Raw genomic sequence first — 53,188 nt, 5'->3', positions numbered from 1 at the left:
TTATTATTGTTATTTGCAACAACATGGATGGAGCTGGGGGTTATTATGGTAAGTACGATAAGTCAGACAGAGACAGACAAATACTGTATGTCATCACTTATATGTGGAATCTAAAACAAAGTAAAATAATGAATACCTTTTTCTTTACTTGCTTTTTTTAAACTTTTAAAAAAGTCTTTTCAATAGAACCCCTTTTATTATTATTTTTAACATCTTTATTGAGTATAATTGCTTTACAATGGTGTGTTAGTTTCTGCTTTATAACTCAGTGAATCAGCTATACATATGCATATATCCCCATTACTACTCCCACTTGTATCTCCCTCGAACCTCCCTATCCCACCCCTCCAGGTGGTCACAAAGCACTGAGCTGATCTCCCTGTGCTATCCAGCTGCTTCTCACTAGCTATCTACTTTACATTTGGTAGTATATATAAGTCCATGCCACTCTCTCACTCGTCCCAACTTACCCCTTCCCCTCCCTGTGTCCTCAAGTCCACTCTCTACGTCTGTGTCTTTATTTCTGTGCTGCCCCTAGGTACTTCATAACCTTTTTTTTTTTTTTTTTTTTTTAGTTTCCATATATATGTGTTAGCATATGGTATTTGTTTTTCTCTTTCTGACTTACTTCATTCTGTGTGACAGACTCTAGGTCCATCCACCTCACCACAAATAACTCAATTTCGTTTCTTTTTATGGCTGAGTAATATTCCATTGTATATATGTGCCACATCTTCTTTATCCATTCATCCGATGATGGACACTTAGGTTGCTTCCATGTCCTGGCTATTGTAAATAGAGCTGCAATGAACATTGTCGTACATGATTCTTTTTGAATTATGGTTTTCTCAGGGTATATGCCCAGTAGTGGGATTGCTAGGTTGTATGGTAGGTCTATTTTTAGTTTTTTAAGGAACCTCCATACTATTCTCCATAGTGGCTGTATGAATTTACATTCCCACCAACAGTGCAAGAGGGTTCCCTTTTCTCCACACCCTCTCCAGAATTTATTGTTTGTAGATTTTTTGATGATGGCAATTCTGACTGGTGTGAGGGGATACCTCATTGTAGTTTTGATTTTCATTTCTCTAATGATTAGTGATGTTGAGCATCCTTTCATGTGTTTGTTGGTAATCTGTATATCTTCTTTGGAAAAGAGTTGATTTAGGTCTTCAGCCCATTTTTAGATTGGATTTTTTTTTTTGATATAGAGCTGCATGAGCTGCTTGTAAATTTTGGAGATTAATCCTTTGCCAGTTCCTTCATTTGCAAATATTTTCTCCTATTCTGAGGGTTGTCGTTTCATCTTGTTTATGTTTTCCTTTGCTGTGCAAAAGCTTTGAAGTTTCATTAGGTCCCATTTGTTTATTTTTGTTTTTATTTCCATTTCTCCAGGAGGTAGGTCAAAAAGGATCTTTCTGTGATTTATGTCATAGAGTGTTCTGCCTACGTTTTCCTCTAAAAGTATTATAGTGCCTGGCCTTACATTTAGGTCTTTAATCCATTTTGAGTTTATTTTTGTGTAAGGTGTTAGGGAGTGTTCTAATTTCATCCTTTTACATGTAGCTGTCCAGTTTTCCCAGCACTACTTAATGAAGAGACTGGCTTTTCTCCGTTATATATCCTTGCCTCCTTTATCAAAAATAAGGAGACCGTATATACATGGGTTTATCTCTGGGATTTCTATCCTGTTCCATTCATCTATATTTCTGTTTTTGTGCCAGTACCATACTGTCTTGATTATTGTAGCTTTGTCATATACTCTGAATTCCAGGAGCCTGATTCCTCCAGCTCCATTTTTCTTTCTCAAGATTGCTTTGGCTATTCGAGGTCTTTTGTGTTTCCATACAAATTGTGAAATTTTTTGTTCTAGCTCTGTGAAAAATGCCATTGGTAGTTTGATAGGGATTGCATTGAATCTGTAGTTTGCTTTGGGGAGTATAGTAATTTTCACAATGTTGATTCTTCTAATCCAAGAACATGGACTATCTCTCCATCTCTTTGTATCATCTTTAATTTCTTTCATCAGTGTCATAGTTTTCTGCATGCAAGTCTTTTGTCTCCTTAGGTAGGTTTATTCCTAGGTATTTTATCCTGTTTGTTGCAATGGTAAATGGGAGTGTTTCCTTAATTTCTCTTTCAGATGTTTCATCATTAGTGTATAGGAATGCAAGAGACTTCTGTGCATTAATTTTGTATCCTGCTACTTTGCCAAATTCATTGATTACCACTAGCAGTTTTCTGGTACCATATTTAGGATTTTCTATGTGTAGTATCATGTCATCTGCAAACAGTGACAACTTTAATTCTTCATATCCAATTTGGATTCCTTTTATTTCTTTTTCTTCTCTGATTGCTGTGGCTAAAACTTCCAAAACCATGTTCAATAATAGTGGTGAGAATGGACAACATTTTCTTGTTCCTGATCTTATAGGAAATGGTTTCAGTTTTTCACCATTGAGAACTATGTTGTCTGTGGGTTTTTCATATATGGCCTTTATTATGTTGAGGTAAGGTCCCTCTATGCCTACTTTCTGGAGTGTTTTTATCATAAATGGTGTTGAATTTTGTTGAAAGCTTTTTCTGCATCTATTGACATGATCATATGGCTTTTATCCTTCAATTTGTTACTATGGTGTATCACATTGATTGATTTGTGTATATTAAAGAATCCTCACATCCCTGGGATAAATCCCACTTGGTCGGGGTGTATGATCCTTTTAATGTGTTGTTGGATTCTGTTTGTTAGTATTTTGTTGAGGATTTTTGCATGTATATTCATTGGTGATATTGGTCTGTAATTTTCTTTTTTTGTAGTATCTTTGGTGTGGCTATCAGGGTGATGGTGGCCTCATAGAATGTGTTTGGGAGTGTTCCTTCCTTTGCAATTTTTTGAAAGAGTTTGAGAAGGAGGGGTGTTAGCTCTTCTCTAAATGTTTGATAGAATTCACCTGTGAAGCCATCTGGTCCTGGACTGTTGGTTGGAGCATTTAATCCATTCACATTTAAGGTAATTATTGATATGTATGTTCCTATGGCCATTTTCTTAATTGTTTTGTGTTTGTTTTTGTAGGTCCTTTTCTTCTCTTATGTTTCCCACTTAGAGAAGTTCCTTTAGCATTTGTTGTAGAGCTGGTTTGGTGGTGCTGAATTCTCTTAGCTTTTGCTTGTCTGTAAAGCTATTGATTTCTCCATCAAATCTGAATGAGATCCTTGCTGGGTAGAGTACTCTTGGCTGTAGGTTCTTCCCTTTCTTCACTTTAAATATGAAGTGCCACTCCCTTCTGGCCTGTACAGTTTGTGCTGAGAAATCAGCTGTTAACCTTATGGCAGTTCCCTTGTTCCCTTGTATGTTATTTGTCGTTTATATTTATATGTCGTTTGTCGTTTTTCCCTTGCTGCTTTCAATAATTTTTCGTTGTCTTTAATTTTTGACTGTTTGATTACTATGTGTCTCAGTGTGTTTTTCTTTGGGTTTATCCTGTATGGGACTCGCTGTACTTCCTGGACTTGTGTGGCTATTTCCTTTCCCATGTTAGGGAAGTTTTCGACTATAATCTCTTCAAATATTTTCTCTGGTCCTTTCTCTCTCTCTTCTCCTTCTGGGACCCCTATAATGTGAATGTTGTTGCATTTAATGTTGCCCCAGAGGTCTCTTAGGCTGTCTTCATTTCTTTTCATTCTGTTTTCTTTAGCCTGTTCCGCAGCAGTGAATTTCACCATTCTGTCTTCCAGGTCACTTATCCATTTTTCTGCCTCAGTTATTCTGCTATTGATTCCTTCTAGTGTAGTTTTCATTTCAGTTATTGTATTGTTCATCTCTGCTTGTTTGTTCTTTAATTCTTCTAGGTCTTTGTTAAACATTTCTTGCAACTTCTCGATCTTTGCCTCCATTCTTTTTCCGAGGTCCTGGATCATCTTCACTATCATCATTCTGAATTCTTTTTCTGGAAGGTTGCCTATCTCCACTTCATTTAGTTGTTTTTCTGCAGTCTTTCTTGTTCCTTCATCTGGTATATAGCCCTCTGCCTTTTCATCTTGTCTATCTTTCTGTGAATGTGGTTTTTGTTCCACAGGCTTCAGGATTGTAGTTCTTCTTGCTTCTGCTCTGTCCTGTATTCTTTTCATTCTTTTTTCTTTATTCTGCTCTGCAGTAGTTATTTCCACTATTTTATCTTCTAGGTGACTTATCTGTTCTTATACATCAGTTATTCTGCTATTGATTCCTTCTAGAGAATTTTTTATTTCATTTATTGTGTTGTTCATCATTGTTCATCATTGCTCTTTAGTTCTTCTAGGTCCTTGTTAAACGTTTCTTTTATTTTCTCCCTTCTTTTTCCAAGATTGTGGATCATCTTTACTATCATTACTCTGAATTATTTTTCAGGTTGACTGCCTATTTCCTCTTCATTTGTTTGGTCTGATGGGATTTTACCTTGCTTCTTCATCTTCTGTGTGTTTCTCTGTCTCCTATTTTGCTTAACTTACTGTGTTTGGGGTCTCCTTTTCACAGGCTGCACATTTGTAGTTCCCGTTGTTTTTGGTGTCTGTTCCCACTGGCTAAGGTTGGTTCAGTAGGTTGGGTAAGCTTCTGATGGAGTGGACTGGTGCCGGTGTTCTGGTGGATGAGGTTGGATCTTGTCTTTCTGGTGGGCAGGACCATGTCCAGTGATGTGTTTTGGGGTGTCTGTGACCTCATTATGATTTTAGGCAGCCTCTCTGCTAATGGGTGGTGTTGTGTTCCTGCCTTGCAAGTTGTTTGGCACTGTAGCTTGCTGGTTGTTGAGTGGAGCTGGGTCTTAGCATTGAGATGGAGATCTCTGGGAGATCTTTCGCCATTTGATGTTACGTGGAGCAGAAGGTCTCTGGTGGACCAATGTCCTGTACTCGGCTCTCCCATCACAGAAGCAGAGGCCTGACACCTAGCCAGAGCACCAAGAACCTGTGAGCCACATGGCTCAGAAGAAAAGGGAAAGAAAAAGAAAGAGAGAAAGAAAGAAAGAAAGAAAGAAAGAAAGAAAGAAAGAAAGAAAGAAAGAAAGAAAGAAAAAAGAAAGAAAAGAAAGAAGAAAGAAAAGAAAGAAAGAAAAAGAAAGAAAGAAGGAAAGAAAGAAAGAAAAGAATGTTATAACATAAAGAAAAAAACTATTAAAAATAAAAATATTAAAAAGTAATTTAAAAAAAGAAAGAAAGAAGAGAGCAACAAAACCAAAAAAAAACCACACAGATAGAACCCTAGGCCAAATGGTAAAACAAAAGCTATATGGACAACATCACAGAAAGAAGCATGCACATACACACTCACAAAAGGAGAAAGAGGAAATATATACATATATATATTTATATATATAAAAAATAAAGGAAGAGAGCAACCAAATCAATAAACAATTCTACCGGTGATAATAACCTCTAAATAATAAACTAAGATAAATATCAAACCAGAAACAAATTAGATGCAGAAAGCAAACCCCAAGTCTGCAGTTGCTGCCAAAGTCCACCACCTCGATATTGGGATGATTCATTTTCTATTCAGGTTTTCCACAGATGCAGGGTACATCACGTTGACTCTGGAGATTTAATTTGCTGCTCCTGAGGCTGCTGGGAGAAATTTCCCTTTCTGTTCTTTTTTCACACAGCTCCTGGGGTTCAGCTTTGGATTTGGCCCTGCCTATGTGTGTAGGTTGCCTGAGGGTGTCTCTTCCCTGCCCAGACAGGACGGGGTTAAAGTAGTGGCTGATTAAGGGGCTCTGGCTCACTCAGGCAGGGGGGAGGGAGGGGTACGGAATGCGGGACAAGCCTGCGGTGGCAGAGGCTGGCATGACATTGCAACAGTCTGAGGCATGCCATGTGTTCTCCCAGGGAAGTTGTTCCTGGACCACGGGACCCTGGCAGTGGCAGGCTGCACAGGCTCCCAGGAGGGGAGGTGTGGATAGTGACCTGTGCTTGCACATAGGCTTCTTGGTGGCTGCAGTGGCAGCCTTAGTGTTTCATGACCTTCTCTGGTGTCTGCGCTGATAGCCGTGGCTCGTGCCCATCTCTGGAGCTCATTTAGGCGGTGCTCTGAATCCCCTCTCCTCGTGTACCCGGAAACAATGGTCTCTTGCCTCTTAGGCAGGTCCTTACTTTTTCCCGGACTCCCTCCCGGCTAGCAGTGGTGCACTAGTCCCCTTCAGTCTGTGTTGATGCAGCCAACCCCAGTGTCTCACTGAGATCTGACCTCCGAAGACTGAGCCTCAGCTCCCAGCCCCCACCCACCCCCGGCGGGTGAGCAGACAAGCCTCTCAGGCTGGTGAGTGCTGTTCAGCACTGATCCTCTGTGCGGGAATCTCTCCACTTTGCCCTCTGCACCCCTGTTGCTGCGCTCTCCTCCATGGCACCCACCCTCTGGCTCTGCCAGTGAAGGGGCTTCCTAGTGTGTGGAAACCTTTCCTCCTTCACAGCTCCCTCCCAGAGGTGCAGGTCCTGTCCCTATTCTTTTGTCTCTGGTTTTTTTTCTTTTCCCTACCCAGGTATGTGGGGAGTTTCTTGCCTTTTGGGAAGTCTGAGGTCTTCTGCTAGTGTTCAGTAGGTGTTCTGTAGGAGTTGCTCCACATGTCGATGTATTTCTGATGTATTTTGGGGGGGGAAGGTGATCTCCATGTCCTACTCCTCCGCCATCTTGAAGGTCCCGTTTTAATGCTAATGGACGTTCACTTGTTCCAGTTTGGGGACTATTATGGGTAACATTCCTTTCAATGTTCTTGTATCAATACATGTTTTTGGAACACAACTGTATGCATTTCTGCCAAGTAGATATCAAGGAGTAGAAATTATTAGGTCACGGAGAGGTCTATGTCCAGCTTCAGTAAATACTATCAGTTCTCCAAAGTGAATGTATCAATTTACCCTTATACTAAAAGTGTATTGAAGCTTTCCAGTTATTTCATATCATTAGCACTATTCTCCATCTTTATAGTTTTAGCCATCAGGTGGGTATGTCATTGTGATTTTAATTTGCATTTCCTTTTGACTACTGACTTTGAGCACTTTTTATGTTTACTGGTCATTTGGATGTTCCTTTTTCTGTGGTGTGCATTCAAGTCTTTTACCAAATTTTAAAATTAGGTTGTTTTTCCTTATTGATCTGTAAGAGAGCTTTATATCTTCTAGATCAGCACTATCCAATGGAAATACAATTTGAACAAATGTCTTAATTTTAAACTTTCCAATAGCTACATTAAAAAGAGTAAAAAGTAGCATATGAAGTTAATTTTACTATATGTTTTATTTAACCAATTATATCTAAATATCATCAGTTCAACATGTAACCAATACAACACTATTAAAGACATAATTTGTACACTTCGTTTTCATTCTAAGTTTTTAAATCTAGTGTGCATTTTTCACTTATATACATCCCAATTTGGACTAACCACATTTCAAGTGCTCAATAGCTACATATGGGTAGTGGATACTTTATTGTATATTGCAGGTTCAGATGCTTTTTTGCTTATATATTCTCCCATATCTTGGCTTTGTTGTTCACTCTCATAATGATACCTGATACATATATATTTTTAATTATTATTTTGAAAGTTTCAAATTTAAAGAAAAGCTGCAAAAACAGTACAAAGAATTTCCTTATCCCCCTCACCCAAATTCCTCAATTGTTAAATGTTACTTCTCTGTCTCTCTCTTTCCATATATACATACTTTTTCTGAAATGATTCCCCCTTCTCCCTGAAAACTCTACTGTTACTCTCCCAGAGATTCTCTCATAAATCATGATCATACAACCGTACCAATCTGAAAACGAACACTGGTAAACACTATCATTAAATCCACAGACCCTATTCAGATTTGCCAGCTGTCCCAACTACATATTTTTCCTATCTCATTCAGGATCCTATCCAGGAATAAATGTTGCATTACATTATGTTCATCAGTATCCCTCAGCCTGAAGTAATTCCTCAGCCTTTCTATGTCCCTCATACTCTTGGTAGGCATACATTAACTTTGTTTCTGTTAGTTTTCATATGGGATATATATTCCATCCTTTTACTGTTATTTCTTTAGCACTTAAAAATACCATTCCATTGTCTCCTGGCTTCTCTTTTTTTCTATTGAAGAGTTACCCTCCAGGCTTCTTGTTGCTTCTTTAAAAGTAACCTGCTTTTTTATCTGGCCAATTTCAAATCTTTCTTTTTAGGTTTTCATCAGTTTTACTATGATATGACCAAATGAAGTTTTCCTTGTATTTGTTTTGCTTAAGATTGTAACATTTGTTATTCTCTGGTTCAATGTTCTTCATCAGTTCGGAAATATTCTTAACAATTATCTCTTCAACTCTTGCATCTGCCACATTCTCTCTCTCCATTCCTTGTGGAACTCCAAATACAACTGTGTTAGAACTTTTCATTGTTTCTCATCTGCCTCTGTATATTCTGTCTTTGCCTCTCCAGGCTTCAGTCTGAGTACCTTCTTTTGATTAATTTTCCATTTCATTAATTTTTTTCACCTTTTATAATCTTCTGTTCTTCATACATTCAGTTATTACTTTTGGTGACAGCACTTTTAATTTCTACAATTTTTATTTGCTTCTGTTTTTACTTCTAAAATTCTCCATCTTTTCATTTAGTTTCTTAAATACAATTATCAGCTTTTACCAATTGCTGTATTGATATATTACTGTTAAATCCAACACATTATTATTTATTTTTACATCTTTATTGGAGTATAATTACTTTACAATGGTGTGTTAGTTTCTGCTTTATAACAAAGTGAATCAGTTATACATATTCATATGTTCCCATATCTCTTCCCTCTTGCGTCTCCCTCCCTCCCACCCTCCCTATCCCACACCTCTAGGTGGTCACAAAGCACCGAGTTGATCACCCTGTGCTATGCGGCTGCTTCCCACTAGCTATCTATTTTATGTTTGGTAGTGTATATATGTCCATGCCACTCTCTCACTTTGTCACAACTTACCCTTCCCCCTCCCCATATCCTCAAGTCCATTCTCTAGTAGGTCTGTATCTTTATTCCTGTCTTACCCCTAGGTTCTTCACGACATTTTTTTTCTTGAATTCCATATATATGTGTTAGCATATGGTATTTGTCTTTCTCTTTCTGACTTAGTTCACTCTGTATGACAGACTCTAGGTCCATCCACCTCACTACAAATAACTCAATTTCATTTCTTTTTATGGCTGAGTAACATTCCATTGTATATATGTGAAATGAGACAAAAATCTATTTAAAACATTATACAAAATGTTGAATCTACTTATCCCCATTCAATTAGACCACTGCAAAAGAACAAGTGGTTCCCTAGAATCATAATTCTTACAATGGCCTCATACATAGTCAAATGAGGAAAGCAAATAACTATCTCATAAATCTGTAACAGATAGTCTCCATAAATATCAGGCACCTTCTTTATGCTATCACTATGGTTAGAAATATACATGACAGGAATTGCTGAATTCTTTAAGGTCTTCATCAAAAGTGGCTACATATAAAACTTTGTCTAACTATTCTTCTGTTCTAAGTGGTCACCTGCAAAGTTTCCTTTGCACATGATTATCATTCAAAATAATCCATCATTTAAAGATTCAATGATTCTTGACAATCCTTGGAGCTACCTGAAATTCTGCTTAGCTTCTGAATTTTACCATTCCACAAATAGTAATACAGGAGATATACATAACATACAGACAGTCTATCTTTGACTGTACTATGTCTGGATTGACTTTAATGAAAAGTTGATACATTTGCATCAGTCTGGATGAAGGTGGGCCCTGTTGTGTGTTATATGAGTAACATAAACATAAAGACTGATGGGGAAATTTTATCTTTCCCTGAGTACACTGGGATCTCTATTGGTTTTGTTTTTAGGGTCTAATCTATCTTTTTCTTTTAGCTTCTTACCTCAGAAACCAAGAATTTGCTTCATGATCACAAATTTCCTTGCTTTCTTTTGCTTCCTATGTTCATGCTGCAATCTTCAGCCTTCTTCTAAAATCTAAAGCCAAGTACAGGTATTTTAAATTCTGCACTTGATCTTAAAGTCCACACTAATCTCTGGATTTCCTTTGGGTTTATTTCTACTTTTTTTCTTTTTTCTTTTTTGTAGGAGTGGTTGTTTTATATTGAATGCCAAACATTTTGCATAAAAAAGTTATAAAAATTATTTGAGGCTCAGATGATGTTATGCTAATAGATGAATTACTTTTGTTTCTGGTACGCAGTAAGGGTAGAAATAGATCATCTTAATGCAACTGGGGACTGAGATGATACAAAGCTGAATTTCAGGATTTTTTGAGAGCTGCTCTAGTTCTTACTTACTTTTATTCCTGAGGTGTATTTCTTTAGAGTTCTAACTAAAAGTCCAGGGTGTTTTCCAGTCTCCTCTCCCCCATGGTCAGCCTAATTTTTGCTCCCCATCTTTCAGAGACCATCTGCTCAAGTTTCTGCTCAAATCCTCTGCTTCTCCACCAGGTTTTTAAAAAATTATTATTTTTTTAATTTATTTTATTTATTTTTTTAATTTATATTTTTATACAACAGGTTCTTATTAATTATCTATTTCATACATATTAGTGTATATATGTCAATCCCAATCTCCCAATTCATCATACCACCCCCACCCCCCACCCCACCGCATTTCCCCCTTGGTGTCCATATATTTGTTCTCTGCATCTGTGTCTCTATTTCTGCCCTGAAAACTGATTCATCTGTATCATTTTTCTAGGTTCCACATATATGCGTTAATATACGATATTTGCTTTTCTCTTTCTGACTTACCTCACTCTGTATGACAGTCTCTAAATCCATCCACGTCTCTACAAATGACCCAATTTCGTTCCTTTTTATGTCAACCAGCTTTTTAATTAGCGAATGTTCAAAGGGAACAGCAGCATCAACTGTTGGGCTCACCACTTTGGGCTACCCCTCCCTCCGGAATCTTGGTCCTGCAGGTTCTTTCTTCTTTGGTATATCTCTGATGTCTTGAAATATATATGCTTTATTGAGTCTGTTTTTTCTATCTCTTCTCACCTGGAGGATTATCTTGAAGCAAACCAATCTACCAATGAGGGAATATGTTGCCATAATTTCAAAGTACTTTGTGAGACATGTTTCATGTCACTAATAATGTAAACACTAATTTTCAAAAACCACTGTGAGTATTAAAAATGTTAATATTCCTTAAAATATTAAAGAAAATGAAAATTATCAAATTAATACTACATCTCTTTACATTTTGTTTACCATAATTTTTACTGTAATTATATTTTGAGTGGAAAGGAGGCTTGAAGCAAATTGTGCAATAATGTTGAGACCATATTTTTATTCCAATTAAGCTTTGTTTCTCATAAGACCTTCTCCTATATTCCTGGGCTTTCTGCATTATTTGGTTAAAAAAAAAAAACCTTCTTCAATGTTGCTATATATGTCAGATAAAATCAGTTATTTTTGTAGAGGCCAGGAAGACATTTGAATGTTATATATGACTTGACACAATTCACTGTGTAACTGGGCAATGAGCTACAGGTATCCAGCTTCCCTGGCCCATTGACCAGGAGCATCACCTCAGTAATTTTTAACAAGCAAAACACTTCTACAAGTTTCCAAAATATCCTCTAGGACTCAGTATTACCTCTTTTGGAGCCCCTATATTACAGCTATAAAATCATCCCTGTAGACTGTGCTAGCCTTGGGTATGTGTGGATCCCAAGATCATCCTTAGAAGCCAAAGGTAGAATGTACCAATCACACTGCATCCTGTTGCCTCTCACACCTGACAACTCCTAAAGTTATCCTAAAATCAAGTGATAACAAGTTAGTGCTAATATCTAGGACAAAGGTAAAGAAGTCATCATACACTCTGATATTTCTTCTTGGGTTAGGATGGGAGTGCTCCTAAGCTAGCTAGATACTATTTCAGTAAAAATAATCTCTTGCATTGTCATCTACCAAGCACCAGGCAATGAACTGCTTTAATTCTGTTATCTTAATCTTCTCAACAACCCTATAAAGAGGAATTATTGTTCCCAATTTAGAGATGAGGAAACTGTGACGTAAGTAACTACCCCCAAATTTAAACTATTAAGCACTTCTGTGATTCCACTGCACTCTTACTGTTCCCCTAAGGATTCCAGACCTTTTAAAGCCTCGAGCACCACTCAGGGGTAGAAGGAGGTAACCTGATGGGAATTGCTTGAAGAAAAGGGAAAATGTGTCTAAGAGAGGCCTAATACAGAACTTTCTGGGCTCCATTAGGTCCCCAACTCCCCTCTTCTGAGCATTTCCCAGGAATCCCACCCCCATAGGCCACCACTGCAGAGACTGTGTTTTCCTACATCCCTGAACCTAGTAGCCTGGATTTCAGGGCATCCTGAACATGGGGGTACCTCCTTCTTCAGCAGTGCATTTCTGGTGGCCCAGCTTCCAAAGCTTTTCAGCCTACAACCTCAGATCCAGCAAACCCCCTACCTCTTGCCCAGCTGCAGAATTTTCACTCCCCTGGGCTCCTGGCCTTGGAGGTGCAGTTCCTGCTCCAAGGGTGGCTCTGCAGGATTCCCCACTTGCTGAGTAGGCTAGCTCAGAGGCGCTCCTCTCTGGGAGCTTGGCAGCTGGGGCTGACCAGCCCCACCTCTGTTTCCTAGGCAATGCAGTACACAAACTCTGGCCCTGGTGGCACTGCTGAGATGTGCTTCAATAAAGCAGGTAAGGAGGTCTGTAATGGAGGAGTCAAGAGTAGAGGCAAGAGGAAGAGTAGGGAGGCTGTGAAAGAAGGGCGAAGGGAAGGAAAATGCGCTTCACCCCCTTACATGGAGTTGATCTGGTTTTTGTGAAGAGCTGGGCCTGCTCTTAAGAGCTCTGCCCCACCTCCCTACACCCCACCCGCCCCTGAGCGCTCACTTAGACCAGGGGTCTTCCCTCATGTGGAGTTTCTCCTCTTTCTTGATCTTCAGAGCCGCTGGTTAACTACTCCTTTGGAACATGTCAACAGAGGAAGGTCTTTCCTCACTCCTGTCCCCCAAGCTTGTTGGGGAACAAGTTTCTCCCTTTTAGGGGAGAGCCCAACAGAGGGCCTGGATGTTACACAGCAGAAGATGTGAGTATTCACCTTCCCTTAGGTGGGTCTCAAGGTATCTAAGGATACCCAAGTTTCCTGGAAGAAAAACTCTATGGGATTTGTGACCTTCAGGGTCCCAACATGAGAAATTGCCCTCTGAAACCAGCTCTCAGGGCCAATATCAGAAATCAAAGGACAGTTGCTCCCTTTTTGCCTCCCACCAAACGCAAGCCTTGGCCTCATGCGGTCCCCAGTACAGTCCTCACCAAAAGAGACTCTATTCCTACCTCCAAAGGCAAGTGACTCAATAGCTCCCCTTAGTCCAAATCTGGACTGTGGCTGTGCTGGTAGGTCAGTTTATGAAATCATATAATCAGACTGACAGTTGCATTACAGCAGATTCATCTCTGTGGGGCTCAGAGGAGTGGATTCACTGGAAGTAGAGAAATGTCATTCACTCTACCTATCCAGCCACATTCCTTTGTAGAGTTGCCTGGGTTACTTATGTAATTGCTTGCATGGTCTTGATGCAGAGGAATCAAGAAAGAGCAACTGTGGCAGAGAAGATTCAGGAATACTCTAAGTTCGCTCTGTTTTAATAACTATAATGTTCTCTACATATGTTTTTTCTTTGTTTTCTATATACTACCGGAAGAGGTATGGCTTGGCATACAACCTCTCTAAGATCCCGACCAGTATAAAAGGATATGCTTTTGGAGCCAGAACAGCCGTGAGGTTTAAGCCAATTAACAAGGTGAGAAATGGCTGAATGTGCTTAGATTTTAGTGTGATCCGTATTGCTGTGTGTATTTGCACTGGGGAGCAAAGCTGGAGGTTATGTAAAGAATATGCCCTGAAATTCAAGAAAAAAAGTCATTTGGGCAAAAGCTACTAAGAAGCCTATCAGAAAAGCTTGGATGTTAGCATTTCAAATGTGTGTGTGAGTATCCTGGGAGAGTGGATAACAATTCTCAGAATGAATGGTACCAAGGCAAGGCTTCAGTCTTGAGACACCTGATGTTAAAATACTGGAAGCTTTGTTTATATGCATCATATTATCTTGTCAGTTAAAAATAAAATTGAACTTCTTCACCCTTTTGTGTGATTGGACTTCAAGTCTTCAGTATAGGCTCTTAATCTCTTGTTGGACATTTTCTTGACAATTAAGCTCAAGGAGAGGGATACTGGCTCTAAAAGAATCTCTGAGTGGGATGGTGGGATGGTGGGATGGTGGGATGGTGGGATGGTGGGATGGTGGGGGTAGTAGCTGCAATAAGTTACCTTGGCTCTCTACCCACCATAGGTTTATTTCTACATCCTAAGCCTTAGGTACATTTAGGTAGCTGAACCATACCCTTATCTTAGTTTTCTACCTACTATAGGCTTGTTTCTAAACCATAGCTGATACATGAACAGGAAAAGGATGATTTTGTTTTCTCTGCTTAGAAGGCTTTTCATGTGTGTGTGTGTGTGTATGTACGTATATATATATATATATATATATATATATATATATATATATATCACCCTCTAACATATTGGTCTTTTTCTTGGAAACAGGATATGACACCTTATCCAGGCATGTACCAGGCAGTCAATCCTCGAGAGCAAAAACACAAACACAATTTTGCTCCATTTAATTCTTTGCTGCCTCGATTTAGGACATACTCAAAGGACTCTTGCTATCCTGGGTATGTGTCACTTTTTCTGGTGCACTTCAACAAATAGCAATAGGAAAGGAAGTACAAAAGGGGGTTTCATCCCAACCATGCCCTCTAAATAAGAAAGCATCTATCTTTAAAGATTCAACCTCTTGCCTTCCAGGTCTCTAGAATTATAAAATTGTAGAGTATAGTGATTCATTCAATAAATATTTATAAAAGGCCAGGCAGATTTGTAGGGTTCAGAGATTTTGCATTAAACCCAACACACAAGATTCCTGATGTCTTATATTCTAGATTCTTATATTCTTATTCTTATATTCTTATATTCTAGAGCTTATATTCTAGAGTCCAAACAACGAGAAGCAAATAAACAAGAAAATATCAATGGTAACAAGGAGAGTGACCATATTATTTGTTAGTCAGACAGTGACACTTCTCAGAATGAAAGGGTGTCAATTATACCAAGATGGTAGCCATAAACTAGGGCTGTCATGGGTGCATCAGGAAGTCTGGTGACCTGGTGATGTGCTGAATAAAATCAAACAGGATGATGATATCATACAGAGTGGTGCACTGGAATCTACTTTGGCAAGGATTGTCAAGATAGGTCTTTTTGGGGAAATGACACTATCTGAAATCACAGTGACAAGATTGAGCTGGCCCTGTGAAGATCTGAGCCCAGAGCTTCTCAGAGAGGAGGAATAGTGAGCGTGAATGCTATAAGCTGGGAAGGAATTTGGTGTGAGGAAAAAAGAAAGATTAGTTTGGCTAGAGTGCAGTGAGCCAGGAGGAAATGAGAACATAGGAGGAAGGGTGGGACTAGAATACGTAGGCCTAGTAGACCAAGGGAGGAATTCTAAGTGCTTTAGGAAGGCTTTCAGAATGTGTGGAATTGTAGGGCAAAGGGTCAAGGTCTTTCTTTCTTTTTTTTTTTTTAAATTTAATTTTATTTATTTATTTATTTATTTAAAATCTTTATTGGAGTATAATTGCTTTACAATGGTGTGTTAGTTTCTGCTCTATAACAAAGTGAATCAGCTATACACATACACACGTTCCCATATCTCTTCCCTCTTGCATCTCCTTCCCTCCCACCCTCCCTATCCCACACCTCTAGGTGGTCACAAACCACCGAGCTGATCTCCCTGTGCTATGCGGCTGCTTCCCACTAGCTATCTATTTTACGTTTGGTAGTGTATATATGTCCATGCCACTCTCTCACTTTGTTACAGCTTACCCTTCCCCCTCCCCATATCCTCAAGTCCATTCTCTAGTAGGTCTGTGTCTTTTTTCCTGTCTTACACCTAGGTTCTTCATGACCTTTTTTTCTTAGATTCCATATATATGTGTTAGCATACGGTATTTGTTTTTTTCTTTCTGACTTACTTCACTCTGTATGACAGACTCTAGGTCCATCCACCTCACTACAAATATCTCAATTTTGTTTCTTTTTATGGCTGAGTAATATTCCATTGTATATATGTGCCACATCTTCTTTATCCTTTCATCTGATGATGGACACTTAGGTTGCTTCCATGCCCTGGCTATTGTAAATAGAGCTGCAACGAACATTTTGGTACATGATTCTTTTTGAATTATGGTTTTTTCAGGGTATATGGTCAGTAGTAAGATTGCTGGGTTGTATGGTAGTTCTATTTGTAGTTTTTTAAGGAACCTCCATACTGTACTCCATAGTGGCTGTATCAATTTACATTCCACCAACCCTCAGAATGGGAGAAAATATTTGCAAATGAAGCAACTGACAAAGGATTAATCTCTAAGATTTACAGGCAGCTTATGCAGCTCAATAACAAAAAAAAACCCAATCCAAAAATGGGCAGAAGACCTAAATAGACATTTCTCCAAAGAAGATATACAGGCTGCCAACAAACACATGAAAGGATGCTCAACATCACTAATCATTAGAGAAATGCAAATCAAAACTACAATGAGGTATCATCTCACGCCGGTCAGAATGGCCATCATCAAAAATTCTAGAAACAATAAATGCTGGAGAGGGTGTGGAGAAAAGGGAACCCTCTTGCACTGTTGGTGGGAATGTGAATTGATACAGACACGAGGTCTTTTTTTTACTGGTGAGAAATCCAAGGATCAGAGAGTGAGTGTAACTTTCTCAAGGTTGTAGTAAGGAAGTGGAGATGTTGACTCTTGATTCCCCCATCCATTCTATGTGTTATTTCCACAGCAAAGAGTCCACACCAAAAGACAAAGTGTTATGAACAAAGGCAATTATTAAATAATCCCATTATCAAGAAATTTCACCTGGTTCTGCTTTGCTGTCCCTAGATTACTGATAACTTTAAATTAGCACTGCACCTTTATCCTCAATTTTATATCATGAGCAGTACTTATGCATCACTGTGTTAGCTGTCTTTTATTACCCACCATTTCTGGGAACTTATGGTCTCTCAGCTAAGGATACTGAAGTTCTGGAAATATTTTAAAATAGAGTTGATTTTTACTTTGTCAAGACTAGATATCTTGAATGCTAAAACTTAGTTAGAAATACATAGAAAGGTAGAGGAATCCTATGTTAATCAGTTGGCTGCCTTTCCCCAAAAAGCTAGGACTCTAGATCAGAGGTAGAAATTCATATATGGCCACTAACTCATTACATATGATGTTTTGTGTTTTTGTTTCTAGCCCCACCACATACAACCCAGAGATAAAGCCACCCAAAAAAGTCACCTGGCCAATGAAATTTGGATCTCCAGACTGGGCTCAGGTTCCATGTCTACAGAAAAGAACACTGAGAGCAGAGGTAATAGGATTGGACTTCTATGAAGCCCTTTACCTAACACTTCCATGTATATCAGTGATTCTTAACCAGGAGTCTGTGAATAAGCTTCAAGAAATCATTGTCCCCCTGAAATTACTTGCACAGTTTTGTGTGTATATGCATATGGGGATCTTTTTGGAGAGTTACACAATTTCACTTGATTTTTAAATATGCGTGTGAGCAAACAAGTCACATTTTCTTATTTAGTTCTCAAATAATCTATAGTAGTCCGAGATACTTATCCCTCTATGACTGAGGAGAAAACTGAGGCTCAGATGAATTAAGTGGCTTGTAGAAGTTACTCAACTTGAATCTAGGTCTTGTGAGTCCTAAGCCAGTGTTCTTTCCATCACACCACTTGCTTATTAGATCATCAAGGGGCTGTGGATCATTCTGGCAAGAACATGAATTTCAGGGACAGACTGCCTGGATTCAAATACTGGTTCCATATTTGCTTGCTTTGTGATCCTGTGCAGGTCCTCTAACTATTCTAAGCCTCAGTTTGCTTGTCTTTAAAATGGATGTAATAATAGACTCAATCTGATAAAGTAGTAAAGATTGAGATATTGTAGAAAAGCATTTAGCACAGTACCTGTAACGTAATAAATGCTCTCAATCCATGTCAGCTATCATAATTCAGGAGGTGCCTTTTTTCCCCTAGTGGAACTTTGGATTAATTCTACAAATATTATTAAACGCCAAACGTATTAACATCATTGTGCCTACGGGTAACATTCAAGTATTAAACACATAATCTTCATTTTCAAGAAGTTTACCAGCTATACTTGACAATTTACCAAGTAGAAGATAATTCCTAGAATGATATATTCCAGAGTAAGATGACAAAGAGTAGATGTACAAAGCAATGTTGAGAGACTCACTAAGGCTAGGTTACCATGCAGTTGGGGTTCAGCTAGGCCACAACAGCTATAACGTACAGTTCTGTTTTGCACAGCCAGGAAGACCAGAGGCAGAGGGTTCTCATTCGAATATTGACCTAGAAAATATTCTTTCACTGCAGATGCCCACAGACAAAGACTTTAGAAAGCATCGGAACCGTGTGGCCTACCTAAGCCTGTATTACAACTGAAAAGCTGTGACTACCTTCACGTGCTCCTCCTGACCACAGACTCTCCAGGATTGAGGACAGAGCTGCTCTTGTCCTTCTGCATTGCTCTGGCCCGCCTGTCTGCCAGCATGGGGCACAGGGAGGGGCAAGGGGCTCATAACTACTATATGACAGCATAAAGACTAGTTCAGAGGGCTCTCTCTCCATGTGCTGGTTTGTTGTGTATACATGTGGATGGGTCAAGGGGGTTTCTACAGAGTGTTCAGTGGGGTGGCTTCACTTTACTGAAATACTTGTGGGTCCCTGCCCTCTAGCTCTAATTCCCAGGCATCAGTTTTATGTTTTCTACCACTAGCCCTTGTGATAGGTGACCGTTAGTCTATACATATCAAGGATTTGGATGGCTTGCTTGGCCTTGTATTGGGGCTTGCTAGATGCAGAGGATACTTAAAGGAAGAGTTAATATTTAGGTTTTAGGAGCTCTTCCAAGTGTCTGAGTTCCCCAGCATGGATTGGGGAGGTCCTGATTTGATTGCCTTTCCCAGATTTGTGTAAAACTCACAGAATCAAAATATACCCCCTTTCCCATTACATCATCTATTTAGTCTTTCAGTCATCATCGTATTGAGTTCCTACCATTCATCAGACAGAGTGACAAACACTGGGGATACAGCAAGAATCAAAATAAACTCACTTACTGGCTTCTTGAGCCTGGACTGAAGTATGAGAAGGACTCCCAAGGGAGGCTAATGGATTGGATCTGTTCCCCACTCCCAGTTTGAATGATGCCCTGAAGCCTTACCAGTTACTCTAGGTGTGTTAAGGTCAGAACTCATAGCAGCCACATTCAATGTACTTATCTAGACACTGGCCTGGGAGACAGGCCTTTTCCTTCCAGCACAAACTGAAATAACTCAAGTATGGTTCCTTCAGAAAGGGCATTAAGTATAGTCTACCTTATCTTTTAATGGGAAGGTTCTTTTGTGCCTACTTAGCCTTCTTAGTATTTATCAGACCAATGGCAAGTCTTCATGTGTCGGGATACCAAAGAGTGAGATACTGCTAGTGCCTCAAAAAGCTGTAGCCTGATGTACTCTTCAGGGTCAGCATAGGATAAGTGTTAGCTGGTGAAAGAAGCACTAGGAGTTGAAACCTATTGGGAGTATGATGCTGAGAGGCCTAATTCCTTAGTGGCCAAGATCTTCTGAAGAAAAACGGTGAAAGACAAGTCCACTGGAAATCAAATTAGAATATTGAGATAATGCTAAATATACCTCAGTCTAAAAACTTTTACTTCATTTAATCTGATCATTTAAAGATTTCTATTATCTTGTCAAGAAGTCGGAGTTTTTTTTGGTACGCGGGCCTCTCACTGCTGTGGCCTCTCCAATTGTGGAGCACAGGCTCTGGACACGCAGGCTCAGCGGCCATGGCTCACGGGCCCAGCCACTCTGCGGCATGTGGGATCTTCCCGGACCGGGGCACGAGCCCATGTCCCCTGCATTGGCAGGCGGACTCTCAACCACTGCGCCACCACGGAAGCTTAAGAAGTATTTTTATGACTTGAGATAAATCAAGATTAACATTTCTCACGGCTTTTACACACCTCCCTCCCTTTTCTCCTTTGGATCCACACACATGCTGCTTTTTTCAGAGGTGGTAATTTAGCATTCATTATTTTTTCTGACTTAGGGTCTTGGGCCCCTTCTTTGGGGGATATTGACAGGGATGAGAGAACATCTTTCACACTGTTTTTTGGTTCATACTCTCAAGGCTTTTGCCAGGGAAGGCAACTCCCCTTTCTAAAATAGTAATCTGATTTGACAAAAAGTAAAAATTTTACTATAGCTTCAGTTAACCTCCAGGGTCCCTTGAAATGCTTAATTGTATATACAAGTACTTAAGAAAAAATACAAATGAGTACAAAAAATAAAGCATACAGTGTCATTTATTTTACATATGGATTTTGTTCAAGGGGTTTACAGTTTTTTTAGCTCTTAATGGAGTAAAACCTAATTATAATTCTGCTTTAGTAAGGTAGGGCTTCCAAATTGACAGATAGATTGATATAATATGTAGACTACATGGAGTATTGGAAGATTAAGTTTGACATGCAGCACAAGAGAATTTGCAACAAAGTAGAATTTTTCCAACATTTTAAATTGAAGGCCAATTACAACACTTGCAGTTCTGGTGGAACACCAGACCCTGAGCACACTGGAAGTGGAAGGTCTTGCCTCCAACACACTGGTGGAACTTGGTGGTGTCTTTAGGATTGCTATAAATACCATCTGCTTTGCCAGTGCAGAAACCTTCATCTCCTCCACTGCCCCCATCACCGTCACCTCCACAACTTCCTCCATCACCACCACTGTCTCCACCACTGCCACTGTCTCCACTGATATTGGCACAAAAACCTTCACTTCCGGTGTCCCTGGTGAGTTGTCTCCACCGATATTGGCACAGAAGCCTTCACTTCTGGGTGTCACTGGTGGGTTGTCTCCACTGATATTGGCACAGAAACCTTCACTTCCGGTGTCCCTGGTGGGTTGTCTCCACCGATACTGGCACAGGAAACTTCATTTCCGGGTGTCACTGGTGGGTTGTAGCAGGTCTTGGTGGCTGGTGGAGTGCATTCTAAAAGAACAAAAAGACCATTTCAGAGCATCATCATAAGCTGTTTTTGAACCTAGAAGCAAAAACTATAGATCTCCTCTTATATCAGTTTTGTTCTCCAAGAACTTGAGCCCTGTGAGAGTTCCCAAGCTATGGTTGGGAAGAATGTTACGAGGGGACAGATGTCCAAAGCAAGGAGTAAGGGAGAACAAGGGCCACTGGAGTCCTAGCAGGATGTCAGCCCTGGGCTTATGCTACGTTTCTACTCAGGGAGAAGTGAACCCAACCCTACCGTGATTGGACCAAGGATTTTATGTGGGGGACTAATTAATACTTGTGTTTTCGTAGAGGAGGCTTATCCATATTTCTGTCATAAGTAATACATCTGCATATTGTCATCTTGTTAGCTGTATTATACTTAGATTTTTCATCTTGTTATGTTTTGTTTCTTATACTTTATTTTTGCTGGTTTCCTTTCAACATTGCTTTTTATCCCCTTTTTCTCCCTCTGGCAATTCAGAGATTTTATATTTCATTTTACTGTATTACTAGAACCCTCTCCACCACTAGAATTTGCTGCCTCTTACTCCCTCACTCTATAATTTGAGCCCATCTTTTTATAATCATCTCTTAACAGGTTTTACAATTTAAAAAAATCAATTATTCTGTCAATTTCCTGAGAGTAGAGACATACAGAGCCCTTATATCTTCTACTTCTCTACCTCCATCTTTAGACTTACCCCAGGGATGCTTAATCAAGGAACATACAAAGCATGTGAAGAGCAGGGGTTTCTCTCCTCACACTGCTGAGTCATGGACCAATCAGCAATGTGAGCCTTTGTGCCTCCTCTTCTTCAAGACCTACCTCCAACCCTCCCTACTAGCACCCAAAGACAAAATCTGTAACTAAGGCAGGTGGGAAGTGGCTAAGCTGGCCTGCTTATGTCTAAGTTAGGATATGGTGCACTGCCCTGACAGGGGAGCTGTCTAGTTTAGAGAAAATGTCAGCACATGCATCAGACTTACTTTCAAGATATCAGATTCTTCCTCCCAGACAAAATTTTCCTGAGAAGAAAGGCCCACCTCTAGGGTATAAGGTATATTCAAATCTTTGCCCACATAGCTACTGAACTTAGACTGGCCTCTTGGTTGAAAACAGTATTTCTAAAAAGCCTCTTCCTGTAAATCTGTCCCTTTTTCACATGATGCTCTGTGGCTACCTCCATGCACTCTTGCCCCTCTGCAGTTGCCATCCTTGCAGCTTGACCTACATCATCTTTAGAACAATGTGGTGAACTTAGCAGTGATGCACCTGAGGACAAGCTCAGGAGTGACTTCAGCTTGATTGTGAGTGAATATTTGCCCTTATTGCAGAAGGAGCCTAAGAAGTCATCCAGATCAATGGCCCAAATCACGGCCTCACCAAAATTGTTCTCCTTAAGAAAGTCAACCTGCAGACACAAAGAGCACTTGGTAGCCAGAATCGAATGGCATCTACACAACAAAGGATGGAGTACAGGGTGACAAGGGGATATTAGGGAGAAAAATGCAAGTGGGTTGAAACCCTATGAATTTTTCTTTTATGAAAGGATATGTGCTTTGTGAATTCAAGGTATGATTGTCTAACTCAGTTCTTTTTTTGTTTTCTTGCTCCAGTTAATAAACTCTTGGGTATTAATATAAACAAAGCTAATATTTATTTAATACTAGTATTCCAAGCTAAGCTACATTTTAACATTCATTACTTGCTTAATCTTCACAGGAACTACTAGGTAGATCCTATTATTATTACTCTTTCACAGGTTTCTGGGAAGTCACCCAGTCTTAGATCAGGACTTGAGAACCAGGTATATCTGACACCAAAGTCTAGACTGTTAACCACTGCACGATACAGACCCTTTCTCTTCCATGTTGACCACCTTTCTCCTGGCCAGGATTCTGTAAAGATGAACTGACAGAGCAGTGTGATGGAAAGAGCCGGACGTGAGCCAATGTGGTAAGTCATTGAACAGAAGGCTGGCAGCAGGCCCAGGAGCAGAGTTCAGACAGTCCACCTGAGGGAGTCCAGGAGCTGCACAGAGAAGGCATCACTCAGGCTGGAGGGCTGGGCCAAGGCCCGGATGTGACAGAGAGAAAGAGCCGCCATAGGGCCCTTGCTAGGCAGCTCTTCGTCCAACACCTGCAGGTGATGGCAGTAAACAAACTTCTGTTACCGCTGTCTTGCCCTTGTCCCCGGCCTTAGGCTTCCCCTGTGCCCTGAGCCCAGATATGATCAAAGTAGAATCATTTCTGGATTCGGGAGCTGCCAGGCTGGCCTTACTTCAAGTAAGAAGACAAAGGTCCAGCGGTCATGCCTGGGGCTGCCTCTGAGTCCAGGGTACAAGAAGAAGAGGTCCAGACCATCAAAGCCATGTGTCCTCAGGAGGGCTATCACTGAATTGACAAAATTCTGCCGGTTGGCGAATGTGGACAGCATCGTGGTGAACCTGCAGGGAGACCAGAGGTGAGGCCAGGAGTGTTTTCTGCACAACCTCAGCCTCCCTTACAAGACCCCTTGGTTCGCATCCCGTGGAGGGCACAGTGGATGTGACTGAGGAAAGGAAGGCAGGTCGTTGAAACTCTCAGAGTCTCTTAAAGCCCCTCCCAGCACAGGGCTCCAATACCCAGGAATGGGGACTTCAGGCTCCAGGGAGGATTTGCAAACCACAACTTCCCCTGCCAGATGGAAACAAGCACACAGCCTGGGGTGGAGAGAGCAGGCTCAGGCCAGCTTGGCCTCTGAAAACATGGTCCGCCCCTAGCCACGCACTGTCCCTCTGCTGTTTCCTCGTGGGTAACAACTCAGGCCTGACACCCTGTCCTGGCACTGACTTTCTCTGCCTGAACAGATTAGCGGAGGGAACATGAGCCAAGGGCCAGCATTTCCAGAAAGATCTCTGAGCTAACGTGGCACAGGAGGGCCATGCTCAGACTAGGAGTTCTGTACTCTTTGCCCTTTTGTTCTTTGGCTGTTTGATTGTTTTCTTTCTTTTTCTTTTTCTTTTTTCTAGTGCTTTCTCTTCCACAGTGAAGACACTATTGGAAAACTTGTAACTTATCGGAGTTGAACTTTAAGCAATTTGGGACTAGTCCTGAGTGCAATGATTAGAAAATTAACCAGATTCAGACTTAGGCAGGCCTAGTTCCATTATCTGGTGTCCACCCATAGCTGGGCCATCTCTCATGGTCACCTGTGTGAAATATGGTAAGTTTCTTAAGCTCGCGTTCCTGCTTTTCTCTGAAAATTTAGAATGTAAACAGCCACTTTGCCAGCCTCTCCCAAGTAACCATGAGATAATGCATGCAAAGCCTCTGGCCAGCGTTTGTACACAGCGAATGTTCAAGAAGTCGTGGCCCAGGGAGAGGCGAGGCCTGGAGTCAGGCAGAGCTGGTTCTCACCCAGCTCCCTGCATCTTCCCTGCATTGCTCCTGGGTTCTGTGCCAGGTGCTTCCTCACATCCCCCCACTCTCAGGCCTTCAGGTGTCCCTCTGCTACAGCTACTTCCTCTAAGGCAGGAAGGGAGGCAACTCTCTACCCTTGGCCTCAGCCATGAAAGAGGGGAATAGTTTCTTCAGAGAACATGAAGGCAGTTTGTCACCTCCACACTGCCTAGTGGAGGGTAACGAAGAGTAGCCACCATGCACTGGACACAGACCATGTGCCCAGGTGCTCAGCTGAGCATCTGGTTTATATCACTTTCTTTCCTCCCATCCTTTCAGGTTGATACCACTGGATCCATTTATAAAGCGAGGAAACCCAGGCCCTGGGAGGCTTGGGGTTTATCCATGTCCTAAACAAGACTCCTCCCCTCTCTGAGGCAAAGAGTCCTCTCTTCTGAAGCATTGAGGGGACAACTGTGAGCACCCCATTTTCCCCCTCATTTCCCCCCAACCCCTTTCCCACCACCTCCTGGACCTGCCTTGTCTCCCCTCACTCACCATGGAGGAGAGGTCGGGGGACCCTGGACTCCAGGGCCAGATCAGGACTCGGGGTGGTACTAGCGTGTCTCCCCACAGCCCAGCTGGCTCCCCAATCTGTCCTCACCTCTGGCCTGCCTGCGCCTCCCCCATACACCACCCCCACCCCAGAGAGAAGAACTGACAGCACAGTCTCACCTCGATGTGCCGAAGTTCCACCCCCCGATGGACAGCAGTGTTTTCAGCTCCCTGTTCCTGTGATGCAGGACAGAGTCTGTGAGCTGGGTTCTCATTCATTCATTTGGTGACCGGGAAGTTGGGGGGATGGGAGGACAGGAACGGAAAGGGGGAGACGGGTGGGGGAACCTAAGGAAGAAAAGAGCAGAGCCCAGCAGAACCCAAGAAGGGAAGAAGGAAAAGAGGGAGAACAACTAGCCCACACAAAAGTCATCACACCCAGGAACACCAAGGCTGCCCAAAGGCCCCCAAACTCCCCGCTCCCATGACAGTCCCATAAAAAGGAAAAGAAGAAGCAGTCTAAAATTTCTCTTCACTCACTTTCTTAGTCAACAAACATTTACTGAACAATTACTATTTGCCAATGACTGCTTTAGGTGCTTGAGATACAGCAGTGAACAGAGGATAAGCTCCCTGCTCTCCTCTCCAGAGCTTGTAATCTGGTGACATGGATTTTCCCCACCCTTCTATAACCATGCATGCAGTGACAGACCACCCCCTGGCCAGGAGAGCCCAGGAGTCCTGGGGAGGGATTACTGAGCACCAGCTCTCTGCCAGGCACTGACCCAGCCACTGGTGAACAAAGATATCACAGACATTTGGCCCTTCCCTTGGGGGGCTCATTTGCAGGTGAGAGATGGTAATAGAAACACTAGCATTTGTGAAGCATTTGTGATGCACAGCCCTCTCTGAAGCGCTTGAACAGCATTAACACATAGAATCCTCAACACGGGGCTTGAAGGGCGAGTTGGGGGATGCCAGGCAGAGAAGAGAGAGGAGGGCATTCCAAGCAGGGGCCACAGCAGCCACGAAGGCAAGGAGGCAACGACGAGCTCAGAGTGCTGGTCAGTGGGGAGCTCCCAAGGCAGGGAAGCTCCGGAGCGCCCTGGACAGGAGGCTAGGACACAAGAATCAGAGGAAAGTTGATGACTCACAGGAGAAAGGGATTAACTCTCTTCCATTTGTAAAATACAACCCCACATCCAAAGTGAACACACCTCTCCTTGAGCTTGTTGAGCTCTGGGTAGAGGATTTTCTCATCCTGGGGATACTAAGGAACAATCTGATTGTTGTTCATTGAGGCAAAGGCAAATGCCAGGTGGGTGTAGAGAAAGGGGTCCAGGTCCTGGGGCAGGATCGAAGCAGGCCTGGGCCGACTAAAGGCCCAGTTGGTGAAATAACACACCAGTTTGTGGGCAGCACCTGGCAGGGGAGAGCAGGCATTTGTTGGCAGAAACCAAGGTGGGGATGGAGCTCAGCTTCCACAGAGCAGCGTGGACACAGCTCAAGAGGCAAGGCCACTGTAACACCCCCCACTCACACCCCAAAGCTACACTGAAGGCAGGCCCCTCCCTCACTGCTGGGGTCCCCGGGGGTGGCGGGGGGGGAGGGGAAGAATGCCTTGTGAAACCCTGGTCAGAATGGATCCTGGAGTCTGGATCCTGGCACAAGGAGTGAGCCAAACAGCAGGTGACTGAAAATCCTCTGCTGAACTGCATTGGGTCAGTGATCCCTGACAGGGAGCCAGGGCAGGGCGGGGCTGCAGGGGCACTTGACCTGGAGCACTTCTCAGGTGGACACTCTCCCTGGCTCTGGAGAGGACCACACAGGGTCCTTACCATTGTGGTGTTTCAGCACAAGAACCAGCCCTGCAGGACACAAAGGAGGAATCACACACAGATTCACAGGCACAACCGGAGTGACACATCCCAGCACACCCTCCAGTTCTGAGTACATCCACAAACTAACACAAATGGAGACAGACACACCCTTCCCTCTTTCCTCTTCTCTACACTGAGCAGACTAAGCCAGATCTACCTAAAAAAATAAACACCACTTCAGTAAACACCACATGTATACACACATGCTTTGCACAGGGACAGCCATGACATTTAGAACTCCAGCAAAAGCTTAAGGTCAGTGGTTCTCAACCCTGGATGCTAATTTAAGAGTAGTGTTATCCTATTATTCAATATAGTTTTGGAAGTTTTAAACACAGCAATCAGAGAAGAAAAAGAAATAAAAGGAATCCAAATTAGAAAAGAAGAAGGAAAGCTGTCACTGTTTGCAGATGACATGATACTATACATACAGAGTCCTAAAGATGCTACCAAAAAACTACTAGAGATAATCAATGAATTTGGTAAACTAGCAGGATACAAAATCAATGCACAGAAATATCTGGCATTCCTATACACTAATGATGAAAAATCTGAAAGTGAAATTAAGAAATCACTCCCATTTACCATTGCAACAAAAAGAATAAAATATCTAGGAGTAAATCTACCTAAGGAGACAAAAGACCTCTATGCAGAAAATTGTAAGACACTGATGAAAGAAATTGAAGATGAAACAGATAGTTGGAGAGATATACCATGTTCTTGGATTGGAAGAATCAATATTGTGAAAATGACTATACTACCCAAAGCAATCTACAGATTCAATGCAATCCCTATCAAACTGCCAATAGTATTTTTCACAGAACTAGAACAAAAAATTCCACAATTTGTATGGAAACACAAAAGACCCCGAATATCCAAAGCAATTTTGAGAAAGAAAAACGGAGCTGGAGGAATCAGGCTCCCAGACATCAGACTATACTACAAAGCTACAATAATCAGACAATATGGTACTGGCACCAAAACAGAAATATAGATTAATGGAGCAGGATAGAAAGCCCAGAGATAAACCCACGCACATATGGTCACCTTATCTTTGATAAAAGAGACAAGAATGTACAGTGGAGAAAAGACAGCGTCTTCAATAAGTGGTGCTGGGAAAACTCTACAGCTACATGTAAAAGAATGAAACCACAACACTCCCTAACACCATACACAAAAATAAACTAAAAATGGATTAAACACCTAAATGTAAGGCCAGACACTATAAAACTCTTAGAGGAAAACATAGCAGAACACTCTATGACATAAATCACAGCAAGATCCTTTTTGACCCACCTCCTAGAGAAATGGAAATAAAAACAAAAATAAACAAATGGGACCTAATGAAATTTAAAAGATTTTGCACAGCAAAGGAAACCATAAACAAGACGAAAAGACAACCCCCAGAATGGGAGAAAATATTTGCAAATGAAGCAACGGACAAAAGATTAATCTCCAAAATTTACAAGGAGCTCATGCAGCTCAATAATACAAAAAACAACAACAACAACAACCCAATCCAAAGATGGGCAGAAGACCTAAATAGACATTTCTCAAAAAATGATATATAGATTGCCAACAAACACATGAAAGAATGCTCAACATCATTAATCATTAGAGAAATGCCAATCAAAACTACAATGTGATATCATCTCACACCGATCAGAACGGCCATAATCAAAAAATATACAAACAATAAATGCTTGAGAGGGTGTGGAGAAAAGGGAACCCTCTTGCACTGTTGGTGGGAATGTAAATTGATACAGCCACTATGGAGAACAGTATGGAGGTTCCTTAAAAAACTAAAAATAGGGCTTCCCAGGTGGCACAGTGGTTGAGAGTCCGCCTGCCGATGCAGGAACCACGGGTTCATGCCCAGGTCTGGGAAGATCCCACATGCCATGGAGCAGCTGGGCCCGTGAGCCATGGCCGCTGAGCCTGCGCATCCAGAGCCTGTGCTCCGCAATGGGAGAGGCCACAACAGTGAGAGGCCCGCGTACTGCAAAAAAAAAAACAAACTAAAAATAGAACTACCATACAACCCAGCAATCCCACTACTGGCCATATACCCTGAGAAAACCATCATTCAAAAAGAGTCATGTACCATAATGTTCATTGCAGCACTATTTACAATAGCCAGGACATGGAAGCAACCTAAGTGTCCATCAACAGATGAATGGATAACGAAGATGTGGCACATATATACAACGGAATATTACTCAGCCATAAAAAGAAACGAAATTGAGTTATTTGTCGTGAGGTGGATGGACCTAGAGCCTGTCATATAGAGTGAAGTAAGTCAGAAAGAGAAAAACAAATAGCATATACTAACACATATATATGGAATCAAAAAAAATGGTCATGAAGAACCTAGGGGCAAGATGGAAATAAAGGCACAGACCTACTAGAGAATGGACTTGAGGATACAGGGAGGGGGAAAGGTAAGCTGGGACAAAGTGAGAGAGTAGCATGGACATATATACACTACCAAACGTAAAATAGATAGCTAAAGGGAAGCAGCCAAATAGCACAGGGAGAGCAGCTCGGTGCTTTGTGACCACCTAGTGGGGTGGGATAGGGAGGGTGGGAGGGAGGGAGACGCAAGAGGGAAGAGATATGGGGACATATGTATATGTATAGCTGATTCACTTTGTTATAAAGCAGAAACTAACACACCATTGTAAAGCAATTATACTCCAATAAAGATGTTTCAATAAATAAATACAATAAAAGTCGTGTTATCTTGGGTCCTCCCCCAGAGATTCTGATTGAATAGGTCTGAGGTGGATGCCAGGCATAAAAATGTTTAATGTGTAGCCAGAGCACCACCACTGCTCTGATCTCTCCTCCCTGGGCCCCTCTGGTCCTTCACTGTGTCCTGTCCCACCTCTACCTAATCCAGGCCCCTGAGTCCCAGGATGCTTCTCAGGCACCAGAGAGACAACAAGCTTATGAAGCCTGGCACCCCTGGAGTGAGAGACATTGCAGGGCTGGAACCCACCACAGTCACCAACCCATAGCAACAGATTCCCCATCTCTATGTTCTGAGAGCTGTAGGCTTAGACATGGAACCCCTTTATATGCGCTTCCCCAGGTATGACCCTGGGACAACACTGGGATAGCCCAGCTAAATACACACAGAACCAGGGACAATGATTAATGGGCAGCTGCCCCAGAGTCACAGTGACCCCAGCATCTCCCGTCCTCCCGCCCAGCAGAGCTATAGCTCTCAGATCCAACAAAGAAACAACTCCCTCTGACACTGGCACAGAGTGGGTGTCCACCATGGGCCCTGGCGAGGGCAGAGTGGTACTCAGCCCTCTTCCTGGAAATCAGCCCCATGTGGACTGAGTATGAGGAAGAAACACTGAAGGGCAGCATTAATTCTATTGTTTTAAGATGAGTGGTTTAGGAAAGCTGTGTAATGTAAAGTTAAAAAGCACCAGACATGGACTCAGGCAGGCCAAAGTCTGAATCCTAGTGTCAAAAATTAGAAGTTTTAGGGCTTCCCTAGTGGCACAGTGGTTGAGAATCTGCCTGCCAATGCAGGGGACTCGGGTTGGGAAGATCCCACATGCTGCGGAGCAACTAAGCCCGTGCGCCACAACTACTAAGCCTGCGCTCTAGAGTCCATGAGCCACAACTACTAAGCCTGCGTGCCACAGCTACTGAAGCCCACGCACCTAGAGCCCGTGCTCCGCAACAAGAGAAGCCACTGCAATGAGAAGCCTGCGCCCTGCAACAAAGAGCAAGCCCTGCTCGCCGCAGCTAGAGAAAGCCTGCACGTAGCAACGAAGACCCAACGCAGCCAAAAATAAAAATTAAATAAATTTATAAAAAAAGTAAAAGTAGTTTTATCATCTTGGACAGTTACTTAGCTCTTTGAGCTTCAGCTTCCACACTTGTAAAACGGAGATAACACTTGAACTTACCTCATAGGGTTTTATACATATTAAAGAGATAATGTGTCACTTCGTCCCAACATTGACATATACACACTACCAACTGTAAAATAGATAGCTAGTGGGAAGCAGCAGCATCACAAGGGTAAATCAGCTCGGTGCTTTGTGACCACCTAGAGGGGTGGGATGGGGAGGGTGGGAGGGAGGGAGACGCAAGAGGGAGGGGATATGGGGATATACGTATACATATAGCTGATTCACTTTGTTATACAGCAGAAACTAACACAACATTGTAAAGCAATCATACTCCAATAAAGATGTTAAAAAAAAAGAGAGACAATGTGTGAAAAACTGTTAGTTCAGTGCTTTGCATATAGTAAGGGCTCAGTCAATGGTAGCAGGTATTAGTGATACCATAAGAGTTTCCCCGAGAGCAGGGTCCTCAAACTCAAATGCTGACAGGCAGGTAATGTAAATCAGTGTAGTGGACACAATAGAATAGTTCAGTTTCCACTTAATTGGAAGAATAACAGTTCAAGCTCAATGATACACTTCAACTAACATGAGGAGGCAGCAGAGATTGGTATGAACAGGAACAGCACTGAGTAGCCACTAATTTCTGCCTTGCAGAGAAACAGAACCAATCTTTTGGAGGATTCTTCAATTTCCCAAGAGAAGACAAAAATCTGAATTTTTGTATGAGTCAACAATGTTTGAGCCAGTATAAGAGCCAATGGTGACACTGTCATGAGAGGTGTCATGAACCTAAGGAATAAAATGAATCCAATTCTGGACACCTGGATTTTTAAAATATACAACAATAATACAGCAATAATATGAAGGGTACAACAATTTATGAAGGATAAATAACGTAAGTCTATACTCCAATGATCCATCAGCTTTTTTTTCTGCTACAGAGGCTCTCAGACCATGAGAATTCCCATATTTTAGGGTCTGAACCTCAATCATGGGAGACCAGAAACTGGATGTTCTCAGTGTATCCACTATGCCCATCCTCTTGGAGACTCACACAGCTCACCTAATCCACACGCCATTGAGGTGCTAACCAGATATCAATATAATAAATGACACTGACAAATAACAATGGCTAGTGGTTGAATTCACTTCATTTCCAATATGAAGAAATTAGGAAAGTTTAATTTGTATCAGCAGGTTGCTTGGATATCATGGAATAAAAACAATAAGTGTAGACAATGGTATAGAATGTTTAGGGCAAGGATATTTCACTGAAACTTGGGAAAGCTTGTGGGAATACCCCATCCAACAGAGGCTGTGTCTCCATTTGTTCAGCCCTCTTTGCCTTCCTTTATGTATTCAATGAATATTCATTGAGCACGGGCCAGGCCCTGATAGCCACCCTATGTTTGTGGTGATGAAGACATAGTTTCTGCTCAAAGAGCTTCTAGTCTAGTGAGCACATGGATCACATCCTCCAGAGCTAGTGTGTATCTCTCTCTTGTACCTCCTGGATGAGTGCAGTGGAAATCACATGAGTTTTGTTTCTAAAGAGGATTGAGATCCAGTTCCTGCTCTGCACTATCATTATGTCCCACCTGCATGTTCAATGCCACCCTCCATACCTTGAGCTAATATTAACCTGAATCAGGAGATAAATAAGTCCTTGAATGCAATGCTAGATCAGATTTGGCAACATCTCGCACCATTGGTAGATTACCCCTGGTGCAGCTTTTAACTCTAGTGACCAAGCTCTTACTTGTTTCCCAGTTCCCAGCCCATGTGCCTTAAGTCTTTGGGTCTCTGGGTCTCTGCTTTGATTTCTCTTCCTGGTTTATAACTGTAGGCACCACAGTTTGTTCCTAGGGCCTGGGTCCTGACTTATTCTTGCCAGGCTCCTGGGGCCTTACTGCCTGTCTTTTAAGACCACCCTGATGTGAATGTCTGCTTCTCTCTGCTTCTAAGCCTCCCTTCACCCCACCTCCTGCTCCCCAGATACCACATCACTGAGATTTCCCACGAGGTTTGTGCCCTTCCACCCAGACTCCTGCCAGGGGCACTAGCTGTTCATGCTGTACCCATCACAGGGCCAGATCTGCCTGCCAACTGAACCTCCTTCACCTGCACCTGGCTCACTGTTCTGGGCTCCTAGTCTGCTGCAGTGGGCAAGGCTGGATCCCAGACCTCCCTCTTCCATACATTCAAAAGTGACTAATGATGCTGAGAAGAACGGCAAGATATAACAATGGATGCCAGGAGTGACCTCTGCTTCATTCCGGGATGACTGTGCCAAAGAATTGGCAACTAAGCCTCTGTGTGTAGGAGATGATGAACAGTGAAATGCTGAGTGAGGGTCAAGTTGAAAATCACTGTGCCATGTCGCACTGCTCGCTCCCAATCCTCCTCCTTGGGTTCCTGCTGTCAAAAGTATGACCGTTGCTTTGTACTTTCACACACCCACCCAGATGCTTAGAAAACACTCCTTCCCAATGCTCAGCCTGTTCTCACAAAATGAGAAAAGGCACGTACAATACCTTTTAGTTGGCTTGCTGAAGAAATCCCCACTGCAGCACAACCTCTTCCACATTCTACACACTCAACTAGATGAAAGCAAGATCACAGACGTGAAGGACTGTGGGTTTAATAAAGCATTTGACCAAACTTTTCATGATTCTCATGTGGAAGAACTGGAGAAGTATGACTCGAACAAAAGCAACTGGTTGAATAACATAAGAACACAAAGAGTGTTGACTCCAGATCAGTGTAAACTTGAAATAGCTTTACCACATCTCTAAAATGAAGGAGATAGACTAGAGCATTGTTTCCCAATATTTAATATAAAAGATGATTTTTGGTTGTGCATTAGGATTTTAAAATTTTAATATTTATGTGCTTATTTTTAATGTGTTAGAAAATGTAATTATCCAAAAACCCCATGATTTCTTAGATATTATTTAAGTGTAAAACTTGAGGCAATTCAAAAAAGAATATTTTAATAAAGTAGTAAAGGTAACACTATTCATTCAATCTCCTTAGAAGACATTTTGAGAACACCACAATCCTAAACGCATTTTATAACCCAGCAAGTTCACTTTTAGAAGTTTACCATGCAGACATATCTGCCCAAGTACACAAAGAGAGTATGTTCACTGCAGGTTTATTTGTAACAACAACAAAAAAGAGAATTCCCAACTAACTAAATGACCATTCCTTGGAGACAGATAAATATGTTATTGCACATACACGCAATGACCTCTTTCTTTACCTTTTAAGCCAGTGGTTTTCTACTGGGCAATAAATCACCCCCATGGGACACTTGGCAATGTCTGGAGACATTTTTGCTTGTCACGATGGGGACGGGGTGCTACTAGTACCTAGTGGGTAGAAGACAGGGATGGTGCTAAACACCCTACAAGGCACAAGACAGCCTCCAACAGCAAAGAATTATCCATTATTAATAATTAATAATCCCAAGGGTGAAAAAAAACCCAGTTAAAGCAGAGTTGCTTTCATTATTGTTCTTGTTCTTTTAATGCCATCACAAACCTGAGATCACGTATATACTTACCCCTTATTACCCTAGATTTAAAATTAAACAACTGTTTCAACTATTGCAAAGTGAGCTCTATTTTAGTGAGGATAAGTGATTGATTTATCTTTGTAGCCCCAGAGCCAATAATTAAATAGTCTGCCTTTGGAATGAATGAGCTAAGGAAAAGCACAGCCAAGGAGCACACTCTGGATTAGAAAGAGGCAACTGGCATTGGGTCCAGTTATAGAAGCAGGGATTGTAACAGCTATATTTTATATTACTTGTTTTTATCTTCCCATTTCCCTCCTGTTACTTTATATGAGGGCACTGTTGATGGCTAATTGTTTAGGTTTAAAGTGGAAGTATGAACAAATGAACATCATCCCATGATGATAAATAGCTGATGGAACTTTGGGTATCTCTTGTGTTGAGGTCATGACATTTGACCTGCATTTCAGACAAGAGAGGACAGTAGGGGGCAAACAGGCTGGACCACAACAGATATTTTCCAATTATCCCTCTACCTCCCTATCTTTCTCCACCTTGCTCTCTGCCCCTGCAAGTTAGTCTGTTTGGACTACATCAGTGGGCTCTGCCTGACAGAAGAGTAGATGGAGGAAGGAGAGTGAGGTCAGGGTGTTTATTCCCCTAAGGATCACTCCCTGTGAGGTCACATCAAGATGACCATAACCCTCCTTCGAGGTTCACTGCTCCTCTCAAGGAAGACTGCTCGACCCGACTATCTCTTCTTCCAGTTTCAGGTAACCTCTCCCTGTAACAGCTCCACTGTTCTAGCCCTGGCTTCCTACACTAGCTCTATGATTCCCCTACACCACTCCCAAAACTCCGTAGTTACTCTCTTTGTAAATGAACCCTCCTCACATTATCTTAATTTGAGTATACCATCTGTTTTCCTTAGGACCCTGACTGACAGACCATATAATCTTGGATCATGTTGCTTAATCTTTATGAGTCTGTTTTCCCACCTATAATGTTAAAATATTAATAATTATCTTTCCGAGTGTTCAGATTATTAAAAGTCTTACTTTAAATAGAGTGTTTAAAGGGTAAGTACTCAAAAATATAATGACTATTAACTATTTGCATTTGTTAGGTGCAACAGAACACTCAACTAGAAGCAATTTAACCAAAATGAAAACTTATTAACTCACATTAAAAGAAATCCAGAAGACGTGGCTTAATCAGCACTGCTTAATCCAGGTGCTCAGCACAACCACCCAGGACCCAAGTTCTTGATGTGTTTCTTCTCTAAAGGACATGGCCACCCGTGCCTGAACAAAATCAAAGTCCTGTTGGTAAATATGGAGGAAGGAGGGAGAATAGTCATTAGACAGCCAACTGCGCAGGATACACTGTTATTAAAGTGTATGTTAATGAGCAGCTGCCCAACCTTTGGTGGCACACCAGAGTGCATGGGGCCCAGAAAGACTCTTGGGGGGTTGCAGTCAGAAGAGCAGGGTCAGAAGAAGAAAGACAATACCCTTCACAGAAACCAATGAAGAGGGACTGTTATTCCTGATGACAGTGATGACTTCACAGAAAGATTCCCATAACTCTGACAACAACTATTCACTTCCAACCTCACAGAACATGCAGCATTTTCCCCACGGACCCAGACAGTAATTGTTGGAGTTGTGGGGTTGCAAACAACAGACACCAGCTCTGGCTAAATCAATCAAAACAGGAATTCAAAGGAAAGCCTGTAAGGCAACTTACAATCAATGGGCATGTTGTAGAATAGCCTTGAAACACAGGCAGTGTATATATGTCCATTCTCTAACAGGTCTGTGTCTTTATTCCCGTCTTGCCCCTAGGTTCTTCATGACCACTTTTATTTATTTATTTTTTAGATTCCATATATATGTGTTAGCATACGGTATTTGTTTTTCTCTTTCTGACTTACTTCACTCTGTAGGACAGACTCTAGTTCCATCCACCTCACTACAAATAACTCAATTTCGTTTCTTTTTATGGTTGAGTAAAATTTCGTTGTATATATGTGCCACATCTTCTTTATCCATTCATCCGATGATGGGCACTTAGGTTGCTTCCATGTCCTGGCTATTGTAAATAGAGCTGCAATGAACATTGTGGCACATGACTCTTTGCATTATGGTTTTCTCGGGGTATATGCCCAGTAGTGGGATTGCTGGGTTGTATGGTAGTTCTGTCTTTAGTTTTTTAAGGAACCTCTGTACTGTTCTCCATAGTGGCTGTATCAATTTACATTCCCACCAACAGTGTGAGAGGGTTCCCTAACTAAACTAAACAAACTAACTAAACAAACAATCAAGCATTTATTGTTTGTTGATTTTTTGATGATGGCCATTCCGACTGGTGTGAGATGATATCTCATTGTAGTTTTGATTTCCATTTCTCTAATGATTAATGACGTAATGATGTTGAGCATTCTTTCATGTGTTTGTTGGCAATCTGTATATCTTCTTTGGAGAAATGTCTGTTTAGGTCTTCTGCCCATTTTTGGATTGAGTTGTTTGTTTTTTTGATATTGAGCTGCATGAGCTGCTTGTAAATTTTGGAGATTAATCCTTTGTCAGTTGCTTTGTTTGCAAATACTTTCTCCCATTCTGAGGGTTGTCTTTTTGTCTTGTTTATGCTTTCCTTTGGTGTGCAAAAGCTTTTAAGTTTCATTAGGTTCCATTTGTTTATTTTTGTTTTTGTTTCCATTTCTCTAGGAGGTGGGTCAAAAGGGATCTTGCTGTGATTTATGTCATAGAGTGTTCTGCCTATGTTTTCCTCTAAGACTTTTATAGTGTCTGGCCTTATATTTAGGTCTTTAGTCCATTTTTAGTTTATTTTTGTGTATGGTGTTAGGGAGTGTTCTGATTTCATTCTTTTACATGTAGCTGTCCTGTTTATGTTTTGGTTTTTGATAATAGTCATTCTGATAGGTGTGAGGTGTTATTTCATTGTAGTTTTGATTTGCATTTTCCTGATGATTAGTGATGTTGAGCATTTTTTCAGGTGTCTGGTGGCCATATTTATTTATTTATTTATTTATTTACATTTGGAAAAATGTATTTCAGGTCTTCTGTTCATTTTTAATCAAGTTGTTTGGGGTTTTTGATATTAAGTTATATGACTGCTTTATTTTTCTAGATATTAACCCCTTTATTGAATATATGATTTGCAAGTGTCTTCTCCCATTCCGTAGGTTGCCTTTCTGTTTTGTTGCTGGTTTATTTCTCCTTGCAAAAGCTTTTTAATTTGCTATAGGTCCATTTTTCTTTCTTTCTTTCTTTCTCTCTTTTCTTTCTTTCTTTCTTTCTTTCTTTCTTTCTTTCTTTCTTTCTTTCTTTCTTTCTTTCCTTTTTTCTTTCTTCCTTTCTTTCTTCCTCCCTGCCATTTTGTTGTCCTTGCCTGAGGAGGCAGATCCAAAACAATATTGCTAAGATCTAAGTCAAAGATCTGACTGCCTATGCTTTCTTCTAGGAGTTTTATGGTTTCAGGTCTTACATTCTTACATTCAAGTGTTTGAAACCAATTTGAACTCAGCTTTGTATATGCTGTAAGATAGTGTGGCCCGATTCATTCTTTCACATATAGCTATGCAATATTCCCAACACTATTTATTGAGGAGACTCTCTTTTATCCCCCGTTCTGTATTCTTGCCTCCTTTGTCATAGCTTAATTGACCATATGAGCATGGATTTATTTCTCAGCTCTCTATTCTGGTCCATTGAGCTATGTGTCTGTTTTTGTGGGAGTATCATAGTTTTGGTGTCATATTTTACATATTTTTATTTTGCATACCCTTAACTAATCATTTTAGATGTAGATTATTTTACTACTTTTGTCCTTTAGCCTTCATACTAGCTATAGGTGCTTGATCCACTGCCTTTTACTTTATGTTTCCATTTACCAGTGAGAGTTTTCTTTCATAATTTTTTTGTATCTAGTTGTGGCCTTTTCTTTTCCATTTGAAGAAATCCCTTAACATTCCTTACAGGGCCAATTTACTGGTGATGAACTTCTTTTACAGTTGCTTATCTGGGAAACTCTTTTCTCTCCCTCAGTTATGAATGATAACTTTGCTAGGTAGAGCAGTCTTGCTTTTTTTTTTCTTTCAGCACCTTTAATACATCGTGCCACTCCCTGCTGGCCTGTAAACTTCCTGCTGAAAAATCAGCTGATAGTCTTATGGGGTTCTCTTGTCTGTAACTAGTTGATTTTTCTCTTGCTTCTTTTAAGATTTATTTTATCTTTAACTTTTAGACATTTTAATTATGTCTTGGTGTGGGTCTCTTCTAGTTCATCTTGCTTGGGACTCTTTGTGCTTCCTGGTCTTGGATGTCTGTTTTCTTCACCAGGTTAGGGAAGTTTTCTGCTATTATTTCTTCAAGTAAGTTTTCTGTCCCTTTCCCTCACTCCTCCTTCTCAGACTCCTATAATATGAAAGTTACTACAATGTAATGTTGTTCCCAAAGTTTGCTAAACTCTCCTCATTTTAAAAATTATTTTTTTCTTTTGGCTGTTCCAATTGTATGGTTTCCACTGCTATGTCTTTCAGATTACTGATCTCTTCTTCTCTGTCATCTAATCTGATGTTGATTCCATCTAGTGTATTTTTTACTTCAGTTATTGTATTCTTCCCGATTTGTTCTTTTATATATTTTCTATCTCTTTGTTGAAATTCTCACTGTGTTCACCCTTTCATACTCTATGATCATTACTCTATGACCATTACTTTGAACTCCTTATCAGTAGATTACATATCTCCATTTTGTTCAATTATTTTTTTGAGGTTTAGTCTTGTTCTTTCGTTGGAATATATTCCTGTGTCTCCTCATTTTTTCTAACTCTCTGTTTGTTTCTATATATTAGATAGATCACCTACATCTCCCAGTCTTGAAGGAGTGGCTTTATGTAGAATAATTCCTATGGGGACCAGAGAGCAATCACTTCTGGTCACCAAAGCCAGGCACTCTAGAGGTGTACCCTGCATGGGCCTTCCCATTGTGGTGGTTCTATGACAGTTGTGGGTGTGCTGGTAGGTGGGACTAGCCTCCAAGCTGGCTGAAAGTGAAGCTTAGCAACAGCTGCTGTAGGTGTACTGGTGGGCAGAGCTGGCTCTGGGGAGCTGACTCAGGGTGCAGCTGCAACATGGAAAGCACACTTCTGGACAGCACTGACCCCTGGAATGTCAGACTTAGAATTCACACCCACCACCACATTCCTCCTCTACCAGGGACAGAGCTGGTTTTGAGTCAGCCCCCCAGAACAGGGAGACAGTCAACAGTTTGCTTGCTTCAATCACCCAGTCCCCTTGAAAGAGACAATATTTTTCAGAAGAGAAAAAGGACCCAGCGATTTGCTGCTCCCCTCCCTAATTCCTGATCACAGGGTTCTACATCACACTTACAGCTCAGAAAAGCCTGAGTCAAGCACAGCAAGGGAGCAGTCTTCACTAACAGAGACCAGGAGGGGAGCATTAAGAGAGAAGAAGAAGGTTGAGAAAGGTAAAGCCCATGGGTCTCAAGACAAAACCTGACTGAGCAATCCCCAAAGCCCATTCTAAAATGATCAGAGAAGGTGGCTTGATCCCCACTGTGCGTTAAAGTCTGGCTACCACTCAAGTCTACAGTACAAGTTCCAAGGAAAGATAAAGGAAATGGAGGGAAGCCAGGGTTGAAAGCCATCCTGGCAACTAGCCATCCCATTTGGTCCCTCCCTGTAGCTTTGGCAAAAAGCCAGAAACACAGGCTTTCCAACCACACAGCCCTACAAGCCCACAATATTAATCATTTTGGATGTCAAGCAGGAACAAGACCATATTTTAGCCATTTGCAGTCAGAGACCATACAACCCCAAAAATGGACAACAGTCTTAAGAGATCTTTCACATTCCAAAACCTCAGCTACAACAGTGCCTGCTTTAAGGAGATACCCAATCAGCTAATGCCACATCAACACAAGGATCCCCCCTCATTCTTCCTATTCATACCCACCAGGCCCTTGATGACAAAGAACAGAACCTGTGCGGGGAGAACACCAGCCCAGTGACACACTGGGAGTGTACAGCTGAGCTGAGGGCACAGCTTGCACTCTTGGTGTCCACAAGGGACACAGTCCCATTCTCATCACCTGAAGGAAAGAGAGAGTACATCACAGAGGTTACAAGCAAGGGCTTTGGACTCAGCCAGATCTGGATTTGAATGCCCTCCATCATGAACAAGTTAACCACTCTGAGCATCAGTTTCCACTTTGGTAAAGTAGGAATAACTGGTCATTTGGGGGTTGTGGAAATTAAATTAATGGATGACATAATTGTTATCACAAACTATGTCACCATATACCCAGCCATATCACCATGTTAACACAACTGTCCCTACTAGACAACCATATTCCCTATGTAGCAATCCACTTGCTTTGCAGCCCACTGACTTCTAGCCATGAATACAAGAGCCACAGCAAACAGTCAGGAATCAAATCTACTAGGACAAAAATCACCATGTTCTCCAAAGCTAAACTAAAACCACTTTTGGGTCACCCCACCTCCCTGCACCCCCATTAATATAATTCACCTTGCGCCCAAGCGTGCTGATGAGACAGAGCAGCCAGAGTCTCGAATTATGGGGTCAGCTCTCTGGCTCATCCTCCCCTTCCCAGAGTCAACACACAGTTCGACATGCTGCCTTACCAAAGACAAAGACTTCACTCTGCTGAGGATGCCAAGCCAGGGAGGTGGGAAGATAGCCAGAGGCACTGCAGCCTGCAAAGGGGAGAAGAGGGGTCTGGAACGAGACTCCGAGCCCAGCTCTGAGCCGAAGCTTCCCAGGTGAAGTCACTCGCAATCCCAGGAGCACCTTTATTCAGTGTCCCAAGCCCTGCTAAGGCAGTCCTGTCCTCATCCTTGACCCTCACAACCTACATCTACCCATCAGCCTCTTGCCCTTTCCAGACGTGAGTCACGGGCAAGTTTCAAAACAAAGCATGAAGATAACAACTCTGGCCCCTTTGTTCACCCATCCAGGAAATGTAAATGACCCACCCAGGAATCAGCCCTTCCTCTTGGGACCCTCTGCATGAAATGGGGTCAGCAGAACTTTAGTGGGAAGAAAACAATTATGTCACTTGTGTCAAAGTGACTGGGCATCTGGCACCTTCACCTTTGACTCTGGCCAAGGAAAGCCTCTCCCAGGTGGATTCCTAGTACCATCTAAAAACAAAACAGCCAAGGCTAGGACTGAAAAAGAAAGAGCATGCACTCACCTCGGTATGAATTCAGAACCATTTGCTGAGCAAAGTCCAAAACCTTGATGCTAAGAAGCAAAAGGAAACAGAAACTTAATGTTGACCTACACTGTCTACATAAAAACATGTGTTCAAAAAAGAAATTCCTTTAACAGACACATCCTATGTCTTTGTCTACTGGACATCTGATACAGCCTGTTTTTGAGGCCAGTATGACACTAAAGACACACAAAGGAGGCCTAGAGGCTCAATGGGAGCAGGGACTCACCAGAAGTCTTTCCTACCACTGACAGCTTGTGTGCCAGAGCTCAGCACACTGACTGTAGACATGAGGTCATAATGCTTATACTTGCAGAACTTGCTGACAATGAGTGTCTCATTCTCATCCAGCTCCCACAATTCAACAGCACCTGTTGGGAGTGGGGAAGAGGGTGAGGAAAACAAGCTTGGATTATGCCAAGACAGCAATTCACTTCTAGGATTCAAGTAGTCCATTGTCAATAAACTAACAAATTAAGTTATTCCTATAAAAGCAAAGTCTGCATCTTCAGAAGGTTTAACTAACTCTCAAGCCATTTGACTTTATTCTGGCATTACTGATGTCCTACTAACAGTCCAGAAAATTAGGTGGGGAAAGCTTCTAGAAAAAGACAGAGAAAGATGGAATGGCTAGTAAAATCCATTATCCTGCTTCCAGTAAGAAAACATTGCAAAATAAGTTCTTAGGAGACAAAGATGAATCTCCGCAATGATCTGCGTAGCACACAGTCCAGTATGGTTAAATCTTCTCTGTTATTTGGACACTAATAAATATTTGTTGAACAATTTGAATAAATGTCTTACAGAGTCATAAAAAATATGTTGAATAATTCAGTGTCTTCTCAGTGACTGGCTAAGTTCAAAAACTCTTCACATAGCTGTCCTGAGTAAGTAGTGTTCAAGCTCAACTGCCAGAGAGGCTCAACCTTTAATGTCCCACTTTTACCTTCCATGCAATGTCTGCCAACACCCAAATGATGTTTTTTTTTTTAAATTCCAGAGTCTCCATTGCTGAGCCTGACATTCAAAACAAAGAAAGCAAAATGGGAAGAAACGGAAAGATACAGGTAGTACAGATTGGACATTCTTTTCTCTGAGGTGCCCAACCCAATTTTTACCCATTTTTAAAATTAGGTTCTATTTCTTACTGTTAAATGTTACTTCTCTCTCTCTCCCCCCCGCCCCCGCCCCCGCCCCACGTATAGATAATTTTTCTGATATGGTTCCCCAACCATCCTAAAAACTCTACTGTTACTCTCCCAGAGATTCTCTCAAACATTATGACCATACACCCCTACCAACGTGAAAATCAACACTGATAAACACTATCATTAAATCCACAGACCCTATTCAAATTTGGCAATTGTCACAACAGCACATCTTTCTTATCTCATTCAGGAATACGTGTTGCATTAGATTTTCATGTTTCATAAATATCCCTCAGCCTGAAGTAATTCCTCAGCCTTTTTATGTCCCTCATATCCTTGGTACACATACAGTCACTTTGTTTTTGCTAGTTCACACTCTCCTGGGCTCCTGGCCCTGAAAGTGCAGGTTCCCACCCAACGTGGCTCCGGGACAGCTCCGGGGCAGCTCCGCTTGCCGCGCATGTGTACTAGGAGCCACTCCCCTCAAGGAGCAACAAAGCTGGAGCTGCCGGCCAGCTTCTGTTTCCTAGGCAACGCAATACACAAACGCTGGTCCTAGTGGCACTGGCACAATGTGCTTCAACAAAGCAGGTGAGGAGGGATGAGTCAAGAGTAGAGGCAGGAGGAAGAGTGGGGAGACTGGGAAAGAGGGGGAAAGGAGGGAAATTTGTTCACCCCCCTCCTTGGATTGGTCACTGTTTTGTTCAGAGTTCTGTCTGCCCAGGTCTCTGCTCCCCCTCCCCACACCCCACCTGCCCCCAAGCTCTCACTTAGACCATGGGGCCTTCCCTCATGTGGAGTTTCTCCTCTTTCTTGCTCTCCAGAGATGCTGGTTAACTGCTCCTTTGGAACATGTCAACAGAGGAAGCTCTTTCCTTACTTCCACCCCCCAAACTTGTTGGGGAACAAGTTTCTCCCTCTTAGGGGAGCGCCCCACAGAGGGCCTGGATGTTACATAGCAGAAGATGTGAGTATTTACTTTCCTTTAAGTAGGTCTCAGTTCCCAGACTATCTAAGGGTGCTTGAGTTTCCTGGAAGAAAAGCCCTGTGAGATTTGTGACCTTCAGGGTCCCAACATGAGAAAGTGACCTGGTCCTCTGCAACCAGCTGTCAGTGCCAATATCAGAAATTGCATTGCTTGCATTGTTTCCCTTTGAATCCCCACCAAATGCAAGCCTTGGCCTTATGCAGCCCCCAGTATAGTTCCCACACCATTCCCACCTACAAAGGAATCAATAGCTCCCCTTAGTCCAAACCTGGACTGTGGCTGTGCTGGTGGGTCAGTTTATGAAATCATATAATCAGACTGACAATTGCATGAGAGCAGATTCAGCTCTGTGGGCCTTAGAAAACTGGATTCACTGGAATGCATAGAAATGTCATTCACTCTACCTATCCAGCCACATTCCTTTGTAGAGTTGCCTGTGTTACTTATGTAATTGCTTGTATGGTCTTGATGCAGAGGAATCAAGAAAGAAAGAGCAACTTTGGCAGAGAAGATTCAGGAATACTCTAAGTTCATTCTGTTTTAATAACTATAATGTTCTCTATGTATGTTTTTTCTTTGTTTTCTATATACTACCGGAAGAGGTATGGCTTGGCATACAACCTCTCTAAGATCCCGACCAGTATAAAAGGATATGTTTTTGGAGCCAGAACAGCTGTGAGGTTTAAGCCAATCAGCAAGGTTAGAAATGGCTGAATGTACTTAGATTTTAGTGTGATCCATGATGCTGCATGTATTTGCATTGGGGAGCAAAGCTAGAGGTTACCTAAAGGACATGCCCTGAAATTCAAGAAAAAAAAGTCATTTAGACGAAAGCTACTAAGAAGCCTATATGAAAAGCTTAGATATTAACATTGCAAATGTGTATGTGTGAGTGTCCTGGGAGAGTGGAAAATAATTCTCAGAAGGAATGGTACCAAGGCAGGGCTTCAGTCCTGAGATACCTGATGTTAAAGTACCAGAAGCTTTGTTTATATGCACCATATTATCTTGTCAGTTAAAAAACAAATTCCAACTTCTTCACCCTTTTGTGTGATTGGACTTCAAGTCTTCAGTATAGGCTCCTAATCTCTCGTTGGACATTTTCTTGATGCTTAAGCTCGAGAGGGATACTGGCTCTAAAAGAATCTCTGAGTGGGATGGTGGGATGGTGGGGGTAGTAGCTGCAATAGTTACCTTGGCTCTCTACCCACCATAGGTTTATTTCTACAACCTAAGCATTAAGTACATTTGGGTAGCTGAACCATACCATTATCTTGGTTTTCTACTTATTGTAGGTCTATTTCTATAGCTTGAGGTGGTTCAATCATAGCTGATAACATGAACAGGGAGAGGATGATTTTGTTTATTCTACTTAGAAGGCTTTACATGTATATATATTACCCTCTAAACTATTGATCTTTTTCTTGGAAATAGGATATGACACCTTATCCAGGCATGTACCAAACAGTCGGTCCTCAGGAGCAAACACACAAACAAAATTTTGCTCCATTTAATGCCTTGTTGCCTCGATTTAGGACATACTCTAAGGACGCTTGTTATCCTGGGTAAGTGTCCCTCTTTCTGGTGCACTTCAACAAAGAGCAATAGGAAAGGAAGTACAAAAAGGGGTTACATCCCAACTATGCCCTCTAAATAAGAAACTATCTATCTTTAAAGATTCAACCTCTTGCCTTCCAGATCTCTAGAATTACAAAATTATTATAAAGGATAGTGATTCATTCAATAAATATTTATAAATGGCCAAGCAGTTTTGTAGGCTCTGAAGATTTTGCACTAAACCCACCATGCAAGGCTCCTGATTTCTTGGAGCTTACACTCTAGAGTCCAGACAGGTGAGAAGCAAATAAACGAGAAAGTATCAGTGGTAATAAGGAGAGTGACCATATAATTTATTAGCTAGTGTGTCACTTCCGAGAGTGAAAGAGGATCTTATTAATAATTATACCAAGACTATAGCCATAAGCTAGGGCTGTCATGAGCACACCAGGAAGTATAGTGACCTAGTGATGGGCTTAATAAAGCCAAACAAGATGATATGATATGGAGTGATGGCTGGAATATATTTTGGCAAGGACTGTCAAGATAGGTCTTTCTATGGAAATGACACCTGATCTGAAATCACGGTGATAAGACTAAAATGGCCCTGTGAAGACCTAGGCCTAGAGCTTCCCAGGCAGGAGGAGCTGCAAGTACAAAGGCTGTAAACTGGGAAGAATTTGGTGTGAGGAAAAAAGAAAAAAGGCTAGTATGGCTACAGTGTAGTGGGGCAAGGAGGAAATGAGAACAGAGGAGGAGGAGGGGCTAGAGTATATAAGCCTAGTAGACCAAGGAATGCGTTCTAAGTGCTTTAGGAAGCCATTCAGAGTATGCGGAATTGTAGGGCACAGGGTCAAAGTCTTTCTTTTACTGGTGAGCATTCCAAGGATCAGAGTGAGTGTAACTCTCTCAAGGTTTCAGTAAAGGAGTAGAAGTGTTAAATCTTGATTCCCATGACCACCCTATGTGTTATTTCCACAGCAAAGAGTCTACACCAAAAGACAAAGTGTTATGAACAAAGGCAATACAAAATATCCCATTGTCAGGAAATTTCACATCATGGGCAGAACTTAAGCATCACTGTGGAAGATCTCTTTTATCATCCACCATTCCTGGGATCTTTTGGTCTCTCAGCTAAGAATACTGAGGTTCAGAAATATTTTAAACTGGAGTCCATTTTTACCCTCACTGCATGTCAAGACTAGAAATCTTGAACACTAACACCTATTTAGAAATACACTAACAGGCAAAGGAACACTATGCTTGCCTGACATTAAGATCTAATCAGTCTGTTGCCTTTTCCAAAGGAGTGAGGACTAGCTCAGGTGCACATGTGGTACTGATGAGGTTTGTATATGGTCACTAACTCATTCAACATAATATTTTATATTTTTATTTCTAGCCCTGACACATATAACCCAGAGATAAAGGCACCCAAAAAAATCACCTGGCCAATGAAATTTGGATCTCCAGACTGGGCCCAGGTTCCATGTCTACAGAAAAGAACCCTGAAAGCTGAGGTAACAAAATTGGACTTCTGTGGAGCCCTGTATTTAATACTTCCACATGTATCAGTGATTCTTAACCAGGAGTCTGTGAATAAGCTTCAAGAAGTCCTGGTTCCCCTGAAATTACTTGCACAATTTTGTGTGTATATGGATATGGGGATCTTTTTGGAGAGTTACACAATTTCACTTGACTTTTAAAGTTGTGTGTGCTGAACAAAAGTCACATTTTCTTACTTAAACCTCAAACAATCTTTTATGGTAGTCCAAGATAACTAACCTCTATGATTGAGGAGTAAACTGAAGCTCAGACGGATTAAGCAGCTTGTAGCTGTGACTCCTAAGCCACTGCTCTTTCCATTACAACACTTGATCTACAAACGGCTGTAGATCATTCTGGCAAGAACATGGATACCAGGGACAGACTGAGTGGGTTCAAATACGAATTCCATATTTGCTTGCTGTGTGTCTTCTAACTTTTATATTTGCTTGCTGTGTGTCCTCTAACTTTTCTAAGTCTCAGTTTGCTTGTCTTTAAAATGGATGTAATAATAGACTCAATCTGATAAAGTTGTGAAGATTGAGAGATCGTAGAAAAGTGTTTAGCACCATACCTATAACATAATAAATGCTCAATCCGTGTCAGCTATCATAATTCCAGAAGTGCCCTTTTTTCCCCTAGTGGAACTTTGGATTAATTCTACAAGTATTTATTAAATGCCAAATGAATTAACATAATTGTGATAGGGCCGATGGGTAACATTCAAGAATTAAACACATAATCTTTGTTTTCAAGAAATTTACCAGCTATACTTGGGTATTTATCAAGAGAAAATAATTCCTATGATATATCCTAGAGTAAGATGACAAAGAGTAGATGTACATAGCAATGTTGAGAGACTCACTAAGGCTAGGCTTCTATGGGTTGGGATTCAGCTAGGCCACAACAGCTCTAACATACAGTTCTATTTTGCACAGCCAAGAAGACCAGAGGCAGAGGGTTCTCATTCTAATATTAACCTAGACAGCATTCTTCCATTGCAGCTGCCCACAGACAAAGACTTTAGAAAGCATCGGAACCGTGTGGCCTACCTAAGCCTGTATTACAACTGAAAAGCTGTGACTACCTTCACGTGTTTCTCCTGACCACAGACCCTCCAGGATTGAGGACAGAGCTGCTTTTGTCCTTCTGCATTGCTCTGGCCTGCCTGTCTGCCAGCATGGGGCACAGGGAGGGGCAAGGGGCTCATAACTACTATATAACAGCATAAAGACTAGTTCAGAGGGCTCTCTCTCCATGTGCTGGTTTGTTGCATATACATGTAGATTGGTCAGGGGGGTTTCTACTGAGTGCTCAGTGGGGTGGCTTCACTTTACTGAAATACTTGTGGGTCCCTGCCCTTTAGCTCTAATTCCCAGGCACGAGTTTTATGTTTTCTACCAGTATCCCTGGTGATAGGAGACTGTTGGTCTACACATATCACAGATTTGGATGGCTTGCTTGACCTTGTATTTGGGCTTGCTGTATGTAGAGGATTCTTAAGGCAGAATAAATAATGTTTTAGGAGCTCTTCCAATTCCTGGACAAGATGGCAGAGTAGAAGGACCTTGAGCTCACCTCTTCTCATAAGCACACCAAAACCACAACTAACTGCTGAACAACCATCGATAAAAAAAGACTGGAAACTACCAAAAAATGTTCTACATCCAAAGACATAAAGAAGTAACCACAAGACAGTAGGAGGGGCACACTCATGATATAATCAAATCCCATACACCCTGGGTGGGTGACCCACAAACTGAAGAATAATATCACAGAAGTTCTTCCACAGGTGTAAGAGTTCTGAACCACACATCAGACTCCCAGCCTGCAGGTCCGGCATCAAGAAGAGCCCCCAGAGCGTTTGGCTTTGAAGGCCAGTGGGGCTTAATTGCAGGAGCTCCACAGGACTGGGGGAAACAGAGACCTCACTTAAAAGGTGCACACAAAATCTCACACACACCAGGTCTCAGAGCAAAGGCAGTAACTTCATAGGAGCCTGGGCATGACCTACCTGCTGGTATTTGAGGTTCTCCTGGGGGGGTGGGGGCAGCTCATCCTGGGGACATAGACCCTGGTGGTGAAAATATTGGGGAGTGTTCATCTGCATGAACTCTTGCTGGAGGCTGACATCTTGCTTGGGTCATTAGCACCAAGACCTGGCCCCATCCAACAGCCTCTAGGCTCCAGTGCTGGGACGCCTCAGGCCAAACAACAAACTGGATGGGGATACAGCCCCACCCATCAGCAGACAGGCTGTCAAAAGACTTCCTGAGCCCACAGCGACCTCTAGACATGCCCCTTGACATGGCCTTACCCACCGGAGGGCCAAGACTCCCAGCTCCACCCACCAGTGGGCAGGTACTGACCCCTCCCACCAGGAAGCCTGCACAAACCTCTAGACCAGCCTCACCCACCAGGGGGCAGACACCAGAAACAAGGAAACTACAGTCCTGCAGCCTGTGGAACAGAGTCTTCAAACCCAGTTCAGAACCTACCCTGGGACCAGCTGGTCCCTGGTCCTTGGGAGATGAGAGGGGAGTGTACTCCTGGGATACATAAGACATCCCCTACAGAGGGCCACTTCTCCAAGGCTGAGAAATATAACTAACCTTCCACATACATAAAAATACAAATAGAAGTTTAGACAAAATGAGGTGGCAGAGGAATATTTTCAGATGAAAGAACAAGATAAAACCCCAGAAGAACAGCAAAGTGAAGTGGAGAGAGCCAATCTACCTGAGAAAGAGTTCAAAGTAATGATTGTAAAGATGATCCAAGAACTTGAGAAAAGAATGGATGCACAGAGTGAGAAGTTACAAGAAGTTTCTAACAAAGAGTTAGAAATAAAGAACAACCAAACAGAGTTGAAGAATACAATAACTGAAAAGGAGCTCTTCCAAGTGTCTGAGTTCCCTGGCATGGAGTGGGAATGTCCTGATTTGATTGCCTTTCCCATATTCATGTAAAACTCACAGAGTCAAAAATCGCCCCTTTCAGGGACTTCCCTGGTGGCACAGTGGATAGGACTCTGCACTCCCAATGCAGGGAGCCTGGGTTCGATCCCTGGTCAGGAAAATAGATCCCACATACATGCCACAACTAAGAGTTTGCCTGCCACAACTGAGGAGCCCACGTGCCGCAACTAGGGAGCCGGTGAGCTGCAACTAAGGAGCCCTGGAGCTGCAAATAAGGAACCTGCCTGCCACCACTAAGACCACACGCAGCCAAATAAATAAATATATATATAAATTAAAAATCCTCCTTTCCCATTACATCATCTATTTAGTCTGTCAGTCATCATCATATTGAGTTCCTACCATGGATCAGGTAGTGGCAAGCACTGGGGATACAGCAGGAATCAAAATAAACTCATCTACTGGCTCCTTGGGCCTGGCTGAAGTATGAGAAGGACTCCCCAGGGAGGCTAGTGGATTGTATCTGTCCTCCACTCCCAGTTGTAATGATGCCCTGAAGTCTCACAAGTTACTGTAGGTGTGTCAAGGTCAGACCTCATAGGAGCCACATTCGAAGTACTTATCTAGACATTGCCTGGTGTCTATCCCACTTTGTGCATATTTAAAACTTTGAAACCATAGATCTTAGTGAAATGGGCTCCTGATGAGCTTAAGATTCAAAGCTAGAATTGTAATTTTTTTACACTGTTCATGCCTTATATCCATAGCTCTCAATATTGTCATAACCAAACCATTCAGTGTTTTTATAAGCATATAGGACTTTTTGGTCTTCAGTCCAGGCATTTGTGGCTTTATTTAGGAATATGCAGATCTATGCGGGGAATGAAGAAGGCAACATTGAACACGTCACAGATTATGTCATGTATTGGAAGAAAAAGGACTTAAATGGGAGAAAAATAGTAAGAAATGGGAGGGGGATGGAAAAGGGGACATTGTGAAATATCTACATTAATTTCACATATTTCTCTCAAAAGTGATTTTGTTTCATAAAATGAACACAAATTTCTATGAAAACAGGCTACAAACAAGTGAAATTCTAATTCTGTACCCAGAGGTTGAGAAATGGTAAGCATGACCATATGTGCTGAGATCATTCTTCCACAAACACTCTAGTCTTTGGCAAACACTGCTAATCATTCTCTGGATTTTCAGCATAGAATCTGAGTAAAATCAATCAATTCAGATTGGCAGGGAGATCAAAATATTTGCCATCCCCAGGCTAGTCTGTTGAAATCCTCCTCCACCTATTTACACGGACGTACTAAAATTCAGTGTTGCTTTGGGCTGTGGGAAAGATGGTGACATATACTTCAAAACCCAAAAAGGAAACTCAGATTGATTTTTTTAAGTGAAAAGTATTACACAGCCATCAACTTGCCTTTCCACAGGCTGCTATGCTCAGAGCTGTCAGATCTGTGAAAGCCGGGATGGATATAGGATCTCAAGAGCAGAAGGGTAGCAAGATGACTTGGAGAGTGGAAGAATTTTCCCCAGGGCATTTTACTCTGAATTAGCTGTGTTAGTTACCTCATAGTAAGCCCAGAAGCCAGCCTCACCTGTGTAAGGACCAGATGACCCTGCTCCAGAGACTGGGCACAGACAGATGTCAGAAGTGCTGAGCCGGAAAGTCCTCCCATAGGTGGGGAAACCCATGATGAGCTTCTCCGAAGGGACCCCACTGTCTCTCCAGGGCTTCACGGCATATTCCTGCAGAAGGCGACACAGACATTATTCCTCACCAGTGTTTGTTCCATATGATCAACAAAGTCTAGCTAATTGTCCCCCAAAGAGAAACCCTGTTTTCCAACAACCAAGACTCCCAATCCCTTCCCCATCTCCCTTCTGCATATGATTTGAGTCTTTTCTTTCTTACACAGTTGCATGTCACCTTACACATGTCACCTCCATCCTTGTTTCCTACATGCAGGAAAATGTTGTGTCCTGTATATGTGCCCCAGACACCATGGAAATCATAGGTCATCACACTGATGGGATCAAGGAGCCTGGAACAAGAGATTTTGAGCCATCAAGATCCTGGGAGCATTTTCTTATAGACAATTTAAGAGCAAGAAATGGTAGCTGTGGAAATTCATGATGTCAAGTAGATGTCCATATGGCCCCACTAATGTGGCTTCCTTGGTGTCTCCAGGGAGCAGATTATCTTCTGTGACTCTCATAGGGCTAGACAGAAAGTCTCCTTTACTTCCTTGAAAGATTAAGGGCAAACCCAGAGAAGAGGGAAAGACATGTTGTTAGAAGAGTGTGTTTTAGAAATACACATCTCCAGGGCCATGGTAAGCACAAATGAGTAGCTTTGTCAATAATAGTTTTCCTGATTTTACAACCTTTTCCAAAAGGAACTGCTAATGAGAATTTCTATTGCATATAAGGATTTGCCAAGGTCTTGAATCTTGTTCCTCTTTTCCCCAACACCCATCATAGTGGCAATTTAAAGGAGTCAGCTCTTTATCCCGGAGCCATTAATTCCCCAAACTTCTTTGGCAATTGAAGGTACCAGCTTTCTCAACATTATGTTTACATAACTACTTGGGATGCTCTCCACCAAAAAGTTTACAAATCTCTGCTCTAGGATTTGGGGGCCCTGGGAAGTTCATCACACTCACTTCCCAACCTCCGCAATTTCATATCCTGTGTCAATGGTCCCTTTGCCAGCAGATACAGCTGCTGTGATCAGTAGTCTTGGGTATCCTGTTTCCTTAGCTTCTTCTTCAAAAGCCTGTAGCATTTCCTGGAGAGAACAAAGGGTGAATTTTTGCGGTCGTCTTCATTATCTCTGTCCAATAGTATGTACATTTGGGGCTGCTCTCCAGCTTATAGCAATGCCCTTATTTCTGGAAATAACCCCTGAAATATAGGGATAGGTTCTGGCAAGGTGTAACTTGGACCAAAGAGGTACAAGGACACTAACAGTCCTTGAATCCAAGTCACACTTTATGACAATTCTAAAGAAAAAGCCCAGGAACTCCTGGCAGAGAGTCTAGGAGCTATCTTGCCTGCTGTGACTTCACTCTCCCTTTTAAAGATCTAGTGTCTCAATTTTTAATAGCCATGCCTCTTTTCTGCCTTCAGTCCTTTCCTAATGCTGTTACCACTTCCTTATAAAATTGTTCTTCCTATCTTTTGTATGCCTGGCTCCTTTTAACTCTTCATATTGCAGCTTAAATATCACTTCCTCTGAGAAGGCCCCCTGTCCCGACCATCCT

General features: G+C 41.9%; 3 protein-coding genes across 7 annotated transcripts; 2 read left to right on the top strand and 1 right to left on the bottom strand.

Moving 5' to 3' along the window:
- Window positions 1-12,689: 12,689 nt before the first annotated feature.
- On the top strand, window positions 12,690-18,614 carry LOC111179913 (ciliary microtubule-associated protein 3-like). The gene is made up of 5 exons (XM_022583840.1): window positions 12,690-12,708; window positions 12,957-13,099; window positions 14,621-14,751; window positions 17,389-17,506; window positions 18,546-18,614. Exons 1-5 carry the CDS (start codon window positions 12,690-12,692, stop codon window positions 18,612-18,614), a joined length of 480 nt encoding a protein of 159 aa, XP_022439548.1.
- Window positions 18,615-19,647: 1,033 nt separating this feature from the next.
- On the bottom strand, window positions 19,648-52,713 carry LOC149750684 (acidic mammalian chitinase-like). Of its 5 annotated transcripts, XM_089918050.1 has the most exons (7): window positions 52,589-52,713; window positions 51,838-51,967; window positions 51,492-51,671; window positions 50,659-50,775; window positions 22,522-22,660; window positions 21,153-21,230; window positions 19,648-21,010 (listed from the first exon to the last, which is right to left on the bottom strand). In XM_089918050.1, the coding sequence occupies exons 1-7, from the start codon at window positions 52,708-52,710 to the stop codon at window positions 20,751-20,753; spliced, it is 1,026 nt and encodes a 341-aa protein (XP_089774176.1). In that variant the 5' UTR covers window positions 52,711-52,713; the 3' UTR covers window positions 19,648-20,750. The 5 variants fall into 5 exon arrangements, 1 of the variants encoding a protein (XP_089774176.1); XR_016394470.1 differs by lacking the exons at window positions 19,648-21,010; window positions 22,522-22,660; window positions 50,659-50,775; ... (1 more) ...; window positions 51,838-51,967; window positions 52,589-52,713 and adding exons at window positions 25,365-25,421; window positions 35,647-35,784; window positions 41,156-41,227; window positions 41,728-41,777; window positions 41,978-42,094 and having other exon boundaries at window positions 21,104-21,230; XR_016394472.1 differs by lacking the exons at window positions 19,648-21,010; window positions 21,153-21,230; window positions 22,522-22,660; ... (2 more) ...; window positions 51,838-51,967; window positions 52,589-52,713 and adding exons at window positions 22,720-23,695; window positions 25,365-25,421; window positions 35,647-35,784; ... (1 more) ...; window positions 41,728-41,777; window positions 41,978-42,094.
- On the top strand, window positions 43,380-48,059 carry LOC111179912 (ciliary microtubule-associated protein 3-like). The gene is made up of 6 exons (XM_022583837.2): window positions 43,380-43,487; window positions 43,721-43,863; window positions 44,485-44,583; window positions 45,319-45,449; window positions 46,844-46,961; window positions 47,991-48,059. The coding sequence occupies exons 1-6, from the start codon at window positions 43,469-43,471 to the stop codon at window positions 48,057-48,059; spliced, it is 579 nt and encodes a 192-aa protein (XP_022439545.1). The 5' UTR covers window positions 43,380-43,468.
- Window positions 52,714-53,188: the final 475 nt, after the last annotated feature.

Source organism: Delphinapterus leucas, chromosome 1 (assembly GCF_059928025.1).
Source record: "Delphinapterus leucas isolate spDelLeu-1000000601 "Yukka" chromosome 1, BTC_Dleu_Yukka2, whole genome shotgun sequence".
Taxonomy (NCBI): domain Eukaryota; kingdom Metazoa; phylum Chordata; class Mammalia; order Artiodactyla; family Monodontidae; genus Delphinapterus; species Delphinapterus leucas.
This window is presented reverse-complemented; position numbering and strand designations above follow the sequence as displayed.

Excerpts from the sequence above, each read along its gene's own strand:
- LOC111179912 (XM_022583837.2), top strand. Across the intron at positions 44,584-45,318 it reads GGTTTAAGCCAATCAGCAAG|GATATGACACCTTATCCAGG; the intron begins GTTAGAAATGGC and ends TCTTGGAAATAG. Across the intron at positions 46,962-47,990 it reads AAAGAACCCTGAAAGCTGAG|CTGCCCACAGACAAAGACTT; the intron begins GTAACAAAATTG and ends CTTCCATTGCAG.
- LOC149750684 (XM_089918050.1), bottom strand. The coding sequence starts at position 52,710 with ATGCTACAGGCTTTTGAAGAAGAAGCTAAGGAAACAGGATACCCAAGA. Across the intron at positions 51,968-52,588 it reads GAAATTGCGGAGGTTGGGAA|GCTCCTTGATCCCATCAGTG; the intron begins GTGAGTGTGATG and ends CTCTTGTTCCAG. Across the intron at positions 50,776-51,491 it reads GCTTCTGGGCTTACTATGAG|ATCTGCATATTCCTAAATAA; the intron begins GTAACTAACACA and ends TTCCCCGCATAG.
- LOC111179913 (XM_022583840.1), top strand. Across the intron at positions 13,100-14,620 it reads GATGTTACACAGCAGAAGAT|GATATGACACCTTATCCAGG; the intron begins GTGAGTATTCAC and ends TCTTGGAAACAG. Across the intron at positions 17,507-18,545 it reads AAAGAACACTGAGAGCAGAG|ATGCCCACAGACAAAGACTT; the intron begins GTAATAGGATTG and ends CTTTCACTGCAG.